The 60,948-nt window shown below is 50.2% G+C and overlaps 1 protein-coding gene across 4 annotated transcripts; it reads left to right on the top strand.

The window, feature by feature from the left end:
• Positions 1-4,971: 4,971 nt before the first annotated feature.
• Positions 4,972-52,801, top strand: LOC116452499 (fer-1-like protein 4). 4 transcript variants are annotated; one of them, XM_032127074.1, is made up of 45 exons: positions 4,990-5,061; positions 6,734-6,789; positions 7,781-7,869; positions 9,934-10,033; positions 12,202-12,293; positions 12,890-12,931; positions 13,046-13,210; positions 13,491-13,551; positions 14,690-14,821; positions 14,940-15,002; positions 15,968-16,052; positions 16,326-16,485; positions 16,703-16,886; positions 17,664-17,850; positions 18,058-18,422; positions 18,766-18,874; positions 19,643-19,841; positions 20,609-20,729; positions 21,313-21,413; positions 21,966-22,053; positions 23,342-23,458; positions 24,567-24,719; positions 24,958-25,135; positions 33,096-33,220; positions 33,608-33,742; positions 34,873-35,046; positions 35,287-35,409; positions 35,716-35,877; positions 36,216-36,375; positions 37,142-37,245; positions 37,626-37,757; positions 38,357-38,405; positions 39,554-39,660; positions 40,006-40,131; positions 40,833-40,943; positions 41,397-41,533; positions 41,991-42,161; positions 42,910-43,064; positions 44,973-45,151; positions 46,162-46,247; positions 47,173-47,271; positions 47,552-47,793; positions 49,671-49,948; positions 50,717-50,817; positions 51,337-52,801. In XM_032127074.1, the coding sequence occupies exons 3-45, from the start codon at positions 7,814-7,816 to the stop codon at positions 51,515-51,517; spliced, it is 5,895 nt and encodes a 1,964-aa protein (XP_031982965.1). In that variant the 5' UTR covers positions 4,990-5,061; positions 6,734-6,789; positions 7,781-7,813; the 3' UTR covers positions 51,518-52,801. The 4 variants fall into 4 exon arrangements, with proteins under 4 accessions (XP_031982966.1, XP_031982965.1, XP_031982962.1 ...); XM_032127071.1 differs by lacking the exon at positions 4,990-5,061 and adding an exon at positions 6,388-6,637; XM_032127072.1 differs by lacking the exon at positions 4,990-5,061 and adding an exon at positions 6,391-6,637 and having other exon boundaries at positions 41,397-41,524.
• The last annotated feature ends 8,147 nt before the right edge of the window (positions 52,802-60,948 follow it).

The following is a 60,948-nucleotide window of genomic DNA, read 5'->3' as shown; positions in this document are numbered from 1 at the left end:
GGTTCTTTTACTAAGCCTGAGACTTTATTCCCAACAATATATGTGAAACAAATCCATCTTTCCCCTTTTGGACATTTACTTCCTAACGTGATACCACTTGTTCCTAATGTGGGCGGGTTATAACTGTTGACATGGGTATGCGCAATGAAAAAGGAACCTCAGTGTTTTTCCATATACAGCTTTCAGTAACACCCATGGCATGGCTGTGTCGGTATCCCCAGAGGGAAGAGACAAAAGAGGAGTGACAGATAAAGGAATAACAGAGGTCCGATATGGCTGATACCTCTACCCCCCGTGCCTATGATGGGGCTGCTGCCCACAGCAGGGGTATGTGATCTTCTTGGTGGCGAGTACAGTGGTCAGTTCGGTCTGTTTGGAGTGGAAGTATTCCTCCCCATCCCAATTCTTGTGTCCTTTTTCTCTTATGATACTTCTTTCCTGTCTTGGGGGGCGTTGGGAGAGGGCTGTTCTGTAACTGAGCTCCCCGTACTTTGGTGTTTTGCTTTAAGAGGAGCAGCAGAAGCGGTCGTTGCCAGGGGAACGGTGCAGGCGAGGGAGGGGGCGTAGGGGGTAGGAGTCCTCTCCGAAGCTGATTCCTCCAGGAGTGGGGGGGCATAGGCAGGGACTGCCGCCAGAACTGCCAAGGGGACAAGCTCTTCCTGTGGATACCAGAGTCTGGTGTGGACCCTCTGCACGGGTCCGCAGCAGCCACGGTGGCCGGACTTTGAGCTGCCGGCGGGCCCAGCGCGGCCCGCGGGGCCGAAGCCGGGTTCAATGGAGCCGCGGCAGAGAACGCAGCGGGGGCAGGGGCTGCTGGAACGGCCGCGGACATCGGGAGCGGGGCCGGAGCCGGGACTGGGGCCGCCAGCGAGGCCGGGGCAGGGGCAAGGTGGGGGGAGGCCAAAAGCGGCGGGCTGGGCTGGTGTGGAGCGGAGAGCCGGGCTAGGGACGGGTGGGACACCATAAGGGGGGGCTGGGCTGCCGCGGAGCAGATACCTGGGCTAGGGACGGGCGGGACACCGTAAGGAGGGGCTGGGCTGCCGCTGGAGCCGCAGGGGCTGGAGGGGGCGGCGGGAACAGCGGGGCTACCGGCGGAGCCGCCGCCGCTGGGACAAGCGGTGGAGCCGCGGGCGGTGCCTGAGAGCCGGCACAGGCGGGACCTCGGGCTCCGGGAGCGGCGCTGCAGCTGCGAGCGGCGCCACAGGAGCCTGGGCTTGCAGGGGGCAAGTGGGAATGGAGGGGGCAATGCTTCGAGGGGGTCCCAGCCCTTCTCTTTCTTGCTTTCCCTTTGCTCCTTTCCTTGAGTCTCTGACAACTTAAAAATTTTTATCCCCTTAGGCTCTATGTTTCCCACCCAGCATGAAGTGTACTTGCCTTCTGTGTTAATGAGTTCTTTTGAATTTACAAATCCTTGTAAAGTCTAACAGATCCAAACTTCAAAAGAGCCATATCTGGGCCAGAAAACATGGTCAGATCTTATTTCCTTCTCGGCCCAATCTAACATACAAAACTGTATCGTTTTTATAGAGGGATTCCTTGTGGAACAGGGGCATATGATAGCCCAGGAGAGTTTGGGCAACCCAGGGCTGCTGCAGAAGCACCCCTGAAGGGCCCTCAGGCTGCAGATACGCCAGAAAGACACCTGGCAGCAGGCAGCCTTGAACAGCCTTGGGAAAAGTTACGCACTGGTTGATTCCCCCGCTGCTTAGAGGCTGTCCCGTGGGAATAGGGCATGAATCTTTGTAAAGTAGATATAAGTGAGTGTAAGTAAACAAGAAAGGAAGCACGATGCTCAAATCGTATCGGTGTTTGTATCGTGACTTCGGCCGGCTTCCCTGCGCTCAGAAATTCCCCCTGCTAAACATTTTGACTTTGCTCTTTTTTCCCTTGTATTTGGGTTAGTATTCCAGTCAGCTAACATAACTCCCAGAGGGCTTTCCTGGGGTATCTCCGCTGGCACGCCTCTATTCCCTTTTTTATTCCCTGACTCTTGCTTACTAGTTTTATGTCCCATTTTCTCAGAATCTTATCTATCCTTTCCAGGCCTTTGTTTCCCACTTTTTTTTTTTTAATAAAAACCAACAAAACAAACAACTATTCGGACCCCACCACCTCTTTCCCCTTTCTTCTCCTAGAATACAAAAGTTCCCATCTCTTAATAAAATATACCTCCCTCCAGAAAATAAAGTTGTATTTCAAGGCTTAACATTTCTATCACATACATTTTCATTCATTCTCACTCACTCCTTTTTATTGTTCCAATTTCTCTTTCTCAAGCGCTATCAGTCACAACCACACAAGATTAAGGTACCTTTTAATTTCAAATTGTTGGCCAATATTCACCCCTGGGCCCAGTGTTCCAGGTTTCAATCCTCAATTTAGCAGAATTAAGCCTAAAGTTCTTGGATCCAACCCTCAATTCGACAGTCTCAAACCCCAAATTTCTTGGAGTAATCCTCAATTTAGCAGAATTAAGCCCAGATTTCTTGGAATTTAATCCTCAGTCTGGCAGTCTCAAAACCTAAATTTCTTGGATTAATACTCAATTTGGCAGAATTGAGCTCGAATCTCTTGGAATCAACCCTCAATTCAGCAGTCTTAAAACCTAAATCTCTTGGATCAATCCTCAATTCGACAGAATTAAACCCGGATTTCTTGGAATTTTTAATCCCCAATCCGGCAGTCTCAAAACCTAAATCTCTCGGATCCAATCCTCAACCTGGCAATTCTTTAGGGGCTCTTTTACTTTTAGTCTCGTTTCCTTGTGGTTTGTACTAGGAAACTCTTGACTCCCCTCCTTCAAGGGATCCAATCCCTCCCCTGAAACCCAGTCCCAGTTAAACCGGGGCTTCTCTCACTCCTTTTATCTTTGGCTTCGCCTCTTTACTGACTGCTTCCCTCGCGGCAGAGCAGAGCCGCAGCCTCAGAGGCTCCACACTCGCTTCGCAGCTCTGGGGTAACCAGCCCGCGTCTCATGCACACACTTTCATCCCCCGTATCCGCTCAAAAAAAAAAAAAAAAAAAAAAAAAAAAAAAAAAAAAGAGGAAAGAAAAATCACTCACCTTTCTCTGAGTCTTCGTGCACAAGATTTTACCTGTTTAACTGTCGCGGTATCTTAGGGACCCTTTTCTTTCCTTTCTTGTTGCTTTGTCTCCTCTCTTGCCCTCCGGGTGTTTGACTGCAAACCCCCCTGACCCCGCCGGGAAGCACAAAGCGAGGCCGCCAAAAGCGGGCGGGGGCACCCCCCTGCTCTGGGTTCCCCAGGAGATCTCAGAGGTGAGGCCTTTTCCCCCTACGGGCACCAAATTGTGACAAACGAGGTTCACTCTTTGTAAAATTTTAAGAAAAGTTTAATAAAAGGGACAATTAGGAGACAATAGCAAAAAGGATATTATGGCCAGGTGCTTTGGCAGAGCCAAAGGCACACCTCTACGTCCAAAAGATCGTCTTTAAAAGTACATCTCATATTGCATATTCATCACCATCATGCATGATTCATAAATTCTTTGGAGTTTCTGTGTATCATCCCATCAGCCGTATCTTCCTCCTTGGCTCCATTCCGTCTCTGCTCCCTCCATCAATTCTTCTCTCTGGTTTCGGGTCTTCTTTTTCTCTGATAAGATACTCCAGGAATGTGAAGACTCTCTCTCTCTGCCCACCTTCTCCAAACCGACTACATGAACAATAGACATTCTATACTGTTATAAACATATATTATAATATTGGCTTCTCGCAAAGTATAAAGATAGATACTATACAATATTAGAAATGCTTTTTTTGCTGTGTGGATGTAGTTTTCTCTCTTTTTAGCAAGAATGTTAGCAAGTGTGAGCAAGTGTGAGCAAGTAAGAGAACCTCCAAGCGAACAGAGGATGAGGCCCAAGAAGCTGCTGATCAACACTTTGTCCAGAGAACAAAAGGGCCCAAAGGCTGCTCTGCCCGGAGAACGGGCGGCCAGGAGGGTCCGAGAGCCGCTATCACCGCTCTGCCCGGGGGGCAAAGAGGCCCAAAGCTGCAATCAGCCCTGACTGTCTGGAGAATTAAGAGATCCACCCTACCATCGACTCTTACCTAGCGGGCCCAACCCCAAGAATCAAAAGAAATAAAACCACAAGGCAGAAGAATACGCATGCTCTAAAAAGGCGGAACCAAGCAGTGGCCATGCAGAACAGTTCCTGGAAAAGTTTGAATATGAATAGAGAACAGACAGTAAAAATGGTATAAAAAGGACTCGCCTCGAGCATCAGGTGTGCTCTTGGCAGAGCGCCAAGGCACCCGGCTGTTATCCCTTTGCTTTCTTTTATGTGTCTCTTATTGTCTTTATATTAAACTCTTTACATTCTAACAGGAGAGTGAACCTCGTTTTTCACAATACCATGCATTACATCATAGAACCTAGGCAAAGTTTCTCCAACATTAAGTAACATGCAAAAAGCCAACATCACAATACATTCATAACAATTATATAACATGCGAAAAGCCAACATCACAATACATTTATAACACTCTCATTTCTTTCAGGTTCAGGTGGGAATGCTCAGTACCTCTCTCAGGGCGGGGAGTTTGACAATTCGTGAGATAACACTGTGAGTCATGGGACATTTTTAGAGTCAGTGATGGTGTTGTAGCTGCCTATTGTGCTGGTGCCATTGAGTCCTCTATGGTCCATTAGCAAAGATTGACCCCTCAGGCTGGGTGGGACTGTGCTGGTGCTTCCCCGGAGGGAGTTACCACAGCTGAGCCATTGGTGTGAAGAAAAAGAAACGCTGCCCTGCGGCGTCGCAGGTTTGCTTCGCCTTCCTTATCTTATTTAACACCCAGCTCATAGCCTGAGGGCTTGGGGGGTGCACTGGGCAGCTCCTACAAATGATCAACAGTTCATCAGAAACGATATAGAGGTGGGTAGAATACTCCTGTAGCTAAGACCATGGTGAAGCCTCATCCTCCCACCACAGCATGCTTCCACCGCCCCAAACACTGCTTTCCAGGTGCTCCAGGAAGTGTTTGTGCAAGAGGGGAATATCCGCAGGGTTTGCTTTGAAGCAACTGGCATTACACAGGTATGATTCACTCCTTGGTGTTTGTGGAGCTGAATAAGCCACCCTGCCCCGCTGCGAGGTACCCTGTACAGGATGTGTGGATGCAGGTGTACGGAAAATCCCTCTGTGAAAAGCCCGTGTCCACAAAGGAGACAGAGGAGTCCTGCAATGTTACTCAAATAAAGGGAGAGAGTCCACTGGGGCGCACGCCCGCGGGGGTTTCACTCTCGAGGGCGCGGCCTCCTTTAATCCTAAACTCCCGGCCGCATGTTGCCGTCTTCTTTTCTCCACTGGCTGAGGTACTAGGAAGGTACAGCCTTCCCGAACTGCCTACCACATATCCAACCTTGAACATGTCATTTTACCCCCAAGTTCAGAAAGTCAGGCTTGTGCAGGCGCACTTGTCTGTTTCAGGAGCCAAAAGCGGTCTGGGCTCTGCAACAAACATGCTGCCCAAAGTTAGTAGAGACATTAAGACCCATTTCAAAGACGTTAACACCCATAGCTTCACCCATTAAATTGTTTGTAAAGACGTTAGCACACATCTTTCCTATCACAGGTGTTTGGTGGTAGCTGCTGAGAGGGAGAACCAGACCCCCAGGAGAAAGAAATGGTCTCCAAAATTTGCTCAGCTCATGATTGTTTGACTGCTTTAATCTGGCCTGAATTTGTGCTTTGGAAGGGCTCTGGCATCTCTATCAGCTCTCGTGTAGATGGGATGAGCTGGATTAGGCCCGGGGGCTGCAGTAGGGAGCACAGCCGGCTTCTGGCACCATCTGCCCCAGGTCTCCCTCCTCCCCCTCCTTGTGAGGTTGCCAGCACCCTGTGGAGCAGCTGAAGCTCCTGCCCCCACTGCCTGTGGATTTTGATGCTTGTCTCTGCCCTGCAGAGATCTGGCAGATGGGCTGCAGCCGCTGTCCTGAAGTGCTCTGGCATTCTACCTCCACTGAGCTAGCCACTCAGGGGCTGCTGAGCGTGTGCTGTTTCCTCGTGTCAGGAGAGCCCAACCCCCACAATCTGAGGGCTGTGATGAGCTGTCCTTTCCCACCCTCCCTCTGTTTGTTTTTGGAGGGTTTTAGCCACAGGACCTGTGATTTTGTGCTGGGGAAGGCACAGGGCTAGGGTGGCTGAAAGCAGAGCCAGGCTCTCTATTCACAGCCCGTGTCTTTCAGTTCTGAATTCAGCAGCCCCTGTCCCTCCAGGCACCAGCTGAAGCGTGGCCATGTGATGGGTTCACTTCTGCTGTTTCCTGCAGTGCTCCCCGGGGGTCCCCCAGCAGCCCAGGGCTCCCTCAGCCGGCAGAGGCGTATTCTGGGGGGCTCAGCCCGGTGCCCCTGGGTTGAGGGAGGCAGTACAGCCAGGGTTTCCCCCTTCTCCCCGTGTCCCTCAGTAGGGGCTGCCCAGCCCATGGGGCACTGGGGTGTGGAGTGTCTGGCCAGACCGGCTGGGTGAGTTGGGGCTGAGTCACTCTGGCAGTGCACGGCTCAGCGAGGGGCAGCAGGGCCCGCCGCTGGCTCCATGGCGCTCAGCGTCGGTGTCCGGCGGCTCTCCCAGCTGCCAGGCCATGGCGAGCGGCAGGTGCATCTCAGCTTCCGAGGTGGGCTTCGGGTGGCGGGGGGGGGGGGGGGCGTTGAGGGTTGAGGGCTGGGGGCTGCCTTCCCCTGCCAGCACCTTTACGCCTCCTCTCCTCAAGGTTTCACCCAGAAGACCAGGAAGGTCTGCTGTGGCCCAGAGGCTGTCTTCAAGGAGGTGAGGGAACTGGGATCATGTGGAACATATGGGACAGGGATGGGAGAGGTCAGTGTCTTGGTCATAAAATCATAGATTGGTTTGCGTTGGAAGGGACCTTGAATATTATCCAGTTCCAATCCCCACACCATGGGCAGGGGCACCTTCCACTGGACTGTTTCCTGGGAATTTCTCTGCTGTGTCCTTCTTCCGCTCTGCTCAGAGGGGCAGATGGGTCCCTCACACTGTGTCTGTGACCTATGCATACACGCTGCAGGAGCTGAAATTCAGCGGAGTGACACTGCCTGGAAGCCTGGGCATACCAAAGCTGAAGGCAAAGCTCTCCCTGCCCTCAGAAGGCCAGATGGTCACTACAGTTGATGCCTTGTGGGGCAGGAGTGGGACTTGTGTGTTTGAGTGCATATGTGTGTGTGTGCAGGGGCAGGGATGGAGGTGGCCTGGGAAGCATGTCTGCCTCTCTAGTGCCATCCCCACTGAAGCCTGTGACAGCCCAGCTCTGCTGTGCCAATGGGTGGTTTCCACCTGTCCCTTGCTCGGGTCCCAGTGCCAATGTGCTGGCTGGAGAAAGGCAGAGAAGGTGGGGGGGCCAGGAGGAACAGCCACCATTTTGGGTGTTGAAGCCTCAGGGTGCAGCTTTTCTATGAGCCAGATGACTCTCGCCTGGGTGGTCTCTTCTCACCAAGTACCTCTGTACATTCCCACATTCTGTCTCACTCCACAACCTGCCAGCTCAGGGACCCCAGCAGGCACAAGCATCCTTCTTTTTCCAGGGTGATGCTGCTCTGACTTCTTTAGCAGCTGACCTGTGGCTCTGTGCTGCTGAAGGGGCTCTATGATTTGCCTGGCCAGCAGGAAAGTAACTTCCCACCACACCTGCTTTTTGTCATGCCCATGGACTTGGTCACCTCACAGGGGAACTGATCACCCACGAGACATGGGAAAGTGTGGCTGAGAATGAGTTGTTATCCCTTCCTGCTCCATTTGTTTGCAGCTCTTTCGTTGGCCTCACTACGGGAAGCTCATCATGGGTGAAACGCTGTCCATTAAGGTTTACAACTGCAGCAAGGTCTTCAGTAACAGGTGGGTCCTTTGATTGTTGGGGTGACCAGTAGAGGTGGGGGAGGAGACATACTGGTGTTTACATTGTCTACTGGGAATAGAAAATGTTTATTGAAAATCTGATGGAAGGAAGATGAGCAGGATGCCAGTTATAGAGGAAGGATGGAGCTGGTTGTTCTGGTGGGGCAGCAGTGCTGTATATATTAAGCTAAATAAGGGGAATGATTTAGTTGTGCCTGCAGTAACAAGGACTACATAAGGATGCAGATCAGACCCTCAGCGGGGACAAAGGTTAAACAAGGTCCTAAAAGACAGCTATAAGGACAGGCCTTGCTGCAGATGAGGGACCTGCTCTTACTCTGAACATCCTTGTGGTGATCGTGACCATGCTGCACCCAAATTCAACATATCTGTCGGTGTAGAAAAGCTCTGAACCCATCGTGTTATGGTTTAACCTTTAATAAGACAGCAATTTCAATTTAAAAGATCAGCCAGAATTTAAAGTGCTTCTAGGTGGCACAGACACAATACTGTGAATTCAGTGGCTATTCCAACAGTTGTAAAACACTGCAGGGAAACCCAAGAATAGAGATGATAGATTGAGTAGTGGTGGTGGAGCAAGAAAGGCAGCAGAGGCATGGTCATTCAGGGTGTGTGAAACATGAGGATGCAGGGAAAGGTGCCAGCTCTGATAAGCAAATTGTAAGAACTGAAGGAAAATGCACCAGCTAATAATGCAAACCTTTTCAAAGATGTCTGAGAGGGCATGGAGGAAACAGATGAGCACAACACATGTGAGACACAGATAAAGACAGAGCAGAAAGCGTGGCAGAATGTTGTGTCACTGTTTCCTGAATGTTTTTCTTATGGGAGCTGGATCAGAGGTATTATCTCTGACTGAAATGTCAATAGAAACTGCTACAGGGTAAAGAGATAACACAAACAGTAACAAAACAGTAGGACCTGACAGTCTGGAGCAAAGGAGTCCAGTGGGAAATGAGTGAACTGACACTATATCCACACATCTCCACTGCTGGGGAGCAGCATCATGGCAGGTGACAGACAGTACAGTTCAAAAGTAGTTGGTCTGTGCACTGGGATGGTCAAAATTAAATAGAAAGAGAGTGTAGAAGGACAGAAGAGAAAAATTTGTTACATTACTGTATCTGTTTGTGGTCTCTGGACTTCTGTGTGTGCATCCTTTCTGTGGCAGCAGCACCAAACCGGCAAAGCTGGAAATGAGGGGGATGAGCAGAGGGACTCCTTCCTTGGGGGTAGGAAGCCAGACAGGCTCTGTATCTCAGAGAAAAGGGAACTGAGAAGGAATACAAGAGACCAACAGCTCACAGCTGAAATTGAGATGTGTGAGGAGCAATTGCTCTTGTCTGAGTCTTGGGTGGGCAGTCAACTCTTCCAGTGGCAGTTTCCAGCTCGCATTGGGAAGCTCTGCTTCATGCAGAGCTTAGCCTGGCTGCCAGCAGAGATGCCACGAGGAGATGGAGGCCCACGTACACATGGGGGGTGCAGACAGTGTCACACAAGCCAGAGTTAGGAGTGGCAAATGCCATCCCGCATGCCTTACTGCCACTTGCAGGGAGCCAGATGACCCTTCTCCAGGGAGAAGCCCCTTTGGAGTAGGTAAATTTTGGCCTGACTTGCTGTAGACATTCCTGTGGTCATAGCTTTAGGTCATATTTCTGTATTTCCTTGTGTAAAGCCTCTGTTTTCCAGTTTTATCTGGGAAGAGTCACCCCAGCTCTGCTTGGTGCCCAGACACAGACTGGCTCCTGTGAAGCCGAGCGGCTGAAGGGAAAATCCTCCTTTGCCCTCTATGAGTCTGCATCTGCACAAGCCTTCAACCATCAATGGCAGCTCAGTTGCAAGTAGCTGCCTGGGCATGACTGGGATGGGGGCAGGACCTGCTGCAGGGTCAGTCTCAGGTGTTCAGCTGCCAGATTCCCTATGGAAAGCACTTCAGGGCAGCTCAGAGGGGCTGTGAGCAGGAGAGTGGAGATCCCACTACTCCCCAGGATGTAGGTGCTGATGCTATGTACAGTGTTGTTGCAGTCTCTCTTTTTGTTCCAGGCTGCTTGGTACCCTTGTCCTCAGCCTTCAGCACCTGATGACATCCGGAAGGCTAATCCTGCGGGAGTCCCTTGTGGACAAGAACAACAGAGTCACTGGTGTAAGTCCTCCACAGACAGCCCAGCTATCACCAATCAGTAAGGCTTTGTGGGAAACCTCATGTGGTACTCCCCAGGTGGGCTGGGGGGGAATCCAAAGTGCTGTTTGAGCTGGGAAGCACTGTAGCATTTGTGCCATCTCTGCACAGGGATGCAGACACTTCATATCCACCAAGAGGTTTCTAGGAGCATCTACAAATGCATGGGGAACCTGGAGACCTGCCAAGGGCCTGAATGAGTAGAGGGAGGCTTAGTAAAACCTTCTCAAGTCTGGGCAGTGGATGTAGGAAGTGGCATCTCATCTGCTTCATGCACCACACAGTGCATGTGTATGGGCTGCTGCAGTGATGGAGTGAGGTGGAAGGTGGCAGGGTGCCTTGGGACCCCCAGCAAGCTTTTGGGTTAAACACTAGCACTAACTGGATGGCTTAATCAGTGTCTGGGACAGCATGAGTTGCTCTGACACCTGACTGCCCCTCTGCTCTACTCTGCTGGTCCTGTTCTCCTCCTGCCCTGGCATTGGGGCTCAGTGGGTCCTTTGTGCTTGTAGAAGATGAACGCTACCCTAAAATGAGCTGTTTCCTGCCAGCTTGGTGTGGCAAGCACAGCTCAGTGGGTTCTGGACTGCCAGAGCTGTGTGCCAGCAGGGCAGGAAGAGCAGAGGTGGAGGCAGCAGTCCTGCAAGGTGCTGCATCTCTGCTTGCTCTTCACACAGGCAGTATGACTAAACCGCATGGTGGCACATCGAATGCAGCTCTGTGGCCACCAGACCACCAGCCTGAGTGGCACAGGCACAGGTTTCTTGTGTTGTTGGACTCCTGGATCACAGAGCAGGTCCAGGTAGAAATTGAGCATTTCCAGGATGATTTTTAGCCCATGCAGCTCACTGGATAAATGTTCATGCTATTAAAGAGACAGGGATTAGACTCACTCCTTGGTGCTGGTGATGGTTTGAAGGGACCCCACTGTGTAAGGTCAGAGCTACCCTGTGGCCCAGCCCTTTGCCCCTGGGTGCCTCTTCCCTTGTGCTGACAGCCACACTTGTGCTGATGAGCTGCTCCAACCAAAACCCAACCACATTCAGTTTTGCCAGATTAGTTTTGGATTGTGCAACCCTGCCTGCACAACAGCTGCAGGGGACAGAAATAGGGCAGGCAAGACTGCCCATCCAAGAGTAGCCTGGGACCCTCTCAGCTCAGCTTGGTAGAGAAGTGACCCCAAGAGAGAGGCTGCTCCTTTAGCAAAGTGGGAGTAAGCCACTGGACTTCCTGCTAGTCCAAGTCCTGTTCTTCTCTGGGACTTGAGTTATTTGGGCCCCTTTTTCTCCTGGCTGTTTGAAGGAGTGCTTTTAAAGCCTTGGCTTTTTATTCAGCTTCATCTCAGGCTTCTTCACCCTCCAGCCTTTGCTGCTGCCTTTCCTGATCACTGTACTGCTGCTTTCTTGGGCTGCATTTCTTTTCCTAGAAATGTGTGTTTTCCAGGGATTGAGCTCTGAACCCAGCCTGTACATCCCCATCAGCCTACTAAGGAGTGATCTCCTCCATGCTAGTGATTTTGGCCTCTGCTGGGAAATTCCTTGTGTTTGTGTTGGTTTGAGATCAGGCTGGCTACCTGGAGACCAAGAGTGTCCAGACCTGTGCTGGCTGTGCTGATACCCAGTGTGCTCTGTACTTCTCTGGCTGTCCTTCCATGTTTCTTGTGATTCAGATTCTCAGTGTGCTAATGACTTCTCCGGCATTTTAATCCAAGCTGTCCTGCCTAGGGATGCTCTGCCAGCTGTCTTGTGCCTCCCCTAGAGATACTGCTCCAAATCCTGCATGTCAGTCTGCAGTCTGCAGTCCCCAATTCCCTTGTCAAAAATGCCTTGAGGCGACTCTTGGGGCCTCTTTATGGTAGATCTGTAAACTTGATCCGGCTTCTATTCAATGAATCCTGGATTTTGGAAAGCTGCAGAGGGGGGAGTTTCGTTTTGTCTAGCTTGTTGATGAAGGCAGACAAGGGGAGTCTGGTATAAATAGGCCTCTTGTGGGGATGTGACCACCTTTCTTCTGCTTTCCACTAGCTTCTCACTTCTTTTTTTCTTCTGTGCCCCCCCTTTCTCTTTTTGTGACATTTCTGACGTTGTTTTGTGGCTGCCAAGCTCTCAGGCCATTTCACTTCCTGCTTATAGATCTACATTGAGTTGGATTTGCGCTACCAGCCTCCAGATGGCTCAGCAGGGAGCTGGGTTGAAGAGGATTTTGTCTATCCTATGAAAGACAGGTATGGAAATCCTAGGGAAGAGCAAATTTCCAGGCAGTTTGTACAGCTGCCTTTGTCAGTGGCAGCCTTTGGGATGCAATCCAGCCTCATTTACTCTCCACCTCTGGCCAGGCTGATGCATCTCAACTCCACAGCAGCAATAAGGGAGCAGGGCTCTTGGATAAAAATACCTTGTCATCACAACGAGCCTTTGACTGCAATGATCCACTGTAGGTGCTGGGAGTCCTGGGACTCCTGGGACGGCCTTGAGAGCATTTCTGCCGCCTTCCTGGCTTGTGGTTGCAAAGTTACAGAGAGCATGGCTTTGGCCTCCAGCAACTCCATGGCACGCTGGTGGTGCCCAAAGCCAGGGGAATTGTGGGTTTCTGGGCAGACAGGATGACAGGCAGCAGCAAGGCCTGCAGAGTGTCACTTGTGGAACACTAGAGGGAAAACAGCAGACACATGGGGTGGGCAGTGGGTAAGCTTAAGAGAAAAATGCTGGTGTCCCCGCCAAGAAATAAGCAGGAATGTGGCTGGGCCACTGTTACTTAAATGCACCAGGGAACAACCACAGCACACTGGTCTTTGCAGCAAAACATCTTTTGTTTTTACAGTTCAGAGTTAATCATCTGCAATCCTGGATTTGAGCAGCTGGAGTAAGTAGCCCTACTTGAATGTCTTGGCTCACCCTCCTGGGTGGGGGGCAGTGCACAGCCCGCTTGTCAGGGCTGATATATGGCTGATGGCATGGGGGGGGGTGGGGCTTGCAGGACTGCCGAGGGGCTGAGAGCGAAGGCACTGGACAAGAAGGCTGCTGCACTAGGCAGGAAGCTGGCAAAAGGTCTGGAGACTGATGAAGAAGAGGAAGAGGAGGAAGATTTATATGATACATCTGAGATTGAGGCTTCGGGCATCATCTTCAGCCCTGTGAAGAGGTATCCATGGCATGCTCTTCTCTCTTGCCTTTGCTTGGTTCCTGGGGTAGAAAATGCTGCATCTTATGGAGAACTCCTGCAGCTCATGGCAGTCTGCTTTGGCAAAATGTCAGAAATCTTCCATCTCTAATGGCCCTAGACCGGGTATGTTGGGGATTTGCTCATTCCTAGGGCAATGGGCCATTATTTGCCAGGTTTTCTGTTGTTTCCCTTGGTGGGGACTTACTCAGGTCCATGTTGACAAAAACACCTGCTCACCTGGGCTTTTTTTTCTGTGCAGCCGCTCCAGACTCTGCTCTGCACGGGACCTCTTTGCCATCCCAACCCCGCAGAGCTTCCAGGTACTGCAGCATTGCATGTTCCCGTAGCTGCCTCTGGCCCCATAGCCAGTCCCTTACTGCCTTGCTGCGGGCCTGGGCTTCTCCGATTGCCACATACTCCATCAAGGCCTCTAACACGAAGACCATCATATTTTGTGTGACTTCCCTGGGCAAGATGTAAGGTTGCCTGAATGGACTGCATCCATGAGTGCTGGCCCCAGTATCAGTGAGCCCATGTAGTTAGCTATGGATAAACAGGAGAAGGGAATCAGCTACATGTACAATTGCAAGACACTGCCTGAGCAGAGCTTCAGAGAGTAACCAGGCAGGGCTGGTGCCTGCCAGCTTTCCCAGGGCCTGTCTGTCTTCCTTAGGGACAGCTGTGGGACATGACTGGGGCCGGAGGGCTATGTGGGGGCTTGCTTGGACATGCTGGGAGGCTGGTAGGAAGCTGTGGCTCTGGCTGATTATCTGACATCAGGCTAAATTGATTTCAGGGCAGGTCTCCCAGCCTGGCTATGGATTTGAATCCTTCCCTGGTTCTAAGTCAATCTGGACTCACATTTGGTCCTATCAACCAAGCAGGAAGGTTTTGTGAGGGTTGAATTTCCTACCACTGTTTTCTTGAAGTGATTATTCTGTACATTAACAATGGCCTCGTTACTTGTACTGAGAGGAAATGTGAGAACATTTCTTGCATATCTTAGACTCATAAGCAGTTGCAGTAAATGAGACAGCTGCATTCCAGTCTTTCCAATGGTGTCCATCTCAGTAGGATTCAAAGAGGAGTATTAACAGAAGAGACAAAGAGCATCTTCTCCAAGATGCTTCTGTGGATCCCGCCATTTGGGAGCAGTGGGTTTGCAACCCTTGGGATCGGGAACTGAGGGTACAAGTGCTGCTGGCAAGGTCTGCTCTTGTCAAAAGTACTAGGGCTCTAATACTTTATTTCCTTGCTTGTCTGAAAGAAACAAGTATCTCAAATACCACTTTGGTCTGTTCTGGCTGTAGCAGATTTCAGCAGCCATGTTTTTGCCTGCCCTAAGCATCCACCTCTGCATTGAGAGTGCCCTGTAAATGTGCATATTGGTATTGTTGAAACAATCTCAGGATGGAGATGTAAACAGGAGAGTGCTGATTTTCTCCCACATTTTCTCAGGTTGGGATTAATGTAATTGAAGCACAGAAGCTGGTGGGGGTGAACATCAACCCCTTTGTTGTAGTCAAGGTTGGAGAGGAAAAGAGGCACACGGCAACGCAGAAGTCAACAAACTGCCCCTTCTACAATGAAGTATGTGACATGGACAGAGGCTCTGTCCTTGCCCCACTGGTGTCCCATGTGCCTGGGACTGTCCTTGCAAGGGATGCCTGGGAGCCTGGGGCTCAGCTGTCTTGCTCTTCTCTTTCAGTATTTTTTGTTTGACTTCTATGAGCCAAGGGACATTTTATTCCACAGACTCATAGAGATCTCGGTATGTATGTCTTCCTCTTCATCTTACACCGGTTAGTGGTACAGCCCGATGCTTCTGTGAGTAGACACTGGGAGCGATGGGCAAAGCAAGGGTACCAATACCATTGAGGTATTCCAGCCAGAAGCACCTGCCCACAGAGAGCCACAGGGCCTTCCTGTGGCTGCACGGGGCAGAGACCTAGCCCTGCTCTGAGCCAGCACTGGGCAGTGCTGCCTTCCCACCTCCTCCAGGTCAGGGTTTTTCTTCACCCTGCGACTGAAATGGGGCCTCTGGGGCACTTACCTGCCTGCTGCCTTGTTGTCCTGCTGTTTTGGCAGCAATTCCCTACTGCCCCTTACCCTGGAGCCTCATCTTGCCGGTCCTGAAGGTAAGTGGCTGGTGTGAGGAGAGCTCAGAAATTATTTGTGCTGCAGAAAAGCCCAGGCACGCAGAGAGGTTGAAAATCCCTTGGCCCAAAGCACAAGGGCTTCCCCAAGACATGGGGATGTTCTGAAGATAGCTAAACCCAGCCAGCACGTCCTTTGCCAAGTGGTCTCCAGCACTTTCCCTGTGAAAGGCTGCACGTCTCTTCTGCTGGTGTGAGTTCAGCAAGCACTGAGCAAGACTTGGGTTTTGGGAGAGACACTAGCCTGGTGGGGTCATAGCTCTGCCCTAACCCAGCAGAAAACAGATTGGTCCTAGGTCCATTGTAGGGGTGTGGCTTACCTAGGACTGCAGAAACTGAATTGGTTGCACATGACTGCCTTGGTCTAGGTTTGACTGAGGGCTGTGGGCTGGTGGGCTTTGTGGGAGTAAGAATGGGTTTGTTTCAGGGCTAGCACAATCCGCATGAGGAGCTTGCAACCACTGCCTCAGTTGTGCTTTGGAACGAGCTCTTGGCAGCCCTATATTCCTCAGAGATATCTGGATGTGTCACCTGGCTGCCCACACCTCATGGTGCTCAGGGGGACTTGTGCTGTCTGCAGGTTTTTCACTCAAAGAAGATACCATTTCTGGGAACTTGCATAGGAACGTTCAAGATGGATGTTGAGACAGTGTACAGCCAGCCAGGTATGAGGGACTGCACTATGTACCTGTGCCTGACCCTGGCTCTGTCTGAAACTGGTGTTTCCTTCATGCTCTGATGGGTCTGGACAAGGCCCTGGCTTTAAAGCACTTAGTTTGCATGAGAACCTGAGCTCGCTTCTCCTCCCAGCTGTCTGAAGGCAGGTGACACCTCCTGCACCTTCAGAGGCAGGGTCAGGGCAGTCTTTGTGCGGACAGAATTGGATGTGAAATGGTAACCTGGCCTCTCCCTAGGGAACTCCTCCTCTTCCCTCTCAGATCACAGATTTTTCCAGAAGTGGGCAGTTATCAGTGACCCCACGGACACCCAGGCAGGCGTGAAAGGCTTTGTGAAGTGCAACATCTCTGTCTCTGCACGTGGGGATATTGTGGGCTTCCTTCCCACCTATTCCAGGAACCAGGATGAGGACATCGAAAAGTAGGTGCAGTGGGATTTTGCATGCCCGTGGGGAACCCTGTCATGTCTCTCTTCACACTACCTTTTTTGCCCTGTTTTCCCCTCTTCCGATGGGCAAAGACGCAGTGAAAAAGACCTGTGGTGAGGAAGGATCCAATCTTCCTGCCAGTCAGTGAATTTCCCAGCATTGTGTCCCATGGACTCCAGGAGAGAGGCAGGACATAAATTTGTCTTTCAGGAACCTGCTGCTGCCTAAGAGAGTCCCTGCAGAGAGACCCTGGGGCAGGGTCTGCATCAAACTGTATCGTGCTGAGGGCCTGCCCAGCATGAGTGCAGGCATCATGGGTGGTATCTCCAAGATCATAGGGGAGAGAAAAGTCTGTATCGACCCATACGTGCAGGTCTCATTCTGTGGGCAGCAGGTGAGTGTGGGGAAACTGTTGGGACAGGCTGAATCTCCCTTGGCTGTGTGGCAGCATGGGTGGACTCATGGTGCCAGAAGCCTCCATAAGGCACAGCAATCTCACTGAAAACAGGCTGGGAGAGCCCAGTTCTTGCTGTCTTTAGCAGTGACCTGAGCTGTGTGGCCCTGGTTGTGCAATGTCTGGATGAGAAGGCTGTTCTTGACTTTTGTCTCTACAGAGAGCTGCTCATTGGACAGCCCCAGCCCTGGGCACAGCTACTGGCTGAGCTACTGGCTTTGCAGGCAGAGATTCATATCCTTAGACATAGGGACAGGATCAAATAAATCCTGGAGCGGGACTGAAGTCCTTTTTCTGTGTCAAGCTGGGCTCAGCCTGAGACCCTTGAGAGAGTTTACTGAGATAATGGCCCAGTTTTTTCACACAAGGTCAGGGTTTCTGGTCCTGTAATATCCATTAATATAAGAATCAATCCCTGGGCAGTCTTGTGGGCCTGGAGTGCTCCAGGCAACCCTTAGACACCTCTGGGTCTGCTGCCTGCTTGCATTCCCTTCACTGTGCAGCTTATGCCCAGGCCTTGGAACAGACCCCCATTAATGAAACAGAGAGGAATTGCAGGAGAGGGGATAGGGGCAGGGACACTGCCACTCCCAGAGCCTGCCCAGCACTATCTGCAGGTGGTACAAGAGTATGTGCCATTCCCAGACAAGCTCTGAGGCATCCCTTTTTCTGGGCACTAGTTGGAACTATGTGGCTTTCACACCTTCTCCTTCCCAGGGGGAAACATCAGTGGAGACCAACACCACTGAGCCTGAGTGGAATGAGCAGATCAGTTTCATTGAGATGTTCCCACCTCTGTCCAGAAAGATAAAAGTCCAGGTGCTGGATGATGCCAATGTTGGTGATGTGGCCATTGCTACACACTACATTGACCTGCAGGAGATCTCGGACCCTGACAGGAATGGTGAGGCTTGGCATGGCTGCCCCAGGGCAGGACGTCCTGGGCAGCCCCATGCCATGCACTTTCTGCTCAGCATGGTGGTCTCCTGGGGGTGGGAGCAGGAGTGGCTGAAGCACACTGACATTCTGGTGTCCTGGGCTGTCCTCTTGGGGGAGGTCTCTCTGCAGCAGCACCCTGGAGCATAATGAGACCCTGTCCCTGTCTCTGCAGGCTTTAACCCCACATTTGGCCCAGCCTGGGTGAACCTGTATGGCTCCCCCCAGAACTCAGCTCTGCGGGACATCCACAAAGACCTCAATGAAGGCATGGGTGAGGGCATCTTCTACCGTGGGCGCATCCTCATGGCCATCACAGTGGAGATCTTCAGCAGCCCCAGCGTGGCAGAGAGGAAACTTGGCGATAGGACAAGGGGTGCCCTGAGCAAACTGAAGCTGAAGAAGAAAAGTAAAAAATCCAAGGAGAAAACTAAAGAACTGAGGCAGCTGCAGGGAGAGGGGGAGGCTGGGAGCTGTCAGGAGGCCGAGCAGCCCAGGGAGGTCACTGTGGAGGTGGAAGAGCTTCATCCACTCCCCGAGGTGAGTTCTGCAGTGCTGACACGGCTGATCCATGCCAGTCTTTGGCATGCACAGTTGTGAAGGGAAAGAGGCAAGGCAGGAGGCAGCTGTGTTGGTACAATAGCCATCCCTCAGCCTACAACCTGCTCAGTGGCTTCACACAAGCATCAACCAAAGCCATGGCTCTGCAGCAACACCTCTGGTCTTCCAAGAAATCTTGTCCTGCCTCTGGTAGCCCAGTGGTGATTTCAGCAGCATCCTGCTGAGGTCCTGTGGAAGGGCTGGCAGGCATCAGTCATGCCCTGGTGCTCAGGAGTGTTTTGGCACATAAGGCTCTCAGGCTGATTTCTGTCTCCTTGCTCAGAATGTGCTGGGGAGAAAGGATGAATTCCTCCTCTTTGCTGCCTTCTTTGAAGCCACTATGATGGACTCCTCTCTCAGCTTGAAACCTGTCAGCTTTGAAGTCTCTATAGGTGGGTATTCCCCAGGCCCCCATGTCCAGAAGCCATGGGAACAGTGTGAATCTCCCTCTGACAGCCAAGTCAGTTCTTGACACTGCCCTATCAAGTCAGCTCAGGAACTTGGGAAGGCAAATGGGGAATGAATCCAAGGAGTGTGCACAGTGCTTTACTTACCTGAAGAGCTTGGATCTCTTCTATGGGATTGGAGATTTGCACCATTTGTATGAATTACCTGTTTTGGGAAAGTTTGGGGAAACTCTTCTAGTAAGTGAGGGTACAAAGAAGTAGAAGGGTTTGGTAGCAAGAAAGGTAAACAAAGGAGGGAAAGCTGGGATACTGGGGTTGGTCACATGGCACTGAGGGGATGTGACAAGTGATGGGGAAACAATGGTTGGAGAGTGGGTCAAAGCCCCTACCTGCTAAGATGGACGGGTGGAGATGCTTGATGCTGATATACTTACTACTTGAGGAGCTGATGCTGGCCCCAGTGTAGGGATGCAGATGGTAGTCAGCAGGCACTTGGTGGAGCTGGCAGAACTGGAGAAGGCATACACGAGGACCTCCTTGCAATTGCCCGGCTCCCACTTGGACCTCCTGGTTGTCCATGTGATGCACTGATGGTTGGACGCTACAGAACTGCTAGTTCCCAAAGCAGTCAATACCCCTGTGCTTCTCTTGGCAGGAAGACTGCACTCTGGTTTTGCCAGCTAGAAAACTTCTTTTCTAAAAAAACCTGAGTGATCCCACTTACCTATTTATCATTTAATGCTTACCTTCAAGGAAACTATGGCAAATCTGATGAGGTTGTGACCAAAGGATGGCAAAAAATGGAAAAGGGAGAAGTGAAAGAAGAAGGGCAGCCTTTACTGGATGCTGATTCAGGTGGTGAGCTGAATGCTGAAATCCTGACTCCAGCTTTAACAGCACTGAACAAATCAGTGACAAAGAGCCAGAGACCAGAGCCCATGGAGCATGACAAGTAAGTCTTCTATGTCTTTCTATCCCACCTTTCCTGGAGCTGTCACAGCTTCCCAGGCTGGTTGTTCCAGATGTTATTAGAGGTCTGCTCAGCAATGCATCATTGGTTTCTCTTCTTTGCAACCCTGCAGCTTGCCATAGCCTAGCTGGCTGGGATTTCCCACTAGCTCTACAGTCCTATGGTGTCTGCTTGATGTGTGCAGATGGCCAAGGACAGGGTCCCAAGGAAACTGAGACCTTGCAATAACAGCCGTCCCTTTTCTGCTTCACAAGCAGCATCCTAAGGGCTTGTTTCCAGTGAGGAAGAAGGAGAGGAGTACTCTTGGCATATGCTGTCCTATGTTGAGCAGGCAAGACACATACACAAGCTCTTCTGATGATATGTTTGCTCTGGGAATGCTGCCTAGTTTGTCCCACAGGCCTGACAATGTCTTGGTCTTTGCATTCCGAGGCCTGGGCCTGCTATTACTTAGTCCCATAGCAGTGAGAAATCTCGGCAGCATCCCATGCTCCTGTCAGCCTCATTCATCTGAGCATGTGCTGCTGTCTCTACTAGAAACCTTGTGTGCTAGTTTGGGATGGCAAAAGGCAGATCCAGCAGCTTGCACACATGTCCATGGTGCAGAGCCCAAAACAGCCAATTAATTTTCTGTGAAGGGGACAGAGTTCAGCCTTTGCTCCCTTGCTGGATGTGCAAGCACGTGTGTTATGATACAGCATATGCTTTCTGTAGCAGTAGCCATAATCTCCTCTGCCTGCTGCCCTTAGGTCATACAGCTGCCTGCCCATGACGCACGAAAAACCCTGCGTGTATGTATGGAGCTACTGGGAGGATCACGCCTGGAGACTCTGCATTTCCAACTGGATTGTCAAACTGGCAGAGCGCCTGGTAGTGTGTTCAGGGTGTTTGTCTGTGGCATGCTCCTTCCTGGTGTGCTTTCCTTGTTGCATGTGCAGTTGCTGTATGAGATGTTTGCCATCCTCACTACCCATGCAAGTCCACGTCTCTCACAGGGTTTAGTCCCACCTGTCCTTTAGACAGGTGGGGTAGGGCACATGGACTCAGGCTGTGTAACTGCCTGGTGGTGGTTCCTGGAGGAGCGAGTGATGTGATATGTCTGTGACAACAAGTTCTTCTGCTGCCAGTCCTGAGCTGTGTAAGCCCTGGGCAGATGATTTGGCAAGCAGACTCTCAGGTTGTCATGAAGGGGATGCAGTCTCTTCATGGGACCTTCCCTTCTGGGCTTGAAAATATGAAAGCAGAGCTTGCCCCAGTGTATGTCAGTGGCTGCTCGAAGACTGAGGCAGAAGGTGTTGTAACAACAAATGTTAAGGTTATCCTCAGGCTCTGGAGAGTCCCTGGCCAGCATAGTGCTGATCTGCAGCGCTCATGAATCCCAGCTCTGCAGAAAGGCATAAGCCACTTATGTAGGAAAGGTGTAAGCTTTGTGAATATTGTGATTTTGCTACAGGAGCAGGGGTTGGATGACGTGGAAAAGCTCTTGAGAAGACCAAAGGCTAAAGCAGAAGAGCGGCTCAGAGAGGTGCTGGAGGAATTTGTAGCTGGATGCAGGTTAGCATGTCCCTGATTTTCTGAAGTTTCTTGTTTTCAGGTTAGGAGATCATATCATATTCTGCCTGGGCTGTGTGCAGTCTTCTCTCTTGTCCTTTTGAGGTGGATGAGCAGAAGGAAATGAGGATGACTTGGGAAAAGGACCCTGTAGCTCTTCAAACTTGGAGAGGAGACCCCAGTCCTGTTCTGAGAATCAAAGGGGTCATAGATGGCAGCCTCAGTGTTCCTGGACTCCTGTGTGTTTCCTAAATGCGAAGGACATTTCCTTCACTCTTTTCAGTCATGCAGTCAAAAGACTAGTGTTTCAATCCCCATGACTGCCCTGTGGGGGCTGATATGCACTTCAGTCCACAGTGCAACAGTAGAAAGGGAGCCTCAGGTGCTGAGAATCCCCAGTGTACCTTCTGAACCAACAAGCTTGCAGAAGAGAGGGTATCACAGAAAAGGAGACTCCTGACGCATCTGGATTTGGAGCTTGTGTCCCTGCTGTGAGCTGTGCTCAACCTGCTGGGTGCAGAGTATACAGGGTCTGTGCTGCTGTTCTCATTGCAGGCAATATTCAGTCAATGCAGAGAGAAAAACAATGGCTCATCCAAATAACCTGGACAGATGTCGGACAAAATACCTGATGCGCAACATTGTAAGTTGTGGGGCTTGGTGGTTGTTGGTGGGAGTCTGTGCAATCCCTGCTCTGGGGGATGCTTCTGGAGGACGAGCAGGAACTGATGCTAAGAAGGAAACCTGGAGCTAAGACTCATGATATCAGTCATAGGCATTTACTACAGAATCTCCCAACTTCTGCTCAGAGCAATACAACTTCTGGCTCAGGGAACAGAGATAGGGTCTGGCCATGGCTGCCCACAGTTTTGTGCAAATGCTGTGCCCTGATGCCTTCCTTCGTCTCTTCTGGGGCATATGTGGTTGAGCACGTGCATATTGCTGCCCAGTAGGTTGCTGGAGGCCTTTTGGTACACCATATTCCTGCAGGCAGTTTTGCAGTGGCTCACTGAGATCCACTGCTCCTGAAAACTTGCCTACTTGGCTGGGTACATATCAAGCAGATCTACAACAGACATTCATCTGTCTGTTCTCAGAAAGGCTAACACTTGGGCATTTATCACCCTGTACAAAAGACCAGCTAGCTGAATGAGAGCACAATTACATACCCTCCATCACAGCACAGCAGAGCACAGCTGTAGTCATAGTCCCTGTCAGACTACAAAGCTTTGAAAGGCTGACCAAAATGCAATGACAGCAGCAGGAAATAAAATTTAGGCATGTCTGCATCCCAGTTCCCTTCCCTCCGCTTCCTTGTGCGTCATCACCTGAGCTATGGTGAAGGTGCTTGGCTAAGTCTGAGACACTCTGGAAGAGCGAACCCACCCAAGAGATTAATTTTCTGGCTTTGTCAGTACATAGTGGGTGTACACCCTGAATTCCTTCTGGATTTCATCATTAGTTTTGGTTCATCCCAAAGTCTCTCCTCAGATGTGTACACTATCTCTGATGTGTACTAGTGGTGGTGAAAGCCAAGCCCTGTGTTGCAGTTTCCTACATCTTCATATTCCCACACTTTTGTGGCCCCAAGTTGCTCCTTGGCCAAAGGCTTCCGCAGGCACTATCTGCTTCTGAAATGTTTATTCCTTAGACATCTTTCTGCCCCAAATGATTTTAAAGCTCATCGACTTTTTTTACCGGATGATATTGACTGGGCTGATGAGTCTCCAGTTCTTGGCACCCTTTGCTAAATGGCTTGTGACAGGTTCATGGAGATTTGCTCTCAGCAACTGGGCAGTGAGCCATGGTGGAGGTCAGGGTGCAATGGGGCAGGATGGATGCGATCAGCACACAGTAAGCTGCCTGCAGACCGCCCCCCATGGTGGCACTGGGGTATGGCTGGTTGTGTGACAGCTGTGCTTTCTGTTCAGATCCTGTATGCAAAGCAAGGGCTCCGTGTGAGGCGGCGCCTGACTCGTGACAATGTCAAGGAGAAGGTTAAGGAGACAAGGAGGATCCTGGCAAAGATACGCTTCATGGCTAAAGAGGTACAGTGGCTCCTAGGGAACCCCTTTTCTGAGCTGAACAGGGTAGGCAAGGAGAGCATACTGAGCTGTCTGCTGGGGCTCTCACCAGTCTGAGCTGAAGCTTTTCCTCTGCTGTCTTTCCTCACTATGTAAAATTCCAAGTTCCAGCTACTGAAGTTACCATATTTCCTGTGATAGCTCTAATGAGGGATGAGGCCAGGTAGCTTTGCAGGGCTGTTGGTGGCAGAGCAGGGACCCAAGCAACTCTGCAATGGGTAGGAGGCAGAGCTGGGCCAGCTCCAGGCCTCCTGGGCCTCTCTGCCCCACCAGCCCAAGGCCTTGTCCACAGCAGACAGTTTTGCCTGGGGAAAGAGCCTTGCCTGCACTGCCTGCACTTCCACCAGGGACTGACCCTAGATACTTTCTGCAGATTCAAACTTGCAGAAACTCTCATCCATAGCAGAGACTCTCCATATTCAGAGTTTCATTGTTTGTATTGAAAAAAATCAGTGTGTTGTTGTAGTGTCAACCAGAATGCCATGTTTACTGACGTTAGGTGGACAGATGCTGTTGAAGCTTGGAGAAGTCTTTCACCAAGTAAAGTCAAATCATTTTCACATCTTTAGCTCTGTGAGGGTAGAGTGATGTACAATTGTAGTGATGGCATTTGTCTTCCCAAGTCACCGTTTCTGTGATGGAGCCCTGCTGTTCTGGGGATGGTTGAAGACGTGCCTGTCCATGGGAAGAGGGGAATGAATTCTTTGGTTTGCTTTGCTTGTGTGTGCAGCTTTTTCTTTCCCTATGAAACTGTTTTTATCTCAATCCATAACTTCTTTCACTTTTACTTTTTGAATCGTCTTTCCCATCGCACCAAGAGACAGTGAGCGAGGGGCTGTATGGGGCTAAGTTGCCAGCTGGGGTTAAACCACAACACCTGCAGAGCCATATTGCAGGGCTGACTTTCAGAAGCATGTGGCCAATGTTAGGTGCTTTATTTGCTTCTGGATCTCTAAACCGCCATGCAGCCAGAGTCCCTCCTGTGAGGAGATGAAGCTTTCACCATGTCAGTGGAAGGAGGATGACGCATGCTGTTCCTCTGCTGTGATGTTCCTCTGTTCCCTCCCTCCAGCCCCAGTGCACTCTCCCTGATGTACTCATCTGGATGCTTAGCAACAACAGGCGTGTGGCATATGCCAGAATTCCTGCACAAAACATCCTCTACTCAGTAGTTGAAGAGGAGAAAGGCAAAGACTGTGCAAAGATCCAGACTGTCTTTATGAAGGTAGGGTTTATACCAAAACTGTGTGCTCTTGCTTGCTTCATGCTCTTTCCCCCTCCTTGCTTTCAGCCCTCCTTCCTGAAATCCTGGAGTTCACAAGGAAACACAGCTCTCACTCCACCACTGCCTTTTACCTCTGCCAATGTGTTGCTCTCTCTCCTGTGCTCTTTGGTCAGTCCCAGGCCGATGGCAATCATCTTGGTCTGAGATGTGAAACCTGCTAAACCTTCTGTGCTTTCAGGTCCCTGGCTTACACACTGGTGAGATCTTTGCCAAACTGGAAATCTACATGTGGCTTGGGATAACCAAATATGCGAAAAACTCTTTGGCAGAGCTGCCTGAGGAGTTCCTTTCTGAGAGTGAGCCAGAGATATCCCAGCTCTCAGCATACAGCCCTCCCAGCCGGCTCAGCAGGGATGGTGAGTGCAGATGCTGGTTCTCCACATAAGCAGGAGAGCAGGGAGGCAAGAGGTCCCATCCATGGGTTAGTGTCTGTGGTGATGCATTGTCCCTCCACAGCCCTTCACCTCCAGGCCACACTGTGATCTGAGAATTATGTCTGAGAATGGGGACCTGATCTAGTGTCATCTCCAAGGCATGACTGGGACTGGCACGTTGTCTCGGTTTTGAAAGACAGGTGTCTGCTAAGGAAGGCAGAGGCCCCCCTTGAAGTGGCAGATATAACCCCTTTTCCCTCCAAGTTATTATATTTTGAAATCAAGGGCCTTTAGGCGAAGATGTGGGAAATAGGAATAACACTTCTTTACTATATATATATATATATATGTATATAACCAGTCAAACAAAACAACAACAACTATGGCAGTAACAGCAAAACAATCACAAACCCAGTCCCAGCCTTCTCGGCTGTCAGGCCCTTTCCCCTCGGGTGCAGTTCCGCTCGCAGCCGGCAGGGGCGCTGGCGGCTCCCGGTGAGCAGGGCAGGTGCGATGGTTCCCCCGCGGCTGCAGGGGGCGCTCCGGAGCGAGCTCGGGAAACCCGCGGCACTGGTGCCCTGGGATCCCGGGAGGGATGGAACAAAGGCTTCACAAACCCCTGGGCAGCCGATCCCGGACTCTTGGGAACAGCAGGCTGAAACGGCAGGCTAGAACGGCAGGCTGGAACGGCAGGGACGGACGCAAATCCCGGGTGGCAGACGAGATGTATCCAGATGGGAAAACCCCACGGAGGCCCAGGCAGGCAGGGCGAGCAGGGCTACAGCGTAGCGAAAGCTCGAAGCAGCAGCGGAGCAGGGCAGCCACAGCTCGGTCTCCAGCAGGGCAGGGAAAGCGGCTTTTGGGGTCCCGGTGTTGTTTCCAGCAGGAAGAAAGAACGGCCAAAAAGAAAGAAGCAGCAGCTCCTTTCTCTGCAGCTTCTCTCTCCGGACGCTCAGAGCGAACTGACCCCACACCCAGGTGTAGACAAAGGAGTAGCCAGGCCCGCCCCATTCCCCTTTTTGTCTTTCTTAAGTACAGTTATTTGTCCCCTAGCAACATGCATATGGGAGAAAATTCCTTTAACAGGAAAACCTAAGACTAAACTAAAACCCCAACATTATCCACCCCGAATTTTTTCCCATACTAACATGTTACATGAAACTTAACTTTTTAACCATATAAATCTATGCATTACCCAAATTATATACAAATATACATGCTGATACTGATACAAGTACAGAGCCATGGGTAGTTCACCCTAAAACAAGGTCCCCTTGAGGTAAGCATCGGGTCTCTCCATCCTTTTGCATCACCCACCAGGTGCAACCTGGTCCCTGAGCAAAAACAACCCCACGGATGGGTTTGTCTTTGCTCAAGGCAGACTTTACCCAAACAGTTTTTCCAAGCATACCTCTCATGTGCACCACTGGAACCTTATCTCCATCTGTTGTTTGTAGGGGTTCGGATTGGGCAGGGCCTGCTCGGCTGGTGGAGCCTCGAGTGTTAACTAACCAGGTGGCTCTTGCTAAATGCACCTCCCAGTTTTTGAAAGTCCCCCCACCCAGTGCCTTCAAGGTGGTTTTAAGCAGTCCATTACACCGCTCAACCTTCCCAGCTGCTGGTGCATGGTAAGGGATGTGGTACACCCACTCTATGCCATGTTCTCTAGCCCAGGTGTTTATAAGGCTGTTCTTGAAATGAGTCCCATTGTCAGACTCGATTCTCTCAGGGGTGCCATGCCTCCAAAGGACTTGCTTTTCCAGGCCCAGGATGGTGTTCCGGGCAGTAGCATGAGGCACAGGGTAGGTCTCCAGCCATCCAGTGGTGGCTTCTACCATTGTGAGCACACAGCGCTTGCCTTGGCGGGTTTGAGGCAGTGTGATGTAATCAATCTGCCAGGCCTCCCCATACTTGTATTTGGACCATCGCCCGCCATACCACAGAGGCTTCACCCGCTTGGCCTGCTTGATCGCAGCGCATGTCTCACAATCATGGATAACCTGGGAGATACTGTCCATGGTTAGATCCACCCCTCGGTCTCGTGCCCACTTATAGGTGGCATCTCTGCCCTGATGGCCTGAGGCATCATGGGCCCATCGAGCTAGGAACAGTTCTCCTTTATGTTGCCAATCCAAGTCTATCTGGGACACCTCTATTTTCGCAGCCTGATCTACCTGTTTGTTGTTACGATGTTCTTCATTAGCCCGGCTCTTGGGGATGTGAGCATCTACATGACGGACCTTCACAGATAGCTTCTCTACCCGAGTGGCAATGTCTTTCCACTCTTCAGCAGCCCAGATTGGTTTTCCTCTGCGCTGCCAGTTTGCCTTATTCCACCTTTCCAGCCAACCCCACAGAGCATTGGCTACCACCCATGAATCAGTGTAGAGGTAGAGCTTTGGCCACTTCTCTCTTTCAGCTATGTCCAGAGCTAATTGGACAGCTTTGAGCTCAGCAAATTGGCTCGATCCACCTTCTCCTTCAGTAGCCTGTGCAACTTGTCATGTGGGGCTCCATACAGCAGCTTTCCATTTCCGGCTAGCGCCTACAATTCGGCAGGAACCATCAGTGAAGAGGGCGTATTGTCTTTCACTCTCTGGTAGCTCGTTATATGGTGGGGCTTCTTCGGCACGTGTCACCTGCTCCTCTTCTTCTTCAGAAGATAACCCAAAAGTCTCACCTTCCGGCCAGTTCGTAATTATTTCCAAGATCCCAGGGCGACTTGGGTTTCCAATTCGGGCGCGCTGCGTGATGAGGGCGATCCATTTGCTCCAAGTAGCGTCGGTGGCGTGATGTGTGGAGGGAACCTTTCCTCTGAACATCCACCCCAGCACTGGTAGTCGGGGTGCTAGGAGGAGTTGTGCCTCTGTGCCGATTACTTCTGAGGCAGCTTGGACTCCTTCATAAGCTGCCAGGATTTCCTTCTCTGTGGGAGTGTAGTTGGCTTCAGATCCTCTGTAGCTTTGGCTCCAGAATCCCAGTGGTCGGCCCCGAGTCTCACCAGGCACCTTCTGCCAGAGGCTCCAGGACAGACCATTGTTCCCGGCTGCAGAGTAGAGCATGTTCTTCACCTCTGGTCCTGTCCTGACTGGGCCAAGGGCTACGGCGTGAGCAATTTCCTGTTTGATCTGGGTGAACGCTTGCTGCTGTTCAGGGCCCCAGTGGAAATCATTCTTCTTGCGGGTAACCAGGTAGAGAGGGCTCACGATCTGGCTGTACTTGGGAATGTGCATCCTCCAGAAACCTGTAGCGCCTAGGAAAGCTTGTGTTTCCTTCTTGTTGGTCGGTGGAGACATTGCTGTGATCTTATTGATGACCTCAGTGGGAATCTGACGTCGTCCATCTTGCCACTTTACTCCCAGGAACTGGATGTCTTGGGCAGGTCCCTTGACCTTGCTCTTCTTGATGGCAAAACCAGCTTGCAGGAGAATTTGAATTATTCTCTCTCCTTTCTCAAACACTTCGGTTGCGGTGTTCCCCCACACAATGATGTCATCAATGTACTGCAGATGTTCTGGAGCCTCACTCTTTTCTAGTGCAGTCTGGATCAGTCCATGACAGATGGTGGGACTGTGCTTCCACCCCTGGGGCAGTCGGTTCCAGGTGTACTGCACGCCCCTCCAGGTGAAGGCAAACTGAGGCCTGCACTCTGCTGCCAGAGGAATGGAGAAGAATGCATTGGCAATGTCAATAGTGGCGTACCACTTCGCTGCTTTGGACTCCAGCTCGTACTGGAGCTCCAACATGTCTGGCACGGCAGCGCTCAACGGTGGAGTCACTTCATTCAGGGCACGATAGTCCACAGTCAATCTCCATTCCCCGTCAGACTTGCGCACAGGCCAGATGGGGCTGTTGAAGGGTGAGTGGGTCTTGCTGACCACCCCTTGACTCTCCAGCTCGCGGATCATCTTGTGGATGGGGATCACAGCATCTCGATTTGTCCGATACTGCCGGCGGTGCACTGTCGAGGTGGCAATTGGCACTCGTTGCTCTTCCACTTTCAGGAGCCCAACTGCAGAAGGATTCTCAGATAGTCCAGGCAGGGTGTTCAATTGCCTAATGCCCTCTGCCTCCACAGCAGCAATCCCAAATGCCCACCTGAGTCCTTTTGGGTCTTTGTAGTAGCCATTCTGGAGGAAGTCTATGCCCAGAATACACGGGGCCTCTGGGCCGGTCACAATCGGATGCTTTTGCCACTCCTTCCCAGTCAGGCTCACCTCAGCTTCCAAAAGGGTCAACTGCTGTGATCCCCCGGTCACCCCAGCGATGGATACAGGTTCTGCCCCCACATGTCCCGATGGCATTAAAGTACACTGTGCCCCAGTATCAACCAATGCATCATATTTTTGTGGCTCTGATGTGCCAGGCCATCGGATCCACACCGTCCAGAAAACTCGGTTCTCCCGTGCCTCTTCCTGGCTAGAGGCAGGGCCCCTCTAGCCCTGGTTATCATTCTTTCCCTGGGCGTACATGCTCGAGGTACCTTCAAGGGGATCCGACATATCATCCTCCCTTCTGTAATGCCTGGCAGCTCGGTCACGGGAGGCTGAGGCTACTTTCACCTTAGCGGAACCCCCTCGGTTAGTGCCTCCCTCCTTGAGTTCACGCACCCGCGCTGCCAGGGCAGAGGTGGGTTTCCCATCCCACCTTCTCATGTCTTCCCCATGCTCACACAGGAAAAACCACAGCTCAGCTCGTGGGGTGTACCCTCTCTCTCTCGCAGGGGGACGACGGGCTCTGACTTGGGGGCCTGTGACTCGCACTGGTGCCACGCTGACCCTCCTCATCTCCTCCCTCATCTCCTCCCTCATCTCCTTCATCTCCTCTTTGAGGTCCTGGACCACAGCAGAGACATGAGCTTTCAGTGGGCCATTGATCATGCTGTCATAATGCCTGAGCTTGTTGGCAACAGAGCCCACTGTTTCTCGGGTATTGTCAGCATCAATCGTTGCAATGAAGGTGGTGTATTGCGATGGCCCTAGCCTTGCCAGGTTCCACATCATTTGTCCTGTGCACCTGACCTTATCGGGGTCATTATCATGCTGTCCATCCTTCCCAAAGAGTACCTCTAATATTGCCACCTCTCTTAGCTGTTGGATCCCTTGCTCGAGTGTCTTCCACTGCATTCTATGATGATACTCCTGCATTCTTTCTTTGTGAATGAACCTTTCTCTCATTAAGAGCCGCTCCCAAAGAGAGAGAGGCCCTGGTTCCCTCACAAATATCTGGTCCACACCTGGGTCTTGGGTCAACGATCCCAGATACCTTGCCTCACCACTATCCAGTTGCACACTTGTGCCCATAAGGTCCCAAACCCGAAGCAGCCAGGTGGTATAAGGCTCACGCCCCCTTCGCACAATGTCGTTTCGCATAGCACGGAGACTGTCGTGCAACAGGGACTCAGTGATGACTTCTGGCTCTGGCTCTCCTGCTGGTTGTGAGGGCCCTGGTTGCCCATCATCATTAACTGGTCGTACTGATTTGGTCTTATACTTCCTCCTTTGCACAGGGGCGACTGCTGCTGGCTGTGGTTGTCCTTGTGGTTCAGCTGAAGCCTGGACGGTTGTAACATCCGTGGGTTCCACTGCTGCACCATTGGACTCACCCTCTTTGGGGCAGGGAGAGGGTTTTTCACTAGCTGAGGAGGTGTATTCCCTTAGCAATTGGCATATCTCCTGGCGCACCTGGCCCATCTCCTGGCACATCTCCTTGCGCACCTGGCCCATCTCCTGGCATATCTCCTGGCGCACCTGACCCATCTCCTGGCATATCCCCTGGCGCACCTGACCCATCTTTTGGCACATCTCCTGCATCCCTTTTGCCAGTACCCCCACCCAGTTTGGGTAGTCCATTTCTGAGGTGGACTGTTGGGCAGTATCAGTCTGTGGGGCGGGATCTCTAGTGTCTGGGGCTGTGGCAGGCTCTGGCTCTGGGGTAGGATCTCTAGTGTCTGGGGCCGTGTCAGGCTCTGGGGCAGGATCAGGCTCTGGGGTAGGAACTCTACTCTCTGGGGCCATGTCAGGTTCTGGGGCAGGATCTCTAGTCTCTGGGGCTGGTGTCCGGGTAGATATCCAAGCCAATCTCAACTTATCCTTGAATGCTAAATAGAGTAGGCCTATCAGCAGCAGATGGTTAGTATTCAGAGGGAATTTAAACCCTTCGAAAATTGATGGGGTGGGCCCAAAGAACTGGTTGAGGGGTTGGGAGAAAACTTCCCCTGGTGTCATTTCCTCACAGAAGGTACCATTGTTAACATAACCCCAAAAACATGTGCTCAGTGTGTGATAGCTGTTAATCCATGTGCCCACATTCCGGAGGAAGTTAAAAACCCATGAATTCCTCACCTTCTCGACCCATAACGCAAGCTGGATAACAGCAATGGTAGCCTTAGTCAGAGGACCCATATTCAAGTAAGGAGCTGCAAAGGGGAAGAATATAGCCACGGCCACATGCCACCCGAACCAGGGTAAACTAGACCACATAGTGCTGCCTAACAAGGTTCCAATATCCAGCACACAAAATAAAGTTATCCAGGAACTGTTATTCCTTTTTCACCTCTATCTCTTAATGCCCTCAGGCCCCACGTTGGGCGCCAAGATCTGTCTCGGTTTTGAAAGACAGGTGTCTGCTAAGGAAGGCAGAGGCCCCCCTTAAAGTGGCAGATATAACCCCTTTTCCCTCCAAGTTATTATATTTTGAAATCAAGGGCCTTTAGGCGAAGATGTGGGAAATAGGAATAACACTTCTTTACTATATATATATATATATATATATGTATATAACCAGTCAAACAAAACAACAACAACTATGGCAGTAACAGCAATCACAAACCCAGTCCCAGCCTTCTTGGCTGTCAGGCCCTTTCCCCTCGGGTGCAGTTCCGCTCGCAGCCGGCAGGGGCGCTGGCGGCTCCCGGTGAGCAGGGCAGGTGCGATGGTTCCCCCGCGGCTGCAGGGGGCGCTCCGGAGCGAGCTCGGGAAACCCACGGCACCGGTGCCCTGGGATCCCGGGAAGGGATGGAACAAAGGCTTCACAAACCCCTGGGCAGCCGATCCCGGACTCTTGGGAACAGCAGGCTGAAACGGCAGGCTGGAGCGGCAGGCTGGAACGGCAGGGACGGACGCAAATCCCGGGTGGCAGACGAGATGTATCCAGATGGGAAAACCCCACGGAGGCCCAGGCAGGCAGGGCGAGCAGGGCTACAGCGTAGCGAAAGCTCGAAGCAGCAGCGGAGCAGGGCAGCCACAGCTCGGTCTCCAGCAGGGCAGGGAAAGCGGCTTTTGGGGTCCCGGTGTTGTTTCCAGCAGGAAGAAAGAACGGCCAAAAAGAAAGAAGCAGCAGCTCCTTTCTCTGCAGCTTCTCTCTCCGGACGCTCAGAGCGAACTGACCCCACACCCAGGTGTAGACAAAGGAGTAGCCAGGCCCGCCCCACTCCCCTTTTTGTCTTTCTTAAGTGCAGCTATTTGTCCCCTAGCAACATGCATATGGGAGAAAATTCCTTTAACAGGAAAACCTAAGACTAAACTAAAACCCCAACACATGTCCAGTTTGATCTCATGAGGATGTATTTGCACATTCTCAGGTAAAGCAGCATACAGGATGGGTACTTCATAGGCACTGAATGTGCTGCCAAATTAGCAATGGGCACGAGGTCTACCCCCCTAATGAGGCTTGGTGGTGCTTTGCCACAGCAGATGCTCATAGCAGAACATTGCACATGTCACATGTCATGTACTTCCCAGAGGTGTCTGAGGAGCCCACTGAGCTTGTCTGGCTTGGCTAAACCTTTTGAGATGTACTGAGCCTGAGAACCACAGTCCCTAGAGAAGTAGTAGCTATTCCTCACAGGTTGTGTCCACTCCTATCTGGCTGGCCTTCTCCTTCAGGCATTTTTTTGGCCTCATACAGGACTTGGGGACCTCCTCTCTCCTTTTCTTACCAGATTTCAGCTATTACCAGCTCCGAGCCCATCTGTATCAGGCTCGAGGGATCCTCCCTGCAGATGATAACGGCCTTTCGGATCCTTTTGCAAGAGTGGTGTTTTCAACTCACTGCCAGACCACCAGGGTGAGACCACTTAAACTCTTGCCTCTGTCATCTTGGGAACTTGGGGAGAGAAAAATGACCGTGCCCTCACTGACATGATTAAGCCCAGTATTATGGCAGTTCTCCTGGGACTTTTGTATCTCCAAGCACTCAGGTATCTATGCTCTGGGCAGTGTGGATATGTTCAGAGAATATTTGACAGTCACTGAGCATGGTCTCAGAGATTGATTGGCATGTACTAGTTGGCCTTGAGTGCTGATCCCATACTTTTATAACTTGCCCTCCTGCCAGCCACCAGCTGCATGTGGTTGTGTGAGAGAGGGAATCAGCCCAGAGTTCCTCACTTTCCTGCATGTGGTTTGTTTCCATTGACTGTGGAACACTTGGGCCTTTTGTCTCTGTCTGCAGATGCTGGAGGAGACACTGAGCCCTACATGGAATGAGCTACTTTTGTTTGACCAGCTCATTATTGATGGGAAGAAAGAAGAGTTGAAAACAGAGACCCCCATCATTATAATCAATCTTTTCAGCCACAATAAATTTGTAAGTATGGCCATGCTGCCCTCCTCCTGTTGTTTCCAGAACAGGGAAGGGAGAGGAGCTCTGTCTGAGTGCTGCCATTTCTCTGATTTCCATGATTCAGCTTGGTCCTGGTCCACTGGTGACAGTGAGTGGTGGGGACTGTGACTGTGGTTAAGACTTTCTGACTCAGAGATACTCTGAACTCATCAGGGGCTGATGAGTGCTCATTGGATCCAGGATCTCTTCTTTTTGAAGAAACACTATCTCTGCTTCCTTGGCAGTCTCACATTACCGAGGGCTCATAGCCTGCAGGAACTGATACTGCTTTTAAGGCTGTTCCTTCCCCTGTGTCCCCAGCTATCATTGATCATCCCTCCTCAGCTCTCCCTTTTCTCTCTTTATTAGTGCTTTAAAGTCACACTATCCCCTGGAGCCTCTTTGTTATCCTAAGGCTAATGACATAACTTGCACCAGGTTCTCCTGTATAATTCAGCAGCTTTCCTGGGGTTCCAGTATAAGACAAATCCTCTTGTATTGGGGTGACTCCAGAGGAGGCCACCAAGATGGAGCACAGGACAGAGGAGGAGAGCCAAGTATATTCAGCCTACAGAGGTCGAGGGAAAGCCAGTGTCTTTTTGCTGTCTGCAGCTACTTGGTGGGAAAGGATAGATAAGGTCAGTTCAGAATTCTCATGGAGGTACCAAGGGGCCCAATGGCAAGCAATGGGCACAAACTGGCAAAGAAGAAAATCCATCTTGATATAAGGAAGCAAGTTTTACACAGAGGTAGATCACACACTGGGCTTGTAGCTCAGAGAGCTGGTAGTATATCCATCCTTGGAGATACTCAAACCCTTTCTGGAAGAGACTCTGTAAAACCTGATCTAGCTTTGATGTCCTCTGGTGCATATGCCAGGTCATTTGATGAGTTCTGCATGGAGATGAACCGTCAGGTAAGAGCAGATGCTGCAAACATGCCCTATCTGTTCCTAGCTCTGGATGGAGCAGAGGAAATCAAAGCAGAGGATGACATGGGTGGAAGAGTAGTCTTGTACTGTCCCAGATTGGCTGGAATTGGACCACCAGATTGGTGGTCTTCAAGGTGGTGAGATAACCCATGGATGATTTGATTCATTCCCCTCTTTCCTGCAGGGCTCCCCTGAGTTCCTTGGGCAGGCCTTTGCTGTCCCCCAGGTGAAGCTGGTCGATGAGCCGTACACCAAGCCTGCCCTACAGTTCTTTGATTTCTACAGAGGCACCAAAGCAGCGGGAGAGCTCGTTGCCACTTTTGAGCTGATTGAGCTTGATTACAGTGGCTGTTTGGAGGTAACAGGCTTGTAGGAAGCTGCACATGGTTGCCAGCTCTCGGAGGAGAGCTGTGTGGGTAAGGTTGCATGGGGCCCACCAGAGGATTCCAAGTTAGAGGCTACATCTGGCTTTCCATTGAAAGGAGGCTGCAGGGACAACCTGTGAGCACAGAACTAGAGGAAGGGGAGAGGGGGCATGGCATGACATGGCATAGAAATGACTTTCATCACCTGCTGTGTCCTGGTTCCACCTGTTCAGCCATCAGTGCCGGAGGACGTGGAGCCCAAAGAGCCCAACTACCTGGAAGACCCCCATGCTGGACCTGGATGGTTCATCATCCCTGAGGGCATCCGCCCAGTACTGAAGGAGTTTCGAATAGAGGTGTGCTGCCATCTGCTGCACTTGCTTTCCCCTTAAGCTGCCACTGGGTGGAGGGCAAGACTTGGTGAGGGAGTCCAGTTTGGAGCTCAAATGAGCCTGTGAGGCCTGAGCAGATGCCAGAAATGGAGGTGCTTGACATGAGGGAGAAACCATCTGAGTAGTTCAACAGGTAGAGCTGCTGGGCAGCTGAGCTGGGAGAGCAGGCCTGTGCCTCTTCTGGGAACTGTGTCCTGTGGGTGGGGGGTGGCAGCATGGGCAGTGCCATGCCTGGCATGTCTCGGACAGCAGCTTCATGTTGTGCTTCAGATCCTGTTCTGGGGCCTGAGGGACCTGAAGAGAGTGAACTTGTTTGAGGTGGATGAGCCCCAGGTGATCATTGAATGTGCTGGCAAGAAGGTGGAGTCAGAGGTGATTGTGTCCTACAAAGAGAACCCCAACTTCACTGAGCTGGTCAAATACATGGATGTGGTGAGTGGGAAGGTGGATTCTGCCATGCTAGGGTACACTGTGGCTACCCTGCGCCCATGCACTGCCTCACTGCATGGGGCAAGATAGCAGGAGGGGAACTGCCTCCAGGATTTTGCTCTCCCGTGGCCGCATGGTTCAGCTGCAGAACGAAACCTTTGTGAAATTGCCCACCAAGAGCCGTCTTAGCCATGGTCTGTCACTGCAAGGCTTTGATTTTTGGGCATAGCTGCAAGGTGCCAGCAGGCTTCTCCTTATGTGATGGGGCTGCCATAGTTTTATAGCTCAACACAGGTTGATCACCCTTATTCCTGTGAACCCCATGCAAAATTCTTTTGCAGGAGCTCCCAGAGCAAGTATACCTGCACCCTCCCCTCAGCATCTTCGTGGTGGAAAAGCGTGCTTTTGGGCGCACTGTGCTGGTGGGTAGCCATGTTGTGTCCGATGTGATGAAATTCTCTCCCAGAGAGCTGGAGGAGGAACCAGACGATGTACCCAAAGGTGAGCTGCTTGGAGAGGTTCTCATGGAGACAGCAGGCAGGCTTTGCCAGTGGCAAAGATCCCTGGCTCTTCCACTCCCTCTTAGCCAGGCAGCAAAGTCCTCTCCCTGGAATCACAAGGTCATAGAATTACAGAATGGTTTGGGTTGGAAGGGAGCTTAAAGATCATCTCGTTCCACCTTCTGCCATGAGTAGGGCCATGTTCCACTAGACCAGTTTGGTCCAAGCCCTATCCAACCAGGCCTTGAACGTTTCCAGTAATAGGGCAGCCACAGCTTCTCTGGGCAAGCTGTGCCAGGGCCTCACCACCCTCACAGGGAAGAATTTTCTCAGTGACACCTCCATCTTTAGGAAGCTGGTCCACTAGGACCAAGGACTGAAAAGTTTTCAGTTCTCTCACAGGTCAAGGTCTGTTCATTGGGTAATAGTTAAGCTAAATAGTTCTATGATAGCAACAGCTAGCGCTCCTTATCTGGAAGCATGAAGAAGTCAAATATTGATTCATCTGTGGTTATGTCTGAGCAGGGCAGGTATATCTCATAATTCTGAATTCCTGGGAGTCAGCAACAAGCATGTTGATGATGGTGGCCAATCTCAGTACTGTACTTGGATTTACAGCAGGTTTTTTTGCAAGGTCTGCTATGAAAAGCTTTAAAATCAATCACACGACAGTGTTTTAACAGGAAGGGTTTTCCTGTGGCCAAAAGTAGGAAGTAGTGGGCAGAAATAAATGCATGGAAACATGAAGCTCTTTATTTTCATCTCAGCTTGGAAAGTCTCATCTCACCGTCTTCCATCTCAGACTGTGGTAAATATTGGACGGGCAGCTAGTGACCCAGGTTCCAGCACTCACCCCCTTAGTTTTGTGAAGGTGAGTTATGTGTTGGGCCCAACAAATTTTGAAGTTTGTAAAGCCAACTGTAGATTACAAACAGAAAAGAAAGTTCCAAAGTTCAGTGTTAGGTTTCATCCACCAGGTTTTTCTCTGGACTGAAACACTCCTCTCTCCTGCCTGCTCATTGGCAGTGCCATGTGCTGGGGCTCTGTCACAGGGAGACTAAGGAGACCTGCCCTGTGCCTTGAGAACGGCTTCTTTTGTAGCAAAGAACAAACCTGGGGCCACAGGCAGCTTTGCACCTCCTGTGCTCTGCCTGAATGCTGAGCTTTTGCCAGAGGCTCCAAGGAGGAGGGTACATGAGTGTCCTGGGTGGTAATTTCTTCCCTCTGAACCCTTTTCTCTGTTCTCTCAAGGCTCCTTTGAAGAAAATTCCTATCAATAAGCTTGTAAAGAAGGAAGATGAATATGAAGAGGAAAAACTAGAACTGGAAGAACTGGATTGGTGGTCCAAGTACTATGCGTCCCTGAAAGAGCTGTATAACCAGGTAATATGTTGTGACAGCTGCCAACAGAAGGGAAAATAGGCTGCACTGGCCTGAGGAAGATGTTTTCAACAATACTGAGTGTTACAGGAGCTCTCCTCACATGGATCTGCAGGAAGGTGTGGACTTCTGTGTTTCAAGCATACTTAAGGTAGCCAGGTATCAAGCATCTGCCAGGTGGGCTGATTTCAGCGCGTGGTGGGTATTGAAACATCCCTGAGGCTTGGTGCCCAAGTGGGGTGAGAATGAGGCAGCTTCTGTTGAGGGCCTCCTGAAAATGTGACGTTGATGATTTTAACAGGGGCTTTCATGCTGCTTACTCTGTCCTGGTTATGTCCTAGTATGTGTTAGGAGAGCAAGTCTGCTCCAAATTTCCTTCCTTGCCCTGTCCAACTTAAATTCCAATCAAAAGAAGCTAGCAGAAGGATCTGGGGAGAAGAGAAAGTCATTAAGACACTCATTGGGTATCATTATTGTTATTGGTGAATGATTTCAGGCTATGTATTACTTACTCTCTTGGCAGGAAAATGTCGGTGTTCTGTGCTTGGAGGGAGAAGCCTTTGCTGTCAGGGATCTGAGGTGACTGTTTATGTGTGTTTCAGGAATGCAGTGATGAGGAAGATGCTGAGAAAGATGACCTGAATGATGCAGGTGAGTCCTCTAGCAATACCCCACTCTTTAATGGAGAGAACCAGGATTTTATTCCACCCCAGAGGGTACTGGGCTTGTGGGAATGGCGTCTGTGCAGAGAACAACCTTGCAACATTCAGCAATGACAACATAAAAGTGAGCAGAGAGGCTGAAGACATCAGCAAGGGGTAACAGGCTATTTCAGGTTGAAAATGCCAAACTTTCCTGAAAAAAGTTTGGAAAATGGTCAGAAAAGTCCTGGAAAATAGTGGAGTCTTGAAAAATTGTGTTAAAGCAAGTGCTTTCCTGTGGGAGAAAAATGCAGAAAAATTATCTGCAGGGATCATGGGATTGTCTGGGTGAAATTGGGAAGCAGTGGTGGGATGGAGAGAGAGGATGGTGGACAGGGAAAACTGTCCAGGAGCTGGGCATCACTCTGTGCTCATGGGATACTCACTTGGTAACGGGAGGTAACAGAAAGACAGTACTAACAATCTTTTTATGATCTGAGAACAATGTTACAGCTGTAAGTTCAGGTTTGCAGAAGTGTAAGCAGTGACTCACATAGCTCTGACCCGGGAAAGTGTGAAGTATAAAAATGACGTAAATACAATATAAGGAGAGGGCTTGAGGGTACCTGCATGCCATTAGCACCTGAGGGATCTGGAGCCTTGTGAAATGGGACAAGGACACACCCACCCTGTCCTTGTTTTGGTGGTGCCCCTGAGAAAGGTCTAGATACAGTCTCTCCTGGCTCAGCTAGCTGTGCGGAAAGTGGCTGTGGTTAGCCACCCAAACCAGCAGGCCAGCAAATAAGCACTCATCCAAAGATGAGGGTGAGCTCTCCTTTGTGCCTTCCCTGGCAGCACCTGTGAGCTGGTCCAACCACCTTCCTTCATTTGGTTTCTGCCCAATTCCTGTCTGAACAGCAGCCATGCAGACAGGCAGGTCTGTGCCAATTTTTGTCCCCCCACCCATCCAGCCATGCCATGCTGGGAAACCTGAGATGCCAGAAGGACACCTGTTACAAACAGCAATAGCTCCAGTTGCTGTGACACAGGTCAAAGCCCTGGGTGAAAGCAGAAGCTGTGGCTGGGGTAATTTCATGTAGAGACACTTGACATGATGGGCAAAATCAGTGTTCCCTAATCTCTTGCTGTCATTTCTAGATGGAGGGAATTTAAATGCATCCTCCATTGACATGGAAGCAGAGGATGAGGCAGTGACTGAAGCTGAACCTGCTCAACCCAAGAGGAAATTCATTGCCACCCTTCAGGTGATAATTAGGGTGACCTAGTCTCTTTCAGCCCTGGCCTTTTGTCCATGTCCTCCTCACCTTCCTGCAGTGGAAGTTATGCTGGGAGGAGAACCTGCAGTGTGTGCTGAGGCCCCATCATTGCTGAACTTTGGTGCAGCTAGTAAGACCTTGGAGCCAAGCTGGGATGTGCATCCACATCCAAGGCTGGCCCCATGGACAAGCAGGGAAACCATTAACACCCTGCACTGAGAAATAACAGGAGTAAGGTAGGACTAGGTGAAATGGTTGAAGCAGAGAAAGGATGACTCTCCTTCCCTTTCAGATGGCAGGAAAAGGCCCAAAATTACTTTCTACTTATTTCAGATCTACAGCTCTGAGCTAGAAAATGAGTTTGGTAATTTTGAAGACTGGTTGTGTGTTTTCCCCCTTCATCGTGGCAAAGCAAATGAAGATGGAAATGAGGATGAACATTATGTGGGGAAGTACAAGGTACTGTTTCATTTGGATGACCTTTGTGCTGCTTGTGGAAGATCCTTATGACCTGTATTTCAGAGAAAGCTAATACCAGCAAAGCCTTGCAGGGTGTTTGGATGTGCAGGGTGACATGAGGTTGGGCTGCAGCACGACCAGGGTACTGTTAGTGCCTGTTGAACCAATTGTACTGTGGTCCTACTGTTGTTAGCTTATAAATCCATCTGATTTAGATTTTTCAGCTGCTACAAGGAGAAAGCATGAAGCATAAAGGACTCATTCTGGTTGCGGCCTCTGGGTGTATTCAATATGCATATAAGTATTAGTAAGCTTCACTGGTTTTAAAATTAGCAGAACTTATTTAAAAGAGGCATCATCCTCCCATCCAGGAGCCCTTGAAGAGCTACAGAAGCTGTAGCTGTCACTTGAAAACCTTTGGTGTCCTCTGTCTTTGGCAGTCCAAAGTGACTGGAGGTGCTCAGATCTGACATTGGCAGTGGTCTAACAGCCTACAGCCTAAATTGCAAGCAGGGATTGCCTGGGCCATGTGGACATGATTGGACCTTTGGGAAGGACTGTCTCCATGGGCACAGGGTGTCTGTGGTCTGCATGGGGAAATGGCTCTGATTTTCTAGTTGGCAAGTAAAGCTGGTGGCTCCAATACTTTCTGAGATATTCCCATCTGTATCCAGCTGTTCCTTGAAAAGTGTTTTCTGCAGGGCTCCTTCTATGTCTACCCCACTGAGGAAGCTGTTACAGAGCCCAAGGTCTCCCAGGGCATTCCAAGGAATAGACCCATCAAGGTTCTTGTAAGAGTTTACATTGTTAAGGTAAGACTGGTGGAGGTGGCAGTAATGCTTGGTGGTCTCTCCCCTCTGTATGGACCTTCTGCCATTCTCTGCTCAGTAAATGTGAGCAGTGGCACTTGTGAAAAATGTGATGCTGGCTTGAAGCTTCTGCCAGCCCAGTGGAAGACACCTACATCCTGTCCATGGAGAGTCTTCCATGCTTTGTAGCTTGAGGAGGTGCTAAAAGGCCAGATAGGCATTTCTTGGCTCCTTACATCTGCCTTGAGATCATGAGCAAGTGGGTGGGTCCACAGCTGAAGACATCAATGGCTTGTAGAGTGAGGATTTCTGTGGGAACAAGTGGCTGTTTCACTGCCAGGGTAGTTGCTGGAGGGACCTAGCCAAGTGGGCTTGGGTGGTGTCAGGCCTGTGCAGTGTTCCTTGTGCAGGGTGCTCTCCACAGCTGTGTACAGCAGTACCTCTTGTATATTCCAGGCTACAAATCTGTCTCCAGCAGACCCCAATGGCAAAGCAGACCCCTATGTGGTGGTGACTGTGGGGAAGCAACAGAAGGACACAAAGGAGCGATACATCCCAAAGCAGCTCAATCCCGTGTTTGGAGAGTACGCAAGGTTTCATCTAGCAGGTTTAATAAGAACAGTGTGAATCTGGGACTTGGAATGTGGCTCAGCATGTGAGGTCTTCTGTTCCTTTCTGATGGAGAGTCTTGTGCTTTAACACAAAGCTCCTGGGCATGTCTCTTGCCTCCAGCTAACTCAGGAGCCATCATGTTTTGGGTTAAGAGGCGAGCACACCCAAGATTTAAAATTGGAAGCCAAGCACTGGAGAGCTTTTTCCCCTAACTCCAGGTCCTCTATCCAAGCCATGCATTCCTGGAAAAGTAATTCCTTTGTTTGAACATGCACACTGAAATTTGCACATACTGAATTTGGAGAGAACCAAAGGTTATCAGAGGCCTTTAAGTTGTTAAATACAGTTCTTAATTGTGTAGGATTATCAAAGCGTAGAGCATGTGCTTCATTCCCATCCTCTTTGCTAATTTCACTTTCCCTGTTTGATTCTGTCCAGAGTTGTGGAGCTGACAGTCTCCTTTCCTATGGAATCAGAACTCACTGTGGCAATATTTGACCATGATTTGGTTGGATCTGATGATCTGATTGGGGAGACCAAGATTGACTTGGAGAATCGATTCTACAGCAAGCACAGGGCAAACTGTGGAGTGGCTGCACAGTATGACTTGTAGGTACCAATGTGACACATTAGGGCCACAGACATTCTTCTCACCTGCGATATGTGGGTAACAGAGCTCCTCCTGTTCTGCAATTCAGAATATGCATTTGCAGGTGCTCCACAGATTCACTACAATTTCCATGAATAACTATCTCTTTAGACGTACCAGCTTCCTGTGATAGCTAATTCCTACTGCAAACTAATATGCCTTGCATAATATAGCAAAAAAAATCCTTTATTGCTTTCATATTGGTGTTCTGTGAGAAAACTGCTTTCTTGACACCGACCTTTCACAAAATACGGCAGTTTCTCTGGCAGCATTTTGTAAGCAGCAACACTCAGGACATCTGATTTCCTTTGGCCTCCTTCCATGTGGATTCTCTGGTGTCTTCAACCAGTTTTCTGCAAACTTCTCCTACCCTGCTATTGGAAAATTAGCTGTGGGCATGGAGTTGAGTACCCAGCACAGCAAAAACCTCTTTCCCACTTAGGAACTGAAGCTAGAACTGCTCTTGCTGCTCAGAAGCTAATAGTTCTGTGGGGTGGAAGTCCAGCTTGTTCTGTCGGGATGGAGTTTGTTTAGCTTTTCATTCATTAAGATTTTTTGTAACCCTTTTGAAAGCCCAGGGTTTTCCCAGTGAAAATCTGAGCAGGGTTCTAGTGATGTAGCCTGTGCTGTAGGGAAGGAAGACTGTTTCACAGCCTAGAAAAGAAACTTAAACTGAGGAAGTTCTTGATGTTTTCTTTTTCCACGCAGAAATGGCTACAACACCTGGCGAGATGCTTTTAAACCTACACAGATCTTGGATAGCTTATGCAAGAAAAATTCAATCCCTGCTGCAGAGTACAGATGGGAGGAGATCAAAGTGGACAATAAAATATTCAAGGTCCCTCCAGAGGCTTTTCCTGAAGGTACAGAGGGCTTGTTGAACTGCTCCCTTAAATAGCTGCCCGTGCTCAGCAATGCATGTGCTGGTGGGTGGTCTGGGAGCCCACCAGCTTCTCTTCCCTGAGGTGTCCAGGCTGGCTTTCCCACTCTGTGCCCTGCATGGCCCAGTTTTTTGGGTCACTGTGGGGTGCATCCTTGGTGTTCAGTGCTCTGGTTTCAGTGGATGACAGTGTTGCACTGGGAGAAAATGTGATCCAGGCCATTAGCTACCAAAGTGGCTTCCCCGGCAGTGGGTGGAACAAAGTAAACCCACTTGCACGGCAGTGTTGATCATGAAGGTTTGTTCTATGCCAGCTTATTCTGATGGCTGGCACTGTCACAAAGCTGTACTTTTATCTGCTTATGATCACTATAAGCAAGATAATGAAGTCCTGTTTGGGGTTGTGGGTGTTTTGGAGTTCTTGGGGGTTTTTTTTTTGGTTGGTTGGTTCTGGTTTTTGGTGGTGATGATTTTTTGTTTGGTTTTCTTTAATGTTTTGTTTTGGGTTGGGTTTTTTTGTGGGTATTTTTTTTGTTTTGTTACGGGTGTATTTTTGGGGGGGGGTGGGGGGGAGGGGGGAGTGTTTTTTCAGTCTTCTTTCCTGTTTTTAGCTGGCTTTGTTCAGGAATGCTCTGTGCTTCCAGTGGCTTCAGGTGCCTTGGGTGATTCCACACTGCTCTTTTCTACTGTTGATCTCCACCTTGTGGGCAGCTTCTGCTTCTCATTTGCAGTTTTCTTTCCTTCTAACTGGCATTACAAACCCTGAGCCAGGGCCACAGATGTCCAAGAACACACCGACCTTTCACAGCCTCCACCAGCAGTGATGGAGAACTTCCCTGAGCAAATGCTAGCCCCTGCTGCGGCCAACACCTGTGCAATTGAATCCAAATTCAAGGAAATACTAGAGCAGATGTGGCCCACTTGTGAATGGCTGAGTACTGCAAGGCAATGCCATGTAGCCTGTAGGAAGGATTATCCCTGGCCTCATCTGCTCATACTGAGGACACCTATGTGTCTGGCCAACTTTACTTTCTCCTTGTTTCAGTGCAACTGTTCCTCAGTTTTCTGGTGGTCTCTATGGCTTATGCAAAGAAGGGAAAATAATCCTACTCAGGACAGGGCAAGGAGCCTCCAAAAGCTCTTTTCCCCTTTTTTTCAGGTCACTGGATAGCTGGGGAGGGAGAAACAAGGTGCTCTCCTGGTGTTCCCTGGCAGCTGGCTCTGGTTCCGACATAGCTGCAGCTGGTGCTCTGTGAACCTCTGTTGTGCTTGAGCACTGCTTGGAATGGCTTAGTTCTCAGACTGATATCCAAAGAGCAGATGCATTCCATAAACCCAGGAGTGGGTGGGTCATTGTGTCCTCACCTGTTGGCTCTGGCTTTTCTCCCACCAGCAAGATTCGGTCTTGAACTGCCATTTGGCTTCGCTGTCCCAAAGGAGTCAATTAGTCACACATAGTGTTCATTAACAGAGAGCACAGCTGCATGTCTTGAAAGTGGCAAGTAATGCTTTCCAGTAGCACTTCTCTGGCAAAAATTCATCCATGGATCTGTTGGCACTACCACAGAGATGTGGGGATTAAACTGCCCCAGAGGGTCATGTCCTCCTCAATGTCCCTTGGATCTTTTTCCCAGGGCCAGAGTAAATTCTTTTTTGCCCTTTCCATGGTATTTCTCTTGGCTTGTTTTTGTCCTGCCTGCCATTTCTCTCATCACTGCAACATATTGAACTCACTCACCTCATCTTTTCCCTCCTGCTTCTCCCCATTTGTTTTTCTGGAGAGGTGCTTGTTTGCCCAGTACATCAACTTCTGTTACTTGTGCTAGTGACTGATGTCCTGACATGACTCTTGCTGGCCAGAAGCCTTCATCTTCTCCCTGTCCTGCTGCAGAGGCCTCTGTGAGGAACAAGAGAGGAGTGGCAGATGAGAACTTGTCGGTGGATGTTGAACATAAGGCTTTGTATGTCCTGCAACACTGGGAAGAGATGCCAGGATATGGGTACAAGCTGGTACCAGAGCATGTGGAAATCCGGTCTTTGTACAACCCAGAGAACCCTGGGCTTGTGCAGGTGAGATGTGTTTCTGTGCAAAACCTCAACATTGTTTTGGGGAAGGACCTTCTGGACAGCTGGTTTCCAGCCCCCTGTCTGGTCTCCTGTGAATCTTATGCATTGTCCCCTTCCTGGGTGGGTGACTGTGTCTGTGTCTGTGGATGGCTGGCCCAGCTATGAAGTGAGGACATGGGCCTTGATTCTTTGCTCACATCTACCCTGTGACCTCTCCTGATGCTTCTGAATACCCTTTCCTCAAGGAACTTCTGTCCATTGATGTGTTCACAGTGCTAGTGACCCAGAGTCCTTCCTGTCTCCGCAGGCCATTTAGCACTGCTCTGATGAGGATGCTGTGTGGGTGGCAATAGACCTGCTCTGCTTCTGAGCCCTGCCACCATGCACCCCTGTGGGTGATGGTATCCTTGCTTATCCCTGCCTCCTCTGCATTGTCCCTTATCATTGCTGTTTTGCAAGAACCTTGTTCTGTACCCTTGGCTTCTCCCTGGGGCATGATGTAACTGCTGGCTGGAGAAGAAACATCCATCCTTATTTTTGTGCAATGCAGTCATCTGAACTCACCATTTTAATGTCCTGCACTGAAATCTCCTGTTCCCTTGGGTACTGGAGGTTTGAACAAAGCAGAGTTCTGCAGTCATGATGGCTTTGTTTGGCACTGGAAATGCATGCGGGGAGAGCAGAGTCAGACCCAACACTTCTTAGTTTTCTTGGTTTTGCTTAAGCATTGCATCACCATCCTTATTAAGACAGAGGGTCATGTTTGCCTCTGTTTGAAATGGATTCAGTATAAGTGAAGTGGTTTTTCTTGAGAGCAGAAGTAAGCAATCTTTCGTAGCCTTAATTTTTTCCCTTTGTAAAATCTAATCTCATGTCACTCTCAAGTGCTGGGAATGGAGAGAACTAAGCAGTGGATTTCTGATGAAAACTTTCCTTGTGGGAAAGCCCTTGCTCCTTGAAGAGCTGGAGAGTGGTCTGTCTTTTGAAGTATCTCTGCTGTCTTCTCTCACCAGGGCTCCTTGCACATGTGGATTGACATGTTTCCAAATGATGTCCCTGCACCACCACCCGTCAACATCAAGCCACGACTGCCTGTCAGGTAGCACCTGTGGGGGTGGGGTTGGTGGGCTGCAGGGTGAGTCAATGTCCCTTGCCATGGCTGGCTGGATGTGCCACAGGGCACAGGCTGAGGGTCAGTGCTAGTGTGGCACGCAGCCCTCTTTGCTCCAGCTCTGACCACAGGATGTTCTCTTGAGTGTATTAGCATGGGCCACAAGAGCTTCAGCTGCACAAAGGTTTAGGGAAGGGCAGATTAATGGCTGGACATAAAGGTAATAGAAACCCAGGCCAGAGCTACTCATCAAATTCTATTCTGGCTAGTGGATGGATGTCCTTGGGAGCCTGGAGAAGTGAAGCTGAAGGAGGAAATCTGTTGTTTTCAAGGACCTAATGGTGCTTTTGAGATGGAGGGTCCAGATTATTCTCAGATGTGCACCTGAAAAGACAAGAGATAATGAACACAAATTGCAGCAAGGGAAACTCCAACTGGATATAGGGAAAATACTTTCCCAGGGAGAGTGAAGGTACCCTGGAATAGGGACAGATTGACTCAGATGTGCTGGGATATTATCCTTGGTGATAAAAAAACTAATGCAGACCAATCGACCTACTGTGAAGCTAGAGCAAGAGCTTGGAGCAGAGACTGCAGAGATCCCTTCCTGTCTGAGCTTTTCTGTGCTCCTATGGCTTAGTAGAGCTGGGTGGGTTTCCCATGCACCAGGGATTTACTTTGCAAAAGCTCCCTGTTATTGACTGTGGGTGTTTGTCTTGTAGTGTTGTAGTGTCCAGAAAGGGTTTTATGCCTGGCAGCGAGACTGCTGGGCTGTGCTTGGCTGGAGGAGTAGGGAACCACACTGCTAGGAAGGTTCAAGTCCTGCTGCCCTGGCATTGTGCTCAGGGCTTGACCTGCCCTCCCAGGCACCAGGGACAAGGGCATGTGTCTCACCTCTGTGTCCTTGCCACAGCTATGAGCTCCGTGTGATTATCTGGAACACGGACAATGTGATCCTTGATGATGTCAACCCAGTCACAGGAGAGCCTTCCAGCGACATCTACGTGAAAAGGTCTGGTGGGAATCAGTGGGAGGCCAGAGTCTGGCTGCCCTGTTCCCTGCCCTGGCCCACACACTCACTTGTCTCCTCTGAACTTCTTCTCCTCCTTGCCTTGGTGTGAGGTGCCCACTCCAGTCCTCTGCATGGGCTGCTGTACCCCTAGAGATGTTGTCCAGGTGTTGCTCTGGTTTGACCCTTTCCTGCGACTCCATGGGGTTCAGTGCTTCCATCCTTCTGTTCTGCCTTTGAGGCTGGCTGACAGGAGTAGGGGGTAACTGAATTTCTCCTGCAGCTGGATAAAGGGTCTTGACCATGACAAGCAGGAGACAGATGTTCACTTTAACTCCTTGACTGGGGAAGGCAATTTCAACTGGAGGTTCATCTTCCGCTTCAATTATCTCCCGACTGAGAAGGAGATCACCTACAAGAAAAAGGACTCCATCTTCTCCATGGAGGAATCAGAGTTTCGGGAACCGGCTGTTCTGGTCCTCCAGGTCTGGGATTACGACAGGATTTCAGCTAATGACTTTCTAGGTATGGTGTTACCTGCTGGAAGTGGGGTGACCTGTCCCTCACCTTGCTGGAGTATTACAGCATTTCCCTGGGATTCAGCTCTCTAAGAAGGGACACTAGGACCATCAGATCAAACTCTTCAGCTCAGCAGTCACCTGGGCTGTTTTATCACATGTGAGCTATAGACAGAGCCTTAGAGATAGGCACCTCCCCTACACAGACATGTAGTGCTTGCATGCTTGTCCCAGGGCCTTGGTGTATTTTTTTCAGGGCCTGTCACACCACAGGACTTCCAGGTTCTGCTTCGTCACAACCTTTCCAATAAACTTGCTTGTTTTCCCTGCTCTTAGATATGCAGACCCCAAAGTCTGGGCCTAAAAACGGTTTCCCAGGATCTTATGTTGTGGGCAGAGGGAACAACCTGTGTGAGACTATTGACAACCTTTGTGAGACTATTGGCACTTGAGTTACAGCATCCCATTGCTGGGGGCTCAGAGCTCCCTGGATGCTCTGGTACTTCCCAGTAATCAGACCTGCTGAGTTGGGCATGCAGCAAGGCCTGGTGCTGAAACAGAGCTAGTGGTGATTCCCCCTGCATGATGCTAGCACAAATACTGCTGATTCTCTCCCACCTCTGCTGTCATCCCCAAGCTTATAGCGCTCTGTTCAGTTGCTCCTCCCTTCTTCAAATGTTAGCCTCCCTATTAAAAAGCAGCCCCTTTGCCCTACTATCTCTTGGGCACATTAAAACTCTCCTTACACTTTAACCTTTCATAGTGTGTTTAAGCAGCTTTACTTCATGAGGCACTTCCAGTGGTTCAGCCATGAAGAAATGAGGCACTGAAGAAAGCATTAGCAGTTCCAATGATTTCTGGCATGTATAATCTCAGGAACTTCTAGGTAGTAATGGGCTTCTTCAGTGCTCATTGCAATCTCCTGCCCCAAGCAAGGCTAGATGCACTGTAGGTCAGGTTGCTCAGGACATTTTCTGGGTGTGTTTTGATTATCCCCAAGGATGGAATCCCAGCAGCCTTCTGGGACCCTTTTCCTGGCTGCACCTTTGTCACAATTCTCAGGTTTTTTTTACTGGCAGCATTTTGTGTCTGTTGTCTTACGTGCTTTCATTTTCCATTTCTGAGAAGAGTCTAGCTCCATCTGCTCTGTAGCTTCCTTTAGGCTGTGAAAGATGCAGTAAGATCTCCCTCTTGACCTTTCTTCTCTGGGCTGAACACATGTGTCTCTCACCCCTCCTGCTGTGGCACCTACTACAGACTTGACTATCTCAGCCACTAAAACACTATTTAGTTGACACCTTTCTTGTATTTGAGGTTCAAAACTGGGCAATGTATCCAGATGCAGTCTCACTTGGAACTGAGCAGAGAACACTCACATCCTTTGTCTGCTTTTGCCAGTATAGACCAGGATGTTGTAAGATTGATTTGTTGCAAGGGCTCAGTGCCAAAGTGGGACAGGAGCTCATTCCAAGCAGAACAGAGGCACAAGGCCAAACACAGAAATGAACGGAGACTATTGCAGATCTAAGACAAACTTGAAACTTGGAAAGCATTTATAATTTTAAAGCATTACCATTTTATAATTTTAATTGACATTTCCAGGAATTAGAGAGGAAGATGAGCTTAGACATGTGAGGAGAGCACGGTGGGACATGGTAAAGGGGTGAAAATAACTCACCATATGAACTCACTAAACAGCCCATATCAAAAACAAGATGAGACCTGTGGCTTCTGCCTCTTAGTCTCTAACTCCTGAGCTAGTCCTTTCTTACGCAGAATTTCAGGTTCTCCATCTGTAAATTTGCAGGGCTCTGATAGATCATTGCAGCAGCTGGGACCTACTGATGGGGGTTTTACTGTGTGGTCTCTTCTCTGTGCCTGCAGGCTCCATCGAGCTGGAGCTGCATGACATGGTGTGGGCAGCCAAGAGCTCTGAGCATTGCACCATCAAAATGGCCAAGGAGAATGCAACACCTCGCTTCTCCATCTTCCGAAATAAGCGCATGAGGGGCTGGTGGCCCTTCATCAAACTCAGAGATCAAGAAGATGACAAGAGAGAGGAGAGGGAGTACAAGAAGAAAAAGAAAAAAAAGTGGAGCAGCTCAGTCAAACCAGAGGATGTGGAATTCACAGATCCCAGTGGGAACAAGTACCTCCTGACGGTAGGGTGGGGTTCTGGCACTGGTGAGCACAGCCAGTGTTTTGCCTCTGCCTTGATACGACAGCCTGTCCTACATGCACACAACCTACAGAGGCAGCAGTGACCCATCTTATGCAGGATCCTGAAGATTTCTTCCATCTACTGCCAATCCAGCACTTCATCTACCCTGAAGAACCAGCTGCTGTGGTGGTTGTGGCATGCAGGGGTGTCTAGCTTCATGTGTTCCTCTGAGCTTCCCACAGAGCAGTGCCCCTTGAGGGGAGCTGTCTTTGTTTAGGAATTTAGTGTTCCCACTGAAACACCCCAGACCATGTGCTCCTTGCTCACTCCTACTCCAAAGCAAGAGGCATATGGCTCCCCATCAGCCAGTCAGGACAGCAGCAGAAGCCTGTCCTGGGGACTCGGCCTGCCCAAGACAGGCAGGTGCCAACTGACCTGGGACAGACTCATTCCTGATGGACCTACTGCTGGACCACTGTGTGTCCCCAAGGGTGAATTTTGCTCAGTGCCACTGTGGGAGGGTATAGACAAATCAGGTAGTTGGGGAGTGCATTAAAATGCAGTTCCTTGTCTGAAAAACAGTTAGTTTCTTACCAGGCCACAGTTTCTCCTGGCTGTGAAGTAAGACACTAGCAATGGAGAAAAAAGCTTTGAGCCATCTGTAAGTGGAACTGGGAGAAAAATACCCAGTTGTGGCAGGGTGTGTGGTCAGCAGGCTGGTCTGTGAAGCAACACGTTCAACTGTGGCTCAGACATATTCTCCCTCCAGGGTAAGGTGGAAGCAGAGTTCCAGCTGCTGACTGTGGAGGAGGCTGACAAAAGTCCTGTTGGCTTGGGCCGAAAAGGGCCTGAACCCCTCGAAAAGCCCAAGTGAGTATCTGTATTATCACCTTTAGGATGGATAGACAGTGCTGTGTTCTCAGCAGCTGTTTGTATGGAAGCTGGGAGTATTGGCTTTTCAGGCAAGCACTGAGGCTCTGGGCAGTGGGGTCTACAGGACCAGGACTGCCAGGGTTTCCCAGAGCTCAGGTGGGTCCACAGGACTTGGATCTGCAGCACCTGGCCCACGATTGATCTCAGGAAGATAATCAAGGCAGCTGTGCCATAACATTGCTTGTACAGTGGTCAGATCTGTCTGTGTGAAGCGATCCCTTGTCTACATGGGTGAAGGACAGCTCTGGGGCCACGGGGGCACTGTTCCAAGAGTCCCATCCTGTTGTCTCTAGCGTTTCCACAGGCACTGTGTTTACTGTAGCCCCTGGGCTGATCCTGCCTGGAAGCAGCAGGAAGAGCTGGTGATTCATGAGGGTAGCAGGACACCAAAGAAGGGCCAATGTGATGCTCTGTGGATTGAGCCTGTGCTTATCTATTCTTCTCTTCCTGTTCTAGCCGGCCAAAAACAACTTTCAACTGGTTTGTGAATCCCATGAAGACCTTTGTGTTTTTTATCTGGAAGCGGTACAAGAAATACATAATTGTGCTCTTCATTGTTAGTGTTCTGACAATCTTCCTGGTTCTTTTGGTCTATACCATGCCTGGATACATCAGTGAGAAGATCATCAATGGATAAATGCTCTTCAGTGGAGGACTACTCAAAGACAGGGGTGATTGTGGCAGGAATGAAGATGGGATCAGAAAGTTTAATGAAATCCTGTGGGTGCAGAGACAGACTAGAGAGAGAGACCTGCTGAAGTGGGCTTTGTTTTGGCTCTATTTCCTCATGACTAAAAGCTCTTTGGCTACTCTCTCTGATGTTGCTTTTGTTTTGTAGCTGCTCTCTGGAGCTGGGGGACAACCTGCTTCTTACAGTCCTCACTGCTGCCCTTTTACCCTTCCTCCTGAGTAGTACAGCAGCAAGGACTATGCTGGGACAGCATGGGGTCATGAGTGTGTATCTGTTTGGGCTGATGTAAACTAAATGAGACTTGTTCTCATCATGGTGTCTGGTGCACCAGGGTTCCTGTCATCTGCACAGACATGACATGATCTGATCCCAAGTGGAGGTGTTTCAACTAGGGTTTTGGGAGGATAGATTCCTTCTGAGATGTGCAGGTGATGCTCAGTGGGACCATAGCACTTCCAAAGAATTTAACTGACTATGCAGTTTTATAGCAAAGGTGCCTGCCTCATGGCCTTTTGAATGGGGCAGGAATAGAGTATGTTTTGGGGACAAAACTGTTTGGACAGAGCCAGGCAGGTAGATGTGAAGCAGGCGAGGACTCTGGTTGGATATTGTGGTAAATGAGTGAATGATAAACGTTGTCTTTCACATATATGATTTTAACATTTATAAGTGATGATGTACTATGTAGAAATAGTGTTAAGGTAAAATGTAGTTAATTAGAAATGAGATTAAGGTAAATTATAACTTCGAAATAGTTGTAACATGTTGGGAAACATAGTAATAAACACATGATAATAAATGTCCTTTAAGTTGAGAAACTACAGAGGCAGAAACCAAGACATCTTAAAGAAACAAAGAAGATGAACCGCTTGCATCCCAGGAAGTCTGTTATCTCATCAAAACTCACACCTCCCAAGGAAACTGGCAGCTACAAATGAGGAGGCACCGGAGGGGGGTGCCTGCCTTCAATTCTGAAGCTATCCAGAGGACCGGTGGCGGCGTGCTGGCGTGTGCTGGCAGAAGGGGGCAGAGACAGGAGGGGGGAAAGTTGAGTGAAGTGTAAATTACTTTCTGGGCTTAATGAATACTTAACAGATTGAGAGAGTACTTAAATCCACAGTAAAATGAATGGAGCCGCGCCTCTGGCAATATTGCTAAGTAAGTGCTCCAGTGCTGTGATATGCCTTTGTTCTACTAATAAATGTTCAATATTATACTGCTAAAAATTAAGCTCCTGAATTCATTTTTCTCAACATGAAGCCAGAAGTCAGTGTGAGGCAGACATGATGTTCCCCCGGTGAGTCTAGAGTTCAGCCACGGGGTGGGGGCCTCAGAATGGCAAAGAGGGAGGCCTCTCTCCCTTTGGGCTGCAAGGTGGGGATGAAATGGGCTGCAAAGGGCTCAGGTCATGCAGCACCTGCCTGGGGCTACAGCAAAGCCCTGGGCTGTGACAGTGCTGCATCACTTCCAGTTTTTCTGCAGGGCCTATTGAATGGGATGTTGCCTGCATAAACAGTGCCTGGTTCTCCCCAGCAGTGCCCAGTGCACCCCAGCGGCGACTGGTCCATTCAAACAAACTCAGTGCACTCCACTACACCCAGTGCGAACCCCCAGAGAGCCCTCTTGGCTCTTTCAGCCATGGTCAACCACATTTCCCTCACACCACCAGGCTGGGCCTCCCTGTGATTAAAAGTGAGTCTGCCTCAGTGTCTCTGTTTAGAGACAAGTTTAGGAGAAAATGCTCTGGAATGAGTGTTTCCTCTAAAGAAAAGGGCTTCAGCAATCCTTTTTTTTGCCAACGAGAAAAATGAATAGCAGTGAGTGAAAAAAAAAAAAAAAAAAAATCAACTGTTTCTTGACAAACAGTGCCCACACAACACGGGGAAAAAATTAATAAATGCTGAACCACCAGAACCTGACCCCCCTCACACACCCACACCACAGCAGAACAAAAAAAATCCCACAAAATGCCAGTGGAAGAAACAAACCGGCTGGCTGCATGGAAAGGGGGAACAAAATGACACCCGGCTTTTGTCTCAGGGAAGGGGAAAAAAAGTTCACGCAGCAGTGCGGGCAAAACAAGTGGGAACCTGTTGAACCTCTGGCCTTGATCTCCTCCTCATAGCAGATGAAGCTGGTGGATTTTGGTGTCCTTTCTCATGGTTCAGCTTTTCCCGAGGTCTGGGGCCGGGCGGAGTGGTTCCCGTGGCTCCACAGGTCCTGGCTGACAGACTCCTGTTGTTTGTCTGATCTTGGACCAAAGCCAAACAGTTCAGGAAAAAAAACCAAAAGCCCCCAAAGGATTCCTGCTGCAGTCTCCCCAGGCCAGGGAAAGGGGAAAAAAGAAACTTCTTGCTTAAGCTAACAAAAACCAAACTAGCTAAGCAACAAAGTACCATCCGGAGTAGGGCTTTGAATAAAGCCCACGCCAGAGCCCCCAAGGCTCCTGGCCCTCCCTCGGACCCACCTTAACGTTACAGCAACCATTTCTGGGCATAAAGCCAAGACACACAGGCTTCCTCAAAATACTTGTTTATAATTGCTGCTGTGTGCCTGGGATGTGGAGGTGTGTGTCTGCATGTGCAAACTGAGGGGAGGATGGAGTGGTGTCTGGTCACGGTGTGGGTTTGCAAGGCAAGAGGTTCATATCTGCCTTTGCTGCTGGCAGCAGAGTGACCTCTGTCCCAGACCCGTCCAAGCCCAAATGTGGCCACGATGCATGCCAGCAGTTCCCCTTCTTGGTCAGCACCATGGCTGCCCTGATCTCAGAGTGCAGCAGATGCAGGAGGACTTCAGGTCACCCACCACCTCTGCCTTCACCAGCCACATGGGCCACTGCAAGGCTACTGACAACAGCCTAGAGAAGATGAGCAGGGGTGGAGGACTGCAGGGGTGCGCCCTGGAGGATGGGGACAGCCGTCACCACTGTGGGCTACTGAATCTGTACTGGATCAGGCATCACCTTACCATTTGTCACCATGAGTAGAGACTGAACATATTTGGGTGTCTGGAAAACACTCAAATCAAAGATTTTATAAATGTGTGCGACAAGTTATGGTCACTACGTGACAAGCACAAAGGCTCGGGGACAAGAGCGAAGGGAGAAATGTTTGTGTGGGAAGGCTATACCTGGTACTGGGCTGGCACAGTGGGTTGAAGAGAAGATAGAACACTTTGGCCAGAGAAGCATCAAATAAAAAGCAGAACAAAACATTGAAGAAAGTTTTTGGGGGTGACAGAAGGGTTTCCTTGCTTGTCCAGAGTTAAGCTGTGCCACACATTTGACATGGGATGTTCAGAGTGGTTCACGTAGCTGGGGGAGAGCTGGCTGCTGAACACAGTATCTGATGCAAAAATAATTTGGGTTAAATGCCTTTGTTTTGTTGCTAATTGCAAAGACCAGAGGACTCCAACAGGCATCATCAAGCATGGTGTGGAAGGGGAAGGGTTTGCTGTTGGTTGCTAGATGACTTAGACCTGCCTTGGGCCTTAGCTGAAAACCGTGTCCAGGCTGGTGTAACCATCACACTGACCTGTTGTGGGCAAATCAAGGTCCTGATCACCAGTGGAAAGTATGAGATGTTGCCACTGTGGCAGGGCTCTCTCTATGGTGGTTCAGAAGGCTCAGAGCCTCTTGGTGCCTCCTCCTGGTAGGTCTAGTAAATGTGCTGTAAGCAACCAAACTGCACCACCACTACATCACCTCTCTCATTTTGCACTTTCAGCAGATGAGGGTTTTGCCAGTGCTGAGCTGTAAGCTGTGACTACTGCATTGCCTGGGGGCACTGCAGCACCTGCAGATGGGAAGCTGTGCTCCTGTAGATCATTTTGTCAGAAATGGCCACTGAGGCTTTTAACATCTCAGGGCCTCTGGAGGCTAGGACTCACTCAGGAGCCTCTGAGCATGGACAATTTCCTTGTGTTACTTAATTTTCAATTGTTAGTCTATCCTCTAGACTCCCCAAAAAGCTAAAACTTCAGCCCTTTAAAACCAAACTTCCATGTGAGGAAGCTGTGTTTAGAAAGAAACACTACTGGACTTGTTCATGTCTGCAGAGCTCCTGGCTTGGGACTTGCATGTTGGAGTGGACATATAGCTCTGTACTAGTTTGAAAACAAACCAGTGGGAGGCACCAAGTCAGAATAACAATTTAATGGAAATTAAAGAAAAGGGGAAAAAAAAGTAAAAGAAAACACTGTCAAACTGACAGAGTCAAGGTACAACCTGACACCCTGTTAGGCACAGTGGTGGTAGCAGTCCGGTAGAATGGTGGCTGCAGTCCTCTGAAGCAGTGATCCTGTAGTAAGAGTCTGCTCTTCCTCAGAAAGTCCAGTGGTGGCTGTGTAGCTCCTGTCCTCTGGAAATCCAGTGGGAAGGGTTGTCCCTGGTGGTCAGAGTCCCAGATTATATCCACGATGGGATGCTTGGTTCCTCCCTCTGGGTGGAGCATCTCACAATGGGGTCATGAGTCATGAGGCCAAGTGTTGATTAGGCTCATTAACAGAAGATAGTCCAGAGGGAGTTATCTCTGAGTTAGGCAGCAGGACAATGATGGGCCATGAACAGAAAGATAGTCTGGGGGGAGGAGGCAAGGAAACACTGCCCCACCTGGTTTCAACAGCTCATGAGGATGGTAATAGAATACACTGCAACCCAGGACAAGCTCCAAACACATTTGTGCTGTGAAAGCTGGAAATGTCGTTGCCTTCTGCCTTCAGCAGCAGATGGTGTAGGCAACTGTGTACAGCAGAGTCTCAGTGCATGCAAACAGCCATCTGCAGGTGCATGCTTGTGACAGGTAGAGCTCTGGTGTGGGATAGAGCAGAAAATACAGCAGGAATCTGCCCATGAGCCAGGAGACCCCCTGGCACAGTGTGCGCTAAGCCTGGCAGCGGTGTGGTGTGGGCAGCTGATGGAAGGAGTGCTGAGCTGTGGGTGAGGAGGAGGACATCAACCATTTTTCCACTGTGGGAGACAGGTTCCTGAAGTAGAAGACATGTATTTTGTCTGAGTGCAGAACCAGATCTGTGCCCACAAGGCAAATGAATGCAGGTCACAATGCAGGCAGGTAAGGGAGCTTTGGGTTTTTTGCATTAAGCACCAGATATATAATTTCCTGCCTTGTGGTCAGTGACTGCACTCTCACACATCACAATACTGGGTGGGAGTGCTGCCTCTGGCACCTAGGTTCACTCTCACAGGGAGAGCCTGGGATAGGTCAGGATTTCAGTGGCAGCAGGCTCCAAAATTCTCCCTTCCAGTGCCATGCACAAGGGCAGGTCGTGAATGGAAGAGGTCGAGTGTTGGGGTTCCTCCCCCCTGCCATGGGGTCTTGGGAGAGGGGACCCTGGGGTAGAGGCACGGGGTCTCCCTGCTCCCTGGTCACATGTACCCTAATCCTGTTCCCCATTGGTTATTTTGTGTTCCCCTGCCCGGGAAGGATCCTGGTTGTCCCGTGATTGCTCAGTTCTTCAGCAGTCCCCCATCCATGTGGCTGGAAAATAAAGATCTCCGAAACATCCATCAAGAATCGGTCCCTATTTCTTTCCACGGGCCTCACTGTCTATATGTTGCAGAAATCCCCACTGCAACAGTCGAGTCAAACTGTGTGACTAAAAATCCAGGGTGAAGGGATGTCTTAGCTTAGTGAATCCCACATGCAATGGCTTAGATATCTGCAGGATCTGTGGCCTAGGAGGGGACTGTGCCTGCCTCATGGCAGCATTCACAATTAGCCATATGGTTGTGAGGAGGATGTGTTAGTCCTGAAAGTCCTGAATTAACCTAAAGTAATTTTTTGAACACAAGGGTATGAGTGTTCAGCAGCTTTGCCAAAGGACAATGGTCAGATGCTTCAGGTGTTCTATTCCACAGCTGTCTTTCTAACCTTGGCTTAAGGATATGTCTTTGAATCATAATACCAGATTCCCTGCATTTGCAGTGCATGGTGTGAGCCACTGGGAGGGCCTATTTTAAAAATGCTTGCAACAGTAACCCCCACACCCAAGCTTCCCAGCTGTAGGGTCCCTGGGGAAGAACTTTCCAGAGGTACCTGCGCAATGGGGCTTGCTGGTTGGGAGATGGAACAGAGAAAGCAAACCTGGGAGCATCATGGAGGTGCAGAGGTATATCGAAAAAGCAATCTTTGATGTCTAATACAGCAAGTTTCCACTCTCGGGGAAGCATAGAGGGCTAGGGTAACCCTGGTTGCAGGGGGCTCATGTCCTCGATTACCTCGTTAATTTTTCTAAGATTGTGGAGGAGTCTCCACTAGTCTTCGCCTGGCTTTTTTATTACAAAGGCAGGGGAGTTCCAAGGGCTATTGGTGCAAACTAGGTGGCCTTTGGAAAGCTGCTCTTCCACGAAGGACTCGAGTGTGCATAATTTTTCTGCTGATTGGGGCCACTGTTCCATCCAGATCGCCTTACCTGTCCTCCAGGTAAGACGTGGAACAGCGCTGTCTACAGTGGCCCGTGCTAGAAATCCTGTGGCTTTGGGATTTCCAGTCGAGTTCCCCACTGGCAGAGAAGATCTCTGCCCCAGAGTGTAAATCCTGAGTCAATTACAAAGGGCCGGACTGTGGCCACGTGACCATCAGGTCCTCCTACCACAATGTTGTTAGCACTCCTCATAGAAGTATCTATCCTCATAGATCCCCCTATCCCCATGATCCTCCCATTCATCAGTTTGACTTTCCATTCTCTGGGCCACTCAGCCTGAGAAATGATAGTTACATCAGCTCCTGTGTCTACCATACCCATCAAGTAAACAGTGGCCTTCCTGTTGTGCAATGCACCATGGGTTTGTCCCTGCCCACAGCCTCTGCCCACCATATGGATGGTGTTCTGTGGCACCGTGGGAATTCTTGGGGGAGTAGGATGGCCTGTGAAATAGTTGTCCCTTTGCTGATGAACCATGGAGGGTTGTTACAGGAAACAGTAATTTCACTGTTTGAGTCCACAGTCTGTACCTCGGGACAGATTAAAAGTTCAGGTGGTCCATGCACAGGGTCTCCCCTGATCAGAATGTCTGTAGTCCTGTCTAGAAATCCAATTTGTCCCACAGTTATTGTGTGTGTTGCATTGTCCTCAAAGAGAAAAGAAATCCCACTCACCAAGACCTGATGAGTCTCTGTTTGCTTACAGTTCTGAGGTCTGTCCTTCAGGCTGGAAGCGTGGTGGGGGGAAACAGATCGATGCTTGCTGTCATTGTGCGGGGCCATCCCACGCTTCATCTGTTTCCCGACGGTTTCTGGTGGTGCTTGCATTTGGGACAGTCTGGGGGGACAGGCTTGGAATCCTTGTTATTCTCTTTAGGTTCAGGACAATTTTTAATCAGGTACTTAAAACTCCCACAATTATAACATCTTGGCTTCTCTCTTTGCATGTTATGGGAGACTGCCAGTGCTTCCACCACCTCTTTTGACATGGCCGGAGCTATTGTCACCTCAGGAGATGTTAGTTTGGTGCAGGCTTCAACCATTTGCTCAATTGTAGGAGCTGGGTTGAGTGGCAGGGCGCAGAGGAATTTTTTTACAATTCTCATTGGCATTTGGCATAGCCAATACACATAACAGCTCTTTCTGGGCTTCTGAATTTTCAACCTGCTTTTCAATTGACTCTTTAAGTCTTTCTATGAAGTTCATGAAGGGTTCATCTATTGCCTGCTTTATGGTGGAAAAACTATGAGAGGGAGTAGAGCCACAAGGCATTAGCAACAATGCTCTTTCAGCTAGTCTTTTAATATCGTCGAGGATCAATTCAGAAAGTGTTCTGGCTTGATCCTGAGGCTTCACCAAATTACCCTGGCCACAAAGCTGGTCCAATGTCAGATTTGATCTATTTGGGTCTTTTTGATAACTTTGGAGAAGGTTCTGCAACAACCTTTTCCAAGTCCTTTCTCGTAGCATGTCCCCTGAAGGGGAGAGCAGGCATGACATAATGTTTTTTGTATCATGTGGAATCAAAGTCTTTGCAGTAAAGGTAGCTTGGATTAGGTTTTTAAAATAAGGAGAATTCTGCCCAAAATCTTTTCCTGCTTTGCACAGCTCTTTTAACCATTCGTATGAAATTGCTTCCCACCTCGGGTTCCCCCCCGCTATCGTAGCGAACCCGAGCTGCTCTAACCTCAATCCTGTTTGCGAGTTCCCAATCACCCCCCGCCCTTGCCACTTTTTTCCTTATTTCTGCCCAATAATCTTCAGAGTCTGAGAGGTCGCTGTCTCCCTCTGAGGAAAAGGAGGGGGGTTATCCCGGTGAGGGGCGCGGCGGCCACGCGGCTCTGCCGGTGCAGCCTGGCACGGGCCCGGCCGTCTCCCGCAGCGCCAGCGGCGCTGCCACTTCTGAGCTCGGGAGTGAGGCAGCCGGCGTGGTGGGAGCGGGCAGGGGCAGCGGCAGGAACCGGCTGGCCAGGGGCGGGACTGCCGGTGGAGGGGGCGTGGATCTGGGCACGACCCGCGGCCGGGAGGGGAAAGCCGGTGACCAGGGGAGGGGCCGCCGGGGGCACACGCACCGCCATGGGGGAGGGGCCCGCCGCAAAGGCACACCCCATCCCAGGGGGGGTCTGACGCAGGGGGACGCAGAGACACAGTGGGTGGGGCTAGGGAGGGGCCAGGGGTCCCGGCTAGCCGGGGCAAATTCAAAGAAGAAGGCGACAGGTCGGAGCCTAACGCATGGCCTCCGTCATCTTGGCTGCTAACTAAGATAGACGCTACGGGAATTTGGGGGGTCGGAAGGAGGGTTTAGGGGTTTCTCCGAGGCGAGGTGATCAGTCCCGACCTGAGGAGAGCTGGGGGAGACCAAGAAAGATGAGGGGACTGGTGGCTCCCCTGCCCTGTGGGGTGGTTTGTACTTTTCTGGGGTTCCCCGAGGGTCAGGGGGGAGGGCAACACAGGGAACAAAGAAGCACCATCACCAAAAGGACCCGGATTCCCCGGCACTGCTGATTCAGTCTCTGAATTTTAAAATGATTGATAAATAGCAACTAACAAAGGGAAAAAACGGACAACTGAGGTATCTCTGGTTTTTCTGAGAAGGGTGAGCTTTTCCCCAGCCTTATCCCAGAACTTCAGAGACTGAACAGAAGCCTTAGACACACCTGGGAAAAATTCAAACAGCCACTGGACAAAAGTTTTCAGGTTTCTCTTAGAAAAAGGGAATTTTCCCACCTTAAGACAAATCTTAACTTGTGTGTATATACCTCCTTTTGGGGAAGGGTTAACTTCCCACCTGTCCTTCCCCAGAAACTCTTCCCAGCTCTGAGAGGAAAAAGTAAAACAAAAGGGTTCAAAAAAGGGACCCAAACGAATTACCACTTACACACCTGGCACTCCGAGGGTCAAAGGAAACTCACAGAGTGGTCCTCTGGTGTTTAGCTG

Source organism: Corvus moneduloides, chromosome 17, assembly GCF_009650955.1.
Source record: "Corvus moneduloides isolate bCorMon1 chromosome 17, bCorMon1.pri, whole genome shotgun sequence".
NCBI lineage: Eukaryota > Metazoa > Chordata > Aves > Passeriformes > Corvidae > Corvus > Corvus moneduloides.
Note: the sequence above shows the minus strand (reverse complement) of the source record. Positions and strands in the feature narration are given on the sequence as shown.

What these genes read in the sequence shown, in the direction of transcription:
- LOC116452499 (XM_032127071.1), top strand. Translation starts at nt 6,559, where the DNA reads ATGGCGCTCAGCGTCGGTGTCCGGCGGCTCTCCCAGCTGCCAGGCCAT. An exon ending in AGCTTCATCCACTCCCCGAG is followed by an intron (nt 18,423 to 18,765) that starts GTGAGTTCTGCA and finishes CTCCTTGCTCAG; the next exon opens with AATGTGCTGGGGAGAAAGGA. An exon ending in TACGCTTCATGGCTAAAGAG is followed by an intron (nt 23,459 to 24,566) that starts GTACAGTGGCTC and finishes CCCTCCCTCCAG; the next exon opens with CCCCAGTGCACTCTCCCTGA.